Here is a 72,089-nt window from a genome sequence, read left to right on the forward strand (position 1 = left end):
ACACTGCAACAGGAGCACTGGAGTTCACTTCTGATAGAGAGACGATACTCAGGTGCCAGGCTTTGTCTGGCATCTGCCTTTGAATTCCCCGCCTTCCTCTGATTGGCGGAGGGGAGCCGGTGACGTCACCCGCCCACTACACCCACGTGAACGCTGAGTGTAATGGCGGCGCCCACACTCCGGGGAACCACCGGGAGCAGCGCCAGCCAGACGCCGGGACCCGGCGACCACCAGAGGCAGGGACCGCCAGGAGGACCAGCGGACACGCAGGGCTAAGTGCGGCAGCCACTGCCCCTGGCGTGTGACACTCAGTCAGCAAAGAACTTTGCAGATTCCTTGTCCTCACCGCACTCTTCCCGCATGGATGACGCCAGTGGCGTCACAAGGGGGGCACGGGGGGTGCGGCCCGTTCCCGGGTGTCACCCGCTGAGGGGTGACAGCAAAATGCCGGCTCCTGCACAGTGACAGGAGCCGAGTGCTACACTGTTATAGAGCCGAGTGCTGCACTGTTATATTATGTGCAGCTCTCGGCTCCTGTCGCTGTGTATGAGCCAGCACTGCAGGGACAGCACCCCTGGGAGTCAGCCCTCACCTCCCACATCCCCCAGTGACAAAAAAATGGGTGTCGGGTCGCTAAGCCTCGCCCCCTCTCGCAAAACCCTGCCCCTTATTTGTGCCTTCAATTGGCTAAAAACGGGTGCCGCCCGCAAAGCCACGCCCCTCTATTTAAGCCCCACCCATTTATGTGAAGCCCCACCCCATTTTTCTCGCTGCCGCACCTGGTGTTAGAGGTGAGTGATGCCTCTGGATGACGCAGATTGATATATAACATCTATTGGTATATATTTGTCTCTCCCCTAATTATAATTCAAGTTCTTTATGTTTATAGTTTTATTGTTAAGAATTTGGATTATAATATGTCCTTAGGATTTATGTCTAACAGCATATAATGAGTCATTCAGATACTGGTCTCCTGTTTTAAATGGTATCCGTCATGCGGCGGTAACGCATACCCAACCCGTTCAATAAACCTATTGCGCTGTTGCAGGCTGTATATTGAACCTGGATTTTTATGCTCCCCCCTCCCTGTATTGCTTACTCCTTTCACCTACTTATCTGTCTAATTGTCTATTATACACACGGCTTTCCCAGGCCTTTCTACTTTTGCTGTTTTGGACTCATATATGGGTTCTCTGGTTAAATATGGCAAATTGTGGGTACCTGGGTCAGTCTTTTGGGTTCGTAAAAAATACTTAAAATATATCTAATGTTAAATCACTGTTCAGATGTTTTTTGCACACACAGCATACAATTAATTTATCTATTACGATATTACCACCCTGGTCAACTTGGATTCCAATGTATCCGCTGGTAAGTGAGGTTGACCTCACTTAGGTCGACTTCACTTAGGGCGACCACTATTGGTTAACATGCATTAGGTCGACATGGTCTTTATGTCGACATGGTCAGTAGGTCGACATGGCAAAGGTTGACCCATGAAAAGGTCGACATGGGTTTTCAACTTTATTTTTCATTTTTTAAACTTTTTCTTACATTACTATCCACGTGAACTATGATTGGGAATAGTAACCTGCAAAGCGAGCCATGCGAGGGGACACGGTGCAGTAATTGGGGATCTTGGTCATTTTACGAAGAAAATTACACAATTTTTTTTTAACACTCATGTCGACCTATTTCCATTTTGAACTTTTCCGTGTCTAGTGTTGACCAATTCAGGTGTCAACCTAGTCACTGTCGACCATTAGTGGTCGACCTAATGACTGTTGACCTACTGTAGTCAGGGTCGACCCAATGAGCCACACCTGTATCCACTCGTTGGGATGGATAGCTGTCTGGTCTATGGCTGGCGTGGGTTAATATGGCAAATTCAGTGACTGATTCCACTAAGAGGCAAGTGACCTGGTACGTGGAGGGCCTAAACACTCTTATCAAGAGGAGCAGTGTACTTGCTTCCTTCAAACGACTGGAACCTGATATTGTCTTTCTGCAGGAGACCCCCTGGAAATACTCAGATCCAAATGTAGTTAGAGATACATGGATAGGCAATTTTAAGGCGGCCTCATTTACGGCTAAACGCTGGGGGTGTACTTTTTTCTTTTTTACAAACTTACAAACATTTAATGTACCACATCTGAAATTGTCTCTATGATCCTGAGGGCTATCTCTTTATTAAACTAACTATTCATGATTATTTATACACACTAGCCACTATTTATGTCCCTAATAGCCCCAATGCCTAATTTTCACCGATTTATATGCTAAATTGCAAGGTTGGGTGGAGGGGAAGATTATTATGGGAGTCAATTTTAACTGTGTACAATCTCATGGTCTTGATAGATTGACATGTAATAATTCTCAAGGTGGTATTGTTCCCTCTTCACTGTCCTTGTTGACCGATTCACTGCAATTATGTGACCCAAAGCGTTTCCAGCATCCTACTGGTCACGAATTTACTTTTTATTCCCACCCCCATAATTATTCATCGCATTTAGACTACTGGTTAATCACAAATACTCTTTTACAACGGGTAGTACAATCACACATAGAACCTATCACTCTCTCCGGCCATGCCCCTGTTTGCGTTAGCACTTCCAATATAGAGATCATATAATTGGAGGTTTCCCTCATGTCTAGAGAAGTCTTCTGACTTCCGCCTCCACTTGGAAAGAACATTTCTGAATTATGTAGTTGACAGTGTAACCCATATTGATTATGTAAATTTGTATTAGGCTGCTTCCAAACCAGTTGTACGTGGACAGGTGTTAGATAATGTGTCTCGGAGACGTCGGTCATTGGTCTCGCAGCAGACTGCGTTGAGTCAGAGTCTGGCAAGGCATATGATGACCTATTACTACATAACTCCTCTGACAATTGCTTGGCTTATAATAATGCCAAGCAACTGTACGATACGTTGTGCACTGAAAGAGCTCAGTTTTCTTATGAATTACAGCGTAATAGAGTTTTTAGAAGGGGTAACAAGTCGGGTAAATTACTTGCAAATTGAATTAAATCTTATTCGACACCTCCCCGAATTCTTCAACTTAAGACTGATTCTTTTATTGTGACCACAGATACCACTGTTATTACTGATTTTTTTATGAGTTACTATCAATCTTTATATACCTTGCCTCCTGACGACCCAGCCTTGGGAATGCAATTCCTTAAGAAGGTGGACTTACCTGTATTAACTGAAGAAGAGAGGGAGTCTTTAATAGAACCTGTAACGGTATTATAATGTCTTACCCTGACAAATCATTAAAAAAGTGCAAATCTCCTGGCCCAGATGGGTTTGTGGCTGAATATTTTACAGTGAATCCGGAAAGTATTCACAGCGCTTCACTTTTTCCACATTTTGTTATGTTACAGCCTTATTCCAAAATGGAAAAAAAATCATTTCCCCCCTCAAAATTCTACACACAATACCCCATAATGATAAAATGAAAAAAGTTTTGAGATTTTATTAAAAATAAAAAACGAAGAAATCACATGTACATAAGTATTCACAGCCTTTGCCATGAAGCTCAAAATTGAGCTCAGGTGCATTCTGTTTCCACTGATCATCCTTGAGATGTTCCTACAGCTTATTTGGTGTCCACCTGTGGTAAATTCAGTTGATTGGACATGATTTGGAAATGCACACACCTGTCTATATAAGGTCCCATACTTGACAGTGCATGTCTGAGCACAAACCAAGCATGAAGTCAAAGGAATTGTCTGTAGACCTCCGAGACAGGATTTGCTCGAGGCACAAATCTGGGGAAGGGTACAGAAAAATATCTGCTGCTTTGAAGGTCCCAATGAGCACAGTGGCCTCCATCATCCGTAAATGGAAGAAGTTTGGAACCACCAGGACTCTTCCTAGAGCTGGCCGGCCGCCTAAACTGAGCGATCGGAGGTGAAGGGCCCTAGTCAGGGAGGTGACCAAGAACCTGATGGTCACTCTGTCAGAGCTACAGCATTCCTCTGTGGTGAGAGGAAAACCTTCCAGAAGGACAACCATCTCTGCAGCAATGCAACAATCAGGCCTGTATAGTACAGTGGCCAGACGGAATCCACTCCTTAGTAAAAAGCACATGGCAGCCCGTCTGGAGTTTGCAAAAATGCACCTGATAGACTCTCAGACCATGAGAAACAAAATTCTCTGGTCTGATGAGAAAAAAATGGAACTCTTTGGCGAGAATGCCAGGAGTCATGTTTGGAGGAAACCAGGCACCGATCATCACCAGGCCAATACCATCCCTACAGTGAAGCGTGGTGGTGGCAGCATCATGCTGTGGGGATGGTTTCAGCGACAGGAACTGGGAGACTAGTCAGGATAAAGGGAAAGATGAATGCAGCAATGTACAGAGACATCCTGGATGAAAACCTGCTCCAGAGCGCTCTTACCTCAGACTGGGGTGACAGTTCATCTTTCAGCAGGACAACGACCCTAAGCACACAGCTAAGATATCAAAGGAGTCGCTTCAGGACAACTCTGTGTATGTCCTTGAGTGGCCCAGCCAGAGCCTAGACTTAAATCCGATTTGACATCTCTGGAGAGATCTGAAAATAGCTGTGCACCGACGCTTCCCATCCAACCTGAAGGAGCTGAGAGGTGTTGCAAAGAGGAATGGGCAAAACTGCCCAAAGATATATGATGCCACATGCTTGGCACCATATTCAAAAAGACTTGAGGCTGTAATTGCTGCCAAAGGTGCATCAACAAAGTATTGAGCAAAGACTGTGAATACTTATGTACATGTGATTTCTTAGTTTTTTATTTTTAATACATGTGCAAAAATCTCAAAAAAACTTTTTTCACATTATCATTATGGGGTATTGTGTGTAGAATTTTGAGGGAAAGAATGAATTTATTCCATTTTGGAATAAGGCTGTAACATAACAAAATGTGGAAAAAGTGAAGCGCTGTGAATACTTTCCGGATTCACTGTATGTCCTGTCCCGCATCTTGCCATATTTCTAGGACTCTCTGTGACACCAAGCTTGCAGCCACAATAAGCAGTGGTCATTCGTCAATGAAGTCTGGCAGGTTTCTGCTTAGTTGCCAGACAGGCACTGTTTTGGGGACCTTCGTATCTCTCGGGAAGTTTCACTTAACCACAGGACAGTAAAGTAAGTTTCATACTAGTGTGGAGCTTTAACAATATTGATAGATATGGCATAACTTTTTCTGTAGTATACCATGGGGGTGTATCCTATTAGCCACGAAAAACTTTTCCGACGTAATTTTTTTTCTTTCTCGTGAAAAGTCACAGACCTACAGTATGTATTATCATGGGCGTAATAGAGAATTTACATGGGTTAATAGGATTCTGCCCTATATATTATTACAGGTTGAGTCTCTCATTTCCAAAATTCTGAAATACAGATTATTCCGAAATATGGACTCTTTTTAGCGCAACTGAGATAGTGACACTTTGTTTTCTGATGGTTCAATGTACACAGACTTTGTTTCCTGCACAAAATTATTACAAATATTGGCCCAGATTTATCAAGCCTTGGAAGTGATAAATAGCATGGTGATAAAGTACCAACCAATCAGCTCCTAACTGTCATTTTTCAAACACAGCCTGAAACATGGCAGTTAGGAGCTGATTGGCGGGTACTTTATCACCTTGCTATTTATCACTCTCCAAGGCTTGAAAAATGGGGCCCATTGTGTAAACTGACATTAAGGCTGTATGTATATGAAACATGAATGCGCCTGTGTTAAGACTAGGGTCCTTGTGTGTTGGGTGATGTTGGGTTGGGTTGGTGCTCAGAGTGGGGGAACTGACGCTGACACTTTCCCCCCGAACTCTCTTGTACTTGCTGATTTTGCATGTTATTCTCATAAGGCATTCTGGGACGTCAAAACACCACGTGATTTCAGCGTTCTCAGATTACTCTTGAGCTCGGAAGAGCATGTCAAGTCTGCACATGCTCGGAACTAAGAAATGCTGGAGCTTGGCTTAAATATTTTGTTCTATACCTGTGCAGAAGTAGTCAAGTAATGTCTTACTTAGCACCTGACGTAACATCAAGTTTTACTGAAGTGATTGGTTATTAGCATGTGTAGACCTGATCGCACATTCTTACATCACATAAGTAAGAGACTTTAGGATAGCTAAAGAATTATTTATTTACTGTACAGTATATGAGATATTTGAGGGTCATTGGGTCCCTTCAAAGCAATAAATGCATTAAAACAAATGTCTTCATAATCTTATTTGTGACCTTCAGCCTGGTCCAGGCAGTGACAGCCGTTGCACTAGTTAGCGTTCTCCACCTTTTTTTTTGGCAACTGGTTTCGATTGCTGATATTAAATCCATCACAATTTATTCCGGGGAGAGTGCGGTATATTTCTGCGCAGAAAGTCCTGGATTTCTCTCCAGCTGTCTTCCTGCGCTCTGCAGTGAGGCAGGAGCTCCCCTCCCCACATCAAAGGAAGTGGCAAGAAAGGATATTGTGACACTGGACAAAAGGGGGAGCCTGGTGGCTCTATGAGATGCCCAGCCCCGGGGTAACACTGCATGTACACATCCTTCTTGCCATACTTTTGAGCCCTGGCTAACGCTTCCTTAGCAAAAAACAAACTGTCATAGATCTGGTCATTGTCTCCTACCAAGAAGAGGATAGGACCTCTGGCTTTCTCAAGAGGAAGTATGGAATCCTGGTGCTCTGGCGTTCTTGGGTCTCCAAAAGCTTTACTAATTTTGAGAGCCCCAATGTCTGTGACCAGACCTGCTTCTGCTTGGTAGGGAATCCCATTCAGGAGCAAATCACCATAGCCAAGACTGTTGACATTCACAGCATTGGTTCCATTGATACAGACCGTCGCACGAACTTGGGGCAAATAACAGGCCATAGCCAGAGCCATCTCGGCTCCTTTGCATATACCAATCACTCCCACTCCAGCTGCCGACACCTGAAAGACATAAAGCATGGTGAGATGGTTTCATGCTCCAACACATGTATGATCGAACATCAGAATGACACTGTGACAGGATATTAGAGTGCTAGTTCACCTATATCCAATGGTTTCTAATAGTGCTCCTGATTATGTGTCCACCACAGTCTAACATCTGGACCATACCCATGGAATAATACTGTGCAGTGGTGCTTCACTTCTGCTGATAAATGATATCACTATTCTTTAAAGCCTATGAAAGATGCACAACACCCCAGTGCTCATATCTACATATTAAAACACTCTGTGTCACGCACCCAGAACTCCTCCCAAGATGGGTGGTCGTGTGGTTGGTGCTTTTTGCAAATCCTAACAATTAAAACATATCGGTCTGACACCACCAAAAGGAATTATCGAAAGTAACTCCTCCCACAGCGGCCTTTTGGTTCCGCTCACCGTAAACATGCTTTAAAAATAAGTAGGAGGTGCCTCTCAAGGCTGTATAGTAGGTCTAAGAACACAGAATTTACAACTAAAAATTAGGATTTAACTTAATTGATAAACTTCTGCGCTTACAGTTACAAAAAGGATTACAAAGAGTATATGATTAAATAAAAGTACAAATAGATTTCAGACAATTTCAGAGAAAATAATAAAAAGGATAAAACAAACTCAGCGTCCTCATCACGTAAGTTGAGAACTCTTGTTGTGAAAGAATCACAACACTCTCCTCAGGTAATGCACACTGGATTCAGCTAAACAGGCAGACTTATTTCCAGTCCTGCTCCTTGGACCTCACCCTTGTGGATTTTTAACCCTTTCAAAACAAAAATTGATTGTTCTTAGGATTCTGACGATCCTTTGTGTGCCCATCCCCAGAGTTTTCCTGGTCAAACAAACAAGGGCCCCCTTTATTACTTGCTTCATTCTGTTTGAAGCCTAAGATCTGGGACTTGTCCATTTTGTGAAAATTTATAGTCATAGTAAAGAAAAAAAGATTTCCTGGCAAGGTGCCTTCTTGAGCAATTTGTATCACCTCCTTCAAAAGAATTTGAAACCTCTGTGTAGAGCCAGGAGACAGTACCAATTACACAGGCCCCTCTGCTGACTAGATTACACATACATTTCCTTTTACAATCCAAATGTCCCCTGACTCAGTTCATTTGCCTGGAGTTAATTACAGGCTTGTTATTTGCCAAACAGTATGAAAGAACATTATTTCATAGAGAATACACAACATACAATTTGATTAATTTTATTTTTGGATCAGATAACGTAATGGATCACGACAAAGAGCAATAGTACAAAAGTAAACACCATAACTGCGCATGCTTGCACCTGCTTTGTGATCCATTTGCACCAACGGTAAAAACATTTAATTACCCCTCTTACCCTTACTCTTGTTCCAGTGAAAAACATCCAATCAATGCAACCCCTGTGTCTTATACAGTAGGTCGGACACAGAAGCTTATTTTTTTACATTTATGTAGCCCTCAGTTCTCCATTCCAATCCCAATGCTTTCATGTGTCCTTTTCCATATTCATGACTGAAAGCCAGAGGCGTATCTAGGGTAGGGTGAGTGGGGCACGTGCCCTGGGCGCCTTGGCAGGCCCAGGAGAGGGGGGCGCCACCGGCGGCCAGGGCATCATGCCCCACTCGCCCCCGTCAACCCGAAATATGAGGGGAGGAGAGCGCATCGTCTCTCCCTCCCCTCACCGCCGCTGAAAGCCCTAGCAGCGCTGCCAGCAGCGCTGCTGTGTCTGGCCTCCGGCGTTAGCCAATCAGGGCTTGCGGACTGGCTCCTGATTGGCTGCCGTTCCGCGAGCTCTGATTGGCTAGCGAACCGGCGCCAGACAGCCGCCGGAGACCTGGAGCGGTGAGGGGAAGGTGAGGCGCTGCGCTGCGCTCTCCTCCCCTCACATATCAACAAGCATCCGGTGAGTGTCCGGGGGGGGGGCACAGTGGGGCATGTATCTGGCACCAAATGGGGCATGTAACTGGCACTGAGTGGGGCCTGGCACTGTGGGGCATGTAACTGGCACTGTGGGGCAGGTATCTGGCACTGTGGGGCAATGTAACTGGCACTGTGGGGCAATGTATCTGGCACTGTGGGGCATGTAACTGGCACTGTGGGGCATGTAACTGGCACTGTGGGGCATGTAACTGGCACTGTGGGGCAATGTAACTGGCACTGTGGGGCAATGTATCTGGCACTGTGGGGCAATGTAACTGGCACTGTGGGGCAATGTATCTGGCACTGTGGGGCAATGTATCCGGCACTGTAGGGCATGTAACCGGCACTGTGGGGCATGTATCTGGCACTGTGGGGCAATGTAACTGGCACTGTGGGGCAATGTAACTGGCACTGTGGGCAATGTAACTGGCACTGTGGGGCATGTATCTGGCACTGTGGGGCAATGTATCTGGCACTGTGGGGCATGTATCCGGCACTGTGGGGCATTGTATCTGGCACTGTGGGGCAATGTAACTGGCACTGTGGGCCATTTTCAGTGGCCACACCCCTTCTGGAGCGTGGCCACACCCCTTCTGGTGTGTGGCCATGCCCATATTCCGGTGCGCACATGCTTCTTTTTGTGTTTTTTTTTTGTTTTTTTTTGGGGGGGGCGCCATTTTCCATCTTGCCCTGGGCGCCGAAAACCCTAGCTACGCCTCTGCTGAAAGCTAATAGAAAATAATAATAATTTCTCTTACGTCCTAGAGGATGCTGGGGTCCACATTAGTACCATGGGGTATAGACGGGTCCACCAGGAGCCATTGCCACGTTAAGAGTTTGAGAGTGTGGGCTGGCTCCTCCCTCTATGCCCCTCCTATCAGACTCAGTTTAGAAAATGTGCCCGGAGAAGCCGGTCACAGCTAGGGGAGCTCTACAGAGCTTCTCTGGTAAAAGTTTATTTTTAGAGTTTATTATTTTACAGGGAGGCTGCTGGCAACAGCCTCCATGCTTCGTGGGACTAAGGGGGGGAGTGGTGTCTGCCCTGCGGGGTCTGAGCCACAATCTCTGCTGACAGGACACTGAGCTCCTGAGGGGATTGAATGTTCCGCGCCACAGGGGATCTCTCAACCCAGCAGCATGCTGGCACCCCCTTACAGAGCCAGAATATTGGTGGCGAGTTAGTTATCGGCCCCCCTAGCAAGCGGGGGGTCGGTGTGAAGATGGCGGCAACAGGGTATGGAGTGCAGTACTAACTGCGCTCCGGGGCTCAGCGGTACATAGTACGGCGCTGTGAGGGGCGCCCTGAGCCAGCGCCTACACCCTACACTGACCTCCAAGCCCGTCAGGGTCCAGGATCGCTGCCAGCACAATTCCTCAGGCCAGTATAATCTTCAAAAGAGAGGGAAGACAGCGCCATGAAGAGGGTGGAGCTTCTAATCAGAGCGGACCCAGCAGCGTTCAGCGCCAATTTCCTGCCTGCAGAAGCGCTGTCAGTGAGAGCTGTCCCTCCAATTCAACTCCAGCTATCTCTTACGGTACCAGGGGGTTGTAGATGGGGGGAAGGCTGTGTAACCTATTAAGGTGCACAGTCCGCGCTGGTTGGGGGGGGTCTCACTATACCTTAAAAGCGCTATGTGTGGGTTGGCTCCAATCTCTGTGTCTCTCTTGCCATTCTTGGGGGTGAAACTCTGTCTGTCCCCCCCTGTGTGTGTGTGGAGTGTCTGTGGTCTCCATTAAGCTATGTCCAGGGACTCTGTGTCATATGCTGCAGAGGATATGTCCTCTCATGATGATCCCATTCCATGTAATCAGGATTGCACTGTCTTAGCGCAGATACCAGCAAGGGAGCCTGAATGGATATCCTCTATTAAAACTATGATTTCTCAGATTTCTACTAAGGTTGCACAAAATTAATCTGCAGCTCAGGTTTTACAGAACTCTATGGCAGTTTGGTCCGGTTGTGTTACCTCAGGACCCCCTGCTGCATGTTCCCACAAAAGTGCTCTTGCCCAGATTATGCAAGATGACACGGATACCAATTCTGACACGGCAGACGGTGACGGGGATGTGCTGCGGGGGGCGGCATCTCTTGCAAAAGGGGTGCAGTTGATGATAGAGGCTATTAGAGATGTGTTGAAATATTGCTGATACAACACCTGAGCAGGTTGAGGAGGCTTACTTCACTGACAATAAGAGAGCCTCGCTAACCTTCCCTGCGTCAAAAGAATGAAATGCTATATTTGAGAAAGCATGGGAAAACCCGGAGAAAAAATTCCAGATCCCTGGAAGGGTTCTGGTTGCTTTCCCCTTCCCTGAGGAGGATAGGAAAAAATGGGAAAACCCACCCATAGTTGACGTGTCTGTATCCAGACTCTCTAAAAATGTGGTTTTACCTGTTCCAGGATCTACTGCCTTTAAAGAGCTGACTGATCGCAAAATTGACACTACGCTCAAATCCATATACACGGCTTCAGGGGCGATACTACGTCCTACTATTGCCTGTGCATGGATTTCCAAAGCTATAGTAAAGTGGTCAGGCACGTTACTTGAGGATTTGGATACAATGGATAAAAGTGACGTTGAATTGTTTTTATGTAACATTCAGGATTCTGCAGGATTTATGGTGGAATCCATGAAAGACCTGGGTTCCATGGCTGTGGGGATATCTTCCATGTCTGTCTCAGCTCGTAGGGGACTGTGGCTGTGTCAGTGGTCAGCCGACGCAGAATCCAGGAGACCCTACACAGGTCAGGCTCTCTTTGGGGAAGCGTTGGATGCGTGGATTTCCACAGCTACAGCGGGTAAGTCTCCTTTTCTTCCCTCAGCTGCACCTGCTATGAAGAAACCCTTTTCTTCAGCAGAATCTCAGTCCTTTCGGACCACCAAAGCAAGAAAGACCAAGCCGTCCAACACCTTCTTCAGAGGATGTTGGCCAAAATCAAAGAAACCTGCTGCGGTGGGTTCCCAGGAACAAAAACCTACTTCAGGTATGCCAAAGTCCTCAGCATGATGGTGGACCGTGCGGTCCGGAGGTGGGGCAAGACTCAGGCATTTCAGTCGCCTCTGGATGTCGTCCGGCCTGAATCCCTGGGTGCAAGATATTGAACCTCACCGATTCTTCAAATCAGGCTTGCCAGCTTCGCTGGCAGACAGGGCTATCCTACAGGAAGTCATCCAGAAGTTGGAGGAGGCACAGGTTATTATACCAGTTCCACCCCATATGCAAAACAAAGGTTACTATTCGAATCGGATGGTTCGGTCAGGCCCATTCTGAACTTAAAGTCGCTAAACCCCTTCCTGAGGGAGTTCAAGTTCAAAATGGAGTCTCTAAGGGCGGTGATAACAGGTCTGGAGGAAGGGGAGTTCCTAGTATCCCTGGATATCAAGGATGCGTACATCCACATTCCGATTTGGCCGCTGCATCAAGCTTATCTCCGATTCGCACTGTTGGACTGCCATTCGGCCTCTCCATAGCACCATGGGTATTCACCAAGGTGATGGCGGAAATGATGGTTCTCCTCCGCAGACAGGGGGTGAACATAATTCCATATCTGGATGATCTGCTGATAAAGGCATCGTCCAAGGAGAAGTTGTTACAGTCCATTCTTCTCACGACCCATCTACTCAGGGAACATGGTTGGATCCTGAATCTTCCAAAATCACAATTGGAACCAACCAGGAGGTTGTCCTTTCTGGGAATGATCCTCGACATGGAAGTGCAGAAAGCGTTTCTTCCAGAGGGAAAAGCGTTGGTGATACCAACAATGGTCCGGGATGTTCTGAAGCCAGCCCGGGTGTCGGTTCATCAGTGCATTCGCCTTCTGGGGATGATGGTGGCCTCTTACGAGGCTCTGTAGTATGGGAGGTTTCATGCTTGGTCCTTCCAATTGGATCTCCTGGACAAGTGTTTGGGATCTCATCTACACATGCACCAGATAATACGTCTGTTGCCAAAGGCCAGGATTTCACTCCTCTGGAGGCTAAAATCAGGGGCGTATCTACCCATTGGCCAGGATGGCACTTGCCAGGGGCGCCAGCCGAGCAGGGGGCGCTGCCTGACGGTGCCACCCTCGGACAATGGGTGGAATCCCTTCATCCGTAGTGTCTGGAAATACCTGCTGTGCCGAGCTGCCTGTGCATTGCCCGGGATGGATGGCGGAGGATCTCTCAGCAGGCAGGAGCTGGCGCCGATGTCCGGCACCGCAATGCACTACAGGGAAGAATCCGAAAATAAACTACAACTCCCAGCAACCCTTGCTGTCGGAGCTCCCGGCGGCAAGGGCTGCTGGGAGCTGTAGTTTATTTTCAATTTCTTTACATAGTTTGGTGCGGTGCCGGACACCGGCGCCAGCTGCTGCCTGCACAGCGATCCTCCGCCCTCCATCCCAGACAGCTCGGCACAGCAGGTATTGCCAGACACTACGGCTATCTGCTGGGATGTTGTGGGGTGGGGACTAGGGCTATGTGCTGTGTGGGGAGTGGGGGAGACTACTACTATGTGCTATGGGCAGACTACAGCTATGTGCTGGGAGTGGGATGGGGACTATGGCTATATACTTGGGGAGGTGAGGGGCTATGTGCAGGGAACTATTGTTATGTGATGGGAGGGGGTGGGGACTACTGCTATGTGCTGGGGGGACAACGGCTATTGCTTGGGGAGGTGGGGGCTATGGCTATGTGCTGGGAGGGGGATGGGGACTATGACTATATGACTGTGGAGGATAATCTGGCACTGTGGAGGCATATGTGTATCTGGCACCATGGGGGCATATCTAGAACCGTGGGGGCATGTGTATCTGGCAATGTGGGGGCATATCTGTCACTGTGGGGGCATATCTAACATCGTGGGGGCATATCTGGCACTGTGGGGGCATATGTGTATCTGGCACTGTGGGGGCATATGTGTATCTGGCACTGTGGGGGCATGTGTGTATCTGGCACTGTGAGGGCATGTGTGTATCTGGCACTGCGGGGGCATATGTGTATCTGGCACTGTGGGGGCATATGTGTATCTGGCACTATTGGGGGCATATGTGTATCTGGCACTGCACTATTGGGGTCATATGTGTATCACGCTCCCATTTTCATTGACTACGCCCCATGTGGCATGTGGCCACATCCATTTTTTGGCATGCGCGCATCGAAGGCGCGCGCACACATTACCACTAGGGACTTTTTTCTACTTGCACCACTGGGTAGTGCGCTGCACTGCACTTCTTTGCACTACTATTTGATTATACTACCTGGCCTTGAGTGGCATTGCCTCCTCAGCCAGGCCAGGCACTGCTGATGTCTCCTCAGTGTTATAAGAATTACCGTGTGGGCATAATGTGTAAAGGGAACTGCTACTGTGTGGACATGATGTGTATAAGGGTTACTACTGTGTAGCGTAATTTTAATTGGGGGAACTATTGTATGGTCATGCCCCTTTCTCACAAGATCGTGTCCCTTTTTTGCACATGCATCTTCCCTATTTCAAATATGGGGGGCGCCAGTCCCTTACTTTGCCAAGGGCGCCCGGACCCCTAGATACACCCCTGGCTAAAATTACCTCACCTTCTAGAGGGCCGCAGGTTCGGGATTCAGAACTGGATCCTTCTAACCACGGATGCAAGTCTCTGAGGCTGGGGCGCACACACTCAAGGGGAAACCTTCCAAAGAAGGTGGTCAAGTCTGGAAGCCGGCCTACCGATAAACATTCTGGAACTAAGAGCCGTCTACAATGGTCTTCTCCAAGCGGCCCATCTTCTGAGAAATCGGGCCATTCAAGTGCAGTCGGGCAATGTGACAACAGTGGCTTACATAAACCGACAGGGCGGAATGAAGAGCAGAACTGCATTGTTTGGGCAGAAAAACATGCGGTAGCGCTGTCAGCAATATTCATTCCGGGAGTAGACAACTGGGAAGCCTTCCTTAGCAGACACGATCTCGATCCAGGGGAGTGGGTCTCCATCCGGAGGTGTTCAAGGAGGTAACAGATCTTTGGGGTGTGCCTCAAATAGACATGATGGCCTCTCGTCTCAACAAGGAGCTTCAGCGATATTGTTCCAGGTCGAGGGACCCGCAAGCAGTGGCAGTGGATGCCCTAGTGACTCCATGGGTGTTCCAGTCGGTGTACGTGTTTCCACCACTCCCACTAATTCCAAGAGTGCTAAAGCTCATAAGGAGAACAAGGGTTCAAGCAATACTAATTGCTCCAGACTGGCCAAGAAGGTCTTGGTATGCGGATCTTCTGGATCTACTGCTAGATGAGCTGAGGCCTCTTCCTCTGCGGGAGGACCTGCTGGACCAGGGGCCGTTCTCCTATCAAGACTTACCACGGCTACGTTTGATGACATGTAGGTTGAACACCAGATACTAGCTCGAAAGGGCATTCTGAATAAGGTTATTCCTACACTGATACAGGCTAGGAAAGGAGTAATGTCTAAACATTACCATCGTATTTGGAAAAAATATGTATCTTGGTGTGAGTCCAAGAAGTTTCCTATGGTGGAGTTTCAACTGGGACATTTTCTCCTGCAAGTAGGTGTGGATATGGGCCTGAGGTTAGGATCCGTAAAGGTCCAGATTTCGGCCCTATCCATTTTCTTCCAGAAACAGTTGGTTCCCCTCCCTGAGGTTCAGACATTTTTGAAGGGAGTTCTGCACATCCAACCTCCCTTTGTGCCACCTACGGCGCCCTGGGATCTTAACGTGGTGTTGCAGTTCCTCCAGTCAGACTGGTTTGAGCCTCTACAGGAGGTTGAGGTCAGGTTTTTCACGTGGAAGGCTGTCACTTTGTTGGCCTTCTGCTAGACGTGTGTTGGAGTTGTGGGCTTTGTCATGTAAAAGTCCATACTTGATCTTCCATGAAGATAGAGCTGAGCTCCGGATACGTCAGCAGTTTCTTTTGAAGGTTGTTTCGGCATTTCATATCAACCAACCTATTGTGGTGCCGGTTGGGACTGACTCCTCAATTTCATCAAAGTCCTTAGATGTGGTAAGGGCTCTAAAAATCTATGTGAAGAGGACTGCTTTTCACAGAAAATCGGACTCTCTGTTTGTCCTGTATGATCCCAAGAAAATTGAGTGTCCTGCTTCTAAGCAGACGATCTCTCGCTGGATAAGGTTCACTATCCATCATGCGTATTCTACGGCAGGCTTGCCGTGTCTTACGTCTGTTAAGGCCCACTCTACTCGTAAGGTCGGTTCTTCCTGGGCGGCTGCCCGGGGTGTCTCGGCTTAACAACTCTGCCGAGCGGCTACTTGGTCAGGGTCGAACACGTTTGCAAAGTTCTACAGGTTCGATACCATGGCCTCTGAGGACCTGAAGTTTGGTCAATCAGTTCTGCAGGAGCCTCCGCGCTCTCCCTTCCATTCTGGGAGCTTTGGTACATCCCCATGGTACTAATTTGGACCCCAGCATCCTCTAGGATGTAAGAGAAAATAGGATTTTAATTACCTACCGGTAAATCCTTTTCTCATAGTCCGTAAAGGATGCTGGGCGCCCGCCCAGTGCTTCGTTTTCCTGCAGTGGTTATCTGGTTCAGTACAACTTTGTTTTGGTTATGTACTGCATTGTTATTTGGTAAGTAATGTTTCAGCGGTTGCTGAGTTTCTAGCTAGTTAGCTTGGTTTGCCTTGTGTGTGAGCTGGTGTGAATCTCGCCACTATCTCTGTAAAATCCTTCTCTCGAAGATGTCCGTCTCCTCGGGCACAGTTTCTAGACTGAGTCTGGTAGGAGGGGCAAAGAGGGAGGAGCCAGCCCACACTCTCAAACTCTTAAAGTGCCAATGGCTCCTAGTGGACCCGTCTCTACCCCTGGTACTAATGTGGACCCCAGAATCCTCTACGAACTATGAGAAAAGGATTTACCGGTAGGTAATTAAAATCGTATTATTAATAATAAATGACTCATTCAAATAGGATTAGTTTTTGTACTCTGCTTCTGTTAAGCAGGTTGCACCAGCAGATCTACATTTAAAACTTTAGAGCAAAGATCAAATTAGTTGGCTTCAATACCTATTTGCAACAAAAGTCATTTTCAACTGTTATGTTTCTATTGTGTGAAACCTATATAAAAGTTGCCCCTATGTTAGATGTGGCTGGACCCTATAGATCTCAACTACTATGGTTTTCCCTAAAAAATGTTCTGTGCTTTTACTACCCTGTGACTCTTATTATATTTAGACATTTTTATGTAATTTCTATAAGTAAGGTCTATAAGATGATGTATATTCTATTGTTATATGTCATGCTATTGGGCCTCTCTCACTGGGTCCATGTAGGCAGGGCACAAATACAGGAGGCAATGGAAGACAGCCGCCTTCAGCTGTCAGCCCTGAAGAAGGCACTCTGACTTCCTCCATTACTCCAAGCTCTGCTTTATGCTTCCCAGAATAGGAATAAGCATGTGCCACGGTCCTTCCTCTAAAAAGGCCCCCACCACAGAGTCCGGACCCAGCCTAGGAATGGATATCCAGCAAGCAAACCGCACCAATGTACATAAAAGGTTCAGGATACAGGCTGGAGTGCATGGCCCCTCCCTCCTTTGTTGGCTCTTCCCCCTCACACTAGCAGGACCTGCTGCTTCTGCTATGGGAGCATCAAATAGCAAGAATGGAAGACCCTGATCAGCAACAGTGTTTGTGTGCTGCTGGGGTGTTGGTATCTAATAGTATATGTCTGGGTGCTGCTGGTATTTCAGTGTTGGCTGAATGTGAGCAGGGAAGGGCACCAACAACTATTTTGCCTCCGGGCTCCTGGTATAAACTAACTTATGTCCCTGCATGTAGGCACCTGTTGTCCTAAGAGATGCCATTGAGTATTTATTTCTAGCAAGTAAATGCACAGTACGCAGATCAATGCCACATTAAACACCACAGGCTCCTAAAAGGAAATAGTACAAGAAATTTCTGTCTGTCTCGTGGGACAGTCAAATAAGAATCCAGGCCTAGATTTTTTCTATTGACAGATTGACAACATCACACATACAGTACATTAGGACATCATAGGGACTCCCATCTGACTACTACATAGAGTGTATAAAATGGAGTAACCAGTTCTCCCAGCCCACTTAAGCATAAACTGTCACAATGCATGCTAAAATCATGTACAATTATAAGATGACTGCACATAAAGTGAGATAGCAATCTTTGTTGGACTGCATTTTTCATCAGTCCTAACATATTGTATATATAGATGTTCCCAATCAGATACCAATTGGCATCGGCAGCCATTTTGTAACCAGGCCCAATTACCTATCAATACATAAGGTGACGGCGTAATGGGTTGGAGCTAATATGCCCAAAAGCCATTAACTAAATAGACGAATTGGCATGAACTGTAAATGCATGTTTAATAAAGTGTTTTAACTTGTATTTAATGCTCTAGGCGCAGTTGTAGAATTGCACATTTAAAATGCATGTGTGAAGCACGTCGGAGGAATATGTAAGTTGTTTTGGTTTTAAAATGCATTGACATTTGGGGACAAATTGCCTTGGGACATTCTCACCTAGGAATTGAGATGTTAATGACCTATAGACAAGCTGTTTGTTTAAGATGCAGTCATGGGGAATATGCTTGTGTCTCTGTGTAACAGTTATAGAGATTAGCAGATGAACAGACAGTATTGCTTGGGTTTCAGAATTCCATGTTCCTAAGAAGTTGCTAAGATTCTGATTAAGCCAAACTGGTTTTAGTATAGATATGTGAAAGGAGAGATGCAATTGAAATTCGAGTTGTATTAACATTTGTGAAAGGGACAGGAACATATATATTAATCAGATTTTGCTTGGGAAAGCACACTGGTTTGGTTTATATATGAACTAGAGCAGGAAATTGCTTTATCTAGTTATTTACCTGTTTTGAAAAGTAATCTGTATTTATATTTTGTGAGATAGCCTGATTGGTTAAATAGACCCAGGGTGGAACTACCCCCTGTAGTATTGTGTGTTGGAGTAAGATAAAAAGGAGGGCTACGAGACCTGTGTGTATACATCTTCTGTGGCATCTTGAAATGTGGAACTGCTGTAACATCAGAGGCAGATTGGCCATAGGGTCTACAGGGAAGATTCCCGGTGGGCCGACGCACCCGTGGGGCCTGTTTTGTTTGAGGACGTGTGGTCCTTTTTATAGACATAATGAATAAGATGCAAAATAATTTGCATATATGAAAATGATTTTGCCACTTAGCCTGTGATTGCAGATGATCTAGTGTATGCTCTGTCTGCCTGCTTGGCTGACATATAAGATTGAGTGAATAGTGATTGGGATACGGTTGGTGTAATAAGCAAGAAAATATATATTTCTAAAGAATGATATAGTTTCCTAAATTCTGAAGGTGTATCATATAATGTGCTCATAACATTTAATTTTATTTCTTTTTAACTTCCCCCTTGATGCTGGACATGCCCACTATCTGGAAAGTTTTGGGGGGAGGGTGCTGCTGCCATGGCCCATGGCCAGACCTTACACCTCTGGTGCTGCCCATGTGGGGCCACTAGTACAAATTTTTCCAGGGCCGCTTTTTGTTCCCAATCCGCCCCTGTGTAACATTGTATGCTGCATCCCCCTGGCAAAAGGGGAGGATCTTTTTTAAGACTTATTTTAAGCAAATAAACATCATTGCCTCAAGACGATTGTCTTCTCTGCTTGTCCTGGTTTGAGCCCAGATTATGGTGTTTGCCAAGATTGTCTCCGAAGGGAACAGCAGTGTCACTCACATGTTCAAATTGTCACGTATCACCTAAATTATCTGACTTATTGAATTTGAGTGTCAGATCAACAAAAGGGAGTGTGCATAACCTCCAACATTTGTTCTATTTCTCTTGTATTTTTGCTAGTGGTGGCGAATAGAGCGACCGGACCTCCCAATAGGTTCTATTTGTGGAATAATTAATGGGAAAGGACCAACCAGACATCAACATTTACTATATATTTTTTGCTTACTTATTGGCTATTTAAGCCAGATGTGCTATGATATGTCGGGATAAGCCTAGCATTTTAAATTTGTCTCAATATAATTCGTTTTTTAATATAAACATATCTATTTATTAAGTGTGCACCAGAAAAGACATAGTCTTCTTTTTCTATTTTTATATCTCTGTAAAAAATCTCTTTTTCATATAGTCTTTTTGACTAATTGTCTGGGAGCACCGCCAACCAAGTGCTATTCGTGATTATAAAGTGATAATAGCCCTAATGTTGGTTTCAGTCATAAGTGACAGCACAGATAGGGTCCAGTGCAGTTACAAAACAACCCTTTTTTTCTTCTTGTGCCCAGAGTCTCCAAGCTCTGCCTTCTGCCATCTACCATGCCAGGCCTGGTCCAGGTCAGCGACCAGTAGGTGTTCAACCGTTGCCAGTCAGGAGGTGTGTCAGCAGCGTATCGATGCATACACAACAGCAAGTGGTACAGATGCCGGTGGTAGGAGCCTGAGCAGAAACGTGATTCTGGTGGCAGCAAAATACCCACTCACTGCGCAGTGGGTGGAGTCAGTAACAGGATGTACTGAGGGTAAGAGGGAGTCCCCTATTGGCCAGATCCCGTGTGACCCAAAACCCAATCTGTGATCGATGGGCACAGCAAGGGCGTATCCAGTCACACTGTCTCTATTCCAAGAACCCCGAATGACCGGGACAAACTTGATTTAAGTAGGTGCATAAGTTTATTTAATAAAAATCAACAAAGTATCACATGAATATACAGAAAATGAAATACATAAAGGATTAATCATATGCTTTCAGCTGCCCCAGGCTGAAGAGAACTGAACTGAAATTAATCAACCAAGTTTCTCCATCTCTTTGTTATGAAGCCAAAGCTGGAACGTGAGAGCAGAAGAAAGCCTCTGATGAAGCAGAATAGGCCAGCCATGGGGGGTAATTCCAAGTTGATCGCAGCAGGATTTTTTTTAGCAATTGGGCAAAACCATGTGCACTGCAGGGGGGGCAGATATAACATGTGCAGAGAGAGTTAGATTTGGGTGGGCTATTTTGTTTCTGTGCAGGGTAAATACTGGCTGCTTTATTTTTACACTGCAAATTAGATTGCAGATTGAACACACCCCACCCAAATCTAACTCTCTCTGCACATGTTATATCTGCCTTCCCTGCAGTGCACATGGTTTTGCCCAATTGCTAACAAAAATCCTGCTGCGATCAACTTGGAATTACCCCCATGAAACAAACGTCTGACAAATATTTGTGATCTCACCGTGTACTCTTAACGCTGACAGTGTATGAAATGCTTCAGATGTTTACTGTACTCAGCAGAGGAAATGTCCTCGAGATGCTGTGTGGAGGACCAACATTATTTGTGTTTCAGCAGTAGTATGGATCTGCAAACTTGATGGACTGTTTATATGTCCTCCCTACACTGAGGTGGGCATGTGGGTCCCGCAGACTGTGGATGAGAGTCCCATTTAGCACCCACATATGATGAGAGGCTCAGCTATTCCCCCTTTCCACACATGTTCATCATACATGTGCATTTTATGGTGATGGTAGCGGAATCCCAGTGTCACGATCCGGGTATCTGGACGCCATTACTTACCCTTCAGATGCCTCCTAAGGCGGGCTCAGCGTTCCAGGACCAGATTCCGCTGTTCCTGAGTTTCCACATGCAGAGTGTCAGAGTGGTGTTTTCATCAGCCGCGGCCTCCGCTGTGCCCGCGTGGTTAAATGTGCATCTATCAGCCTGGCGTCTCCTGTCTCCGGTGGCCGGCGCCGCCATTACTGTTTCCCAGACCACATGGATTACAAACCAAACTTCCCTCCAAGTGTCTGCATGGGCGCAGCCATCTTGGATTCTGTCATCTGATCATTTCCACCAATCTGCTGTTTGTATTGTTGATTTGCATAATTGCCTAACCAACCCCTTCCTTGCTGCAGGTATAAGTAAGCTGTGCCTGAGCAAGGAAGGCGTCAGTGCTTTGGTTGTCAAACCTAGTTCCTGTTTGTCTCTCTTCTATGATTGTCTTCCAGGTTCCAGCTCCTGTCTCAAGACTTCCACCATAGAGACCCGCACCAGCATTCCACCTGCGGTGTAGCCTGACTCTCCAATCCATTGTGGATTCATCTGTTTCCAGCTACAACACTACCTGCTTCCAGCCTCAGCTTCCAGCAGAATACAGCTTCCCTTAAAGGGCCGGTGTCCTTTCTACACTTTACCACTCTCCACCGGAATTATTATTTCTCCGCTCTCAAGTTCTACATTTCAGTTCACATTTCATCGCTCCCAAAGTTCATTTATTATTTAACTGGTTCCAGCCAGTATCCACTCCGTGCTAACAACAGTCTGGTTCCAGCCAGTATCCACAGCAGCTGTTTTACCTTCAGCAACCCAGCTCTTCCTGGAACACCAGCTGGTACAATCCTGGGTTATCTCCATTGCTACAGCCGGGCCTGGTAAGGACTTTCCATCTAGAAGATCATAAGAACTATCTCACACTACCAGTGCCCTGTGGCTCCTGCCATGCTGTAGTACTCAGGAACTGTATTTATTCTTTGCTGACTTTTACGTTTTCCTTTATTGCTGCTGTGATGCGGAGTTGTCATAATAAACATCATTGACTTTTATCTAAGTTGTCGTGGTCACGCCTTCGGGCAGTTATTATTCATGTTACTTACATGTCCAGGGGTCTGATACAACCTCCCAGGTTCCGGTACATCTCAGCCCCTACAACTGAGGCTGCCTCCCGTCAGCTCAGGCCCTCAGTTGTGACAGTAAGCACTGACCTAATGAATCCAGCCGGAGACCAGGATCAAGCGGCCAGGCCGATGCAAGAACTGGCAGCCCGACTAGAACATCAGGAGGCTGCACAGGGCCACATCATCCGCTGTCTCCAGGATCTCTCTACTCGGCTGGATGGGATTCAGACCACTCTCCGTGGATCAGGCGCGTCTGGTGCGTCAACCACAGTGACTCCAGCTATAACCCCACCCACCTTACCCATTTCTGCTCCACGTCTTCATCTTCCAACGCCAGCAAAATTTGACGGATCTCCAAGATTCTGCAGGGGATTTCTCAACCAGTGTGAGATTCAGTTTGAGCTACAACCTGGCAATTTCCCCAGTGACCGTACAAAAATTGCCTACATTATTTCTCTTCTCAGTGGCTCAGCCCTCGATTGGGCATCACCGTTATGGGAGAGGTCCGACACCCTGCTATCTTCTTACACTGCATTCGTGTCAACATTCAGGCGCATCTTCGACGAGCCAGGCCGGGTAACTTCAGCTTCGTCTGAGATTCTCCGTTTACGCCAGGGATCACGTACTGTAGGACAATATCTTATACAGTTCCAGATCCTGGCATCCGAACTGGCATGGAACGACGAGGCCCTGTATGCTGCATTCTGGCATGGTTTATCCGAGCGTATTAAAGATGAGTTAGCTACCAGAGACTTACCCTCCAAGTTAGATGAGTTAATCTCACTTTGTACGAAAGTTGACTTACGTTTCAGAGAGAGAGCAACTGAGCGTGGAAGATCATCTGCTCCAAAATCTTCTGCTCCTCCTCCTCGCCAACTGTCACCAACTAAAGATGAACCCATGCAAATTGGCCGTTCCCGTTTAACTCCTGCTGAGCGCCGAAGACGTCTCTCCGAGTTTCTCTGTTTGTACTGTGCAGCTCCGTCTCACACCATTAATGCCTGTCCCAAACGTCCGGGAAACTCCAAATCCTAGCTCGCCAAGGAGAGGGCCGGCTAGGAGTAATGATCTCCTCTCCATCTCCTCAAGATTGTAACCTCCCAGTCTCGCTTCAAGTTGCTCAACGTTATCAGAACGTCATTGCCCTCCTGGATTCCGGAGCAGCTGGGAACTTTATTACCGAAGCCTATGTTAAACGGTGGTCCCTACCCACCGAGAGACTTCCTTCGTCCTTTTCCTTAACTGCTGTGGATGGCAGTAAAATTTTTGATACAGTTATTTCTCTAAGGACTCTACCAGTTCGTCTGAGAGTGGGAGTTCTTCATTCCGAACTTATTTCACTTTTAGTGATTCCAAGAGCCACACATCCTGTGGTCCTGGGCCTTCCATGGCTCCGTCTTCACAATCCTACAATTGATTGGACGACTACGCAAATCCTGGCATGGGGTTCCTCCTGTACTAAGACATGTTTGTTTAAAGTGTTGCCTGTCTGTTCCTCCTCCCCCAGGTCGTCTGATGTTCCACCTCCTCCATATCAAGATTTCACGGATGTGTTCAGTAAAGCTTCTGCTGATATCCTTCCCCCTCATAGAGAATGGGACTGCCCGATTGATCTCGTTCCAGGGAAGGTTCCACCTCGAGGCCGAACTTATCCGTTGTCTCTCCCCGAGACGCATTCTATGGAGGAATACATAAAAGAGAACCTAGCAAAGGGGTTCATTCGACCTTCTTCTTCTCCAGCCGGCGCAGGCTTCTTTTTTGTAAAGAAGAAAGATGGTGGTCTGCGGCCGTGCATCGACTACAGAGGTTTGAACGACATTACCATCAAGAACCGCTATCCTTTACCCCTGATTACTGAGCTCTTTGACAGAGTTAGCGGAGCTACCATCTTTACAAAGCTGGACCTGAGAGGTGCATACAATCTCATCCGGATCCGTGAGGGTGACGAGTGGAAGACCGCATTTAACACCCGTGACGGACATTATGAGTACCTCGTCATGCCCTTCGGATTGAGCAATGCTCCAGCTGTCTTCCAGCATTTCGTCAATGAGATCTTCAGAGACATTCTATACCGTCATGTCGTGGTCTATCTAGATGATATCCTCATTTTTGCCAACAATTTAGAGGAACATCGTTTCTGGGTAAAGGAGGTTCTGTCCCGTCTCCGTGTCAATCATCTCTACTGCAAATTAGAGAAATGTGTCTTTGAAGTCAAGTCCATTCCGTTTCTAGGGTACATTGTGTCCGGTTCCGGACTAGAGATGGATCCTGAGAAACTACAAGCAATCCAGAATTGGCCAGTACCCTTAACCCTCAAAGGGGTCCAGAGGTTCTTAGGGTTCGCCAATTATTACCGAAAGTTTATACGAGACTTTTCCACCATTGTGGCGCCTATTACTGCTTTCACCAAGAAGGGTGCTAACCCGTCCAAGTGGTCTGAAGAAGCCATGCAAGCTTTTCATCTTTTAAAACAGAGGTTCATCTCTGCACCTGTCCTGAAACAGCCTGACGTCGACTCTCCTTTCATCTTAGAGGTGGATGCCTCCTCCGTTGGAGTAGGAGCGGTGTTATCTCAGAGGGCTAAAGATGGTCATTTACATCCTTGCAGTTTCTTCTCACGGAAGTTCTCCCCAGCGGAGCGCAACTATGCCATTGGCGACCAGGAGTTGCTAGCCATCAAGCTCGCTCTAGAGGAGTGGAGATATCTGTTGGAGGGAGCTTCTCATTCAATCACCATCCTTACAGACCACAAGAACCTTCTATATCTAAAAGGCGCACAATGTCTCAACCCTCGTCAGGCCAGATGGGCACTTTTCTTTTCCAGGTTCGACTTTAAACTCCAGTTCTGTCCGGGCTCTCAGAATCGCAAGGCCGATGCCCTTTCCCGCTCATGGGAGCAAGAAAATGAGTCAGAGTCTTCAGACAAGCATCCTATTATAAATCCGTTGGCATTCTCCACGGTAGGGATGGACTCTACGCCCCCATCAGGGAAAAGTTTTGTGAAGCCGACACTAAGGAAGAAGCTCATGCATTGGGCCCATGCTTCCCGTTTTGCCGGACATACAGGTATCCAAAAAACCCTGGAGTTTATCTCTAGGTCCTATTGGTGGCCAACTCTGAAAAAGGACGTTTTGGAGTTTATTGCATCTTGCCCAAAGTGTGCTCAACATAAAGTATCCCGCCAGTCGCCTGCGGGGCAACTGGTTCCACTATCTGTTCCCCGTCGACCATGGACCCATTTGTCGATGGATTTTATTACAGATTTGCCCATGTGCAACAAGTTCAATACCATCTGGGTGGTAGTTGACCGGTTCACCAAGATGGCACACTTCATTCCTCTCACCGGTCTTCCGTCAGCTTCCAAGTTGGCTCAAGTATTCATACAAGAGATCTTCCGACTCCACGGTCTTCCAGAAGAAATTATCTCAGATCGAGGAGTTCAATTCACAGCCAAATTCTGGCGAAGTTTATGTCAAGTCCTCCAAGTCAAGTTAAAGTTTTCCACGGCTTACCATCCTCAGACCAATGGTCAAACTGAGAGGGTGAATCAGGACTTGGAGGCCTTCCTCCGCATCTATGTGTCCTCCTCTCAAGATGACTGGGTTCAATTACTTCCCTGGGCCGAGTTCTGTCATAACAACCAGTATCATTCTTCATCTTCTTCAACACCATTCTTCACCAACTTTGGATTCCACCCTAAAGTCCCTGAGTTCCAACCGCTTCCAGCAACTTCTGTTCCCGCAGTGGATATCACCTTGCATCAGTTTGCCAATATCTGGAAGAGCGTACGATCAGCTCTGCTCAAGGCATCGTTCAGGTACAAGAAGTTTGCGGATAAGAAGCGTCGAGCAGTTCCTGCTCTCAAGGTGGGTGATCGGGTATGGTTATCCACGAAGAATTTAAGGTTAAGAGTTCCCAGTATGAAGTTTGCACCTCGCTACATCGGTCCTTTTAAAATTGATCAAGTCATCAATCCTGTTGCTTACAGACTCCAGTTACCTCCCTTCTTAAAAATACCCAGGACATTCTATGTTTCCCTGTTGAAACTGCTAATCTTGAATCGGTTTCATTCCTCACTTCCACCAACTCCGAAAGTCCAAACTCAACGAGGCGTTGAGTATGAAGTGGCCAAGATCCTGGACTCACGTCACCGTTACGGTCAACTTCAGTATCTCATTGACTGGAAGGGCTATGGTCCTGAAGAACGCTCTTGGACCAATGCCTCTGACGTCCATGCTCCTGCCTTGGTCCGAAATTTCCACGCAAAGTTTCCTTTAAAGCCTAAGAAGTGTCCTGGGGCCACTCCTAAAGGGGGGGGTGCTGTCACGATCCGGGTATCTGGACGCCATTACTTACCCTTCAGATGCCTCCTAAGGCGGGCTCAGCGTTCCAGGACCAGATTCCGCTGTTCCTGAGTTTCCACATGCAGAGTGTCAGAGTGGTGTTTTCATCAGCCGCGGCCTCCGCTGTGCCCGCGTGGTTAAATGTGCATCTATCAGCCTGGCGTCTCCTGTCTCCGGTGGCCGGCGCCGCCATTACTGTTTCCCAGACCACATGGATTACAAACCAAACTTCCCTCCAAGTGTCTGCATGGGCGCAGCCATCTTGGATTCTGTCATCTGATCATTTCCACCAATCTGCTGTTTGTATTGTTGATTTGCATAATTGCCTAGCCAACCCCTTCCTTGCTGCAGGTATAAGTAAGCTGTGCCTGAGCAAGGAAGGCGTCAGTGCTTTGGTTGTCAAACCTAGTTCCTGTTTGTCTCTCTTCTATGATTGTCTTCCAGGTTCCAGCTCCTGTCTCAAGACTTCCACCATAGAGACCCGCACCAGCATTCCACCTGCGGTGTAGCCTGACTCTCCAATCCATTGTGGATTCATCTGTTTCCAGCTACAACACTACCTGCTTCCAGCCTCAGCTTCCAGCAGAATACAGCTTCCCTTAAAGGGCCGGTGTCCTTTCTACACTTTACCACTCTCCACCGGAATTATTATTTCTCCGCTCTCAAGTTCTACATTTCAGTTCACATTTCATCGCTCCCAAAGTTCATTTATTATTTAACTGGTTCCAGCCAGTATCCACTCCGTGCTAACAACAGTCTGGTTCCAGCCAGTATCCACAGCAGCTGTTTTACCTTCAGCAACCCAGCTCTTCCTGGAACACCAGCTGGTACAATCCTGGGTTATCTCCATTGCTACAGCCGGGCCTGGTAAGGACTTTCCATCTAGAAGATCATAAGAACTATCTCACACTACCAGTGCCCTGTGGCTCCTGCCATGCTGTAGTACTCAGGAACTGTATTTATTCTTTGCTGACTTTTACGTTTTCCTTTATTGCTGCTGTGATGCGGAGTTGTCATAATAAACATCATTGACTTTTATCTAAGTTGTCGTGGTCACGCCTTCGGGCAGTTATTATTCATGTTACTTACATGTCCAGGGGTCTGATACAACCTCCCAGGTTCCGGTACATCTCAGCCCCTACAACTGAGGCTGCCTCCCGTCAGCTCAGGCCCTCAGTTGTGACACCCAGCTCTTGGGATACTGGCGGTCAAAACACAGACAGTGGCATTCCGGCGTGCAGAATCCCAGAACCACGTAGGTAAGTAGCCTAACCCTCTCTTTCTACCCCCCCACCCCAACACTAACTCTCTCTCCCCCCTGCAGCCTGACCCTAACCCTCTACCCCCACAGCCTAACCCTCCCTCACTGCAGCCTAACCATAACCTCCCCACCCGTAGCTTAACCCCACAGCCTAAACCTAACACTCCCACCAGCAGCCTGACCCTAAACTGCCCCAACACACTTAAGCTCTGAATGCCGGCTGTCAGGATTCCGGCATTGTGATTCATATCGGGATCTCTGGGTCAGTGAACACTGGCATGCTGACCGGATCCCCATTTTTTTATATTCATGTGATACTTATTCAAAATGCTTGTGCACCTTCTTAAATCAAGTTTGTCCCAGCCATTCGGGTTTCTTGGAATATATTTGAATGTCTTTTGAGCCTGTTAACACCAACCCATTACACTGTCACCTTATGTATGATCCTTGTTCTGGAAGTCGGTGTTTCCTTCTATTAATGTAATTGGGGGCTGCACTAGTCCCAATTTTTGCACAATATATGGTGCCTTTTGCCTTTGGTTTACAGTCCCAATTACCTGTCACAGTCTCAACATGTGACAAGTATCTTATTACTAACACAGGATGCTGCCTTCCCTGTAAGTGGACAGCACTTAAATTCTCCACATATGTGTTTTAGAAGGAAGACTAGTGTTACTGTACATAATAAAGGAGTAAAATAAATATTCTGACATAAAGGAATAATCATGAAACTTACTTTTGGATGACTTTGCAGATACTGAGCCGCTTCTTCAAAATATGTTAGATCTGCATGGATTAGAGATTTTGGAAGATCCTCATAAGCAAAATAAGCTAACGCAAGAGCGGCAAAGCCACGGCTGGCAAGGAGACTGCTTCGGAATTCTGTAAGACCTCCAATGCCACCAAACATGTCAACCACTCCCAGGAATGGACCTTCGCCTATAACATAAGGACACAATTCCTCAACAATGTTTCTTCAGTTTAGTTATTTAACTTATCTAGTAATCTTATGTGCTAAATCCACTATCAATCAGAATGCAGCCAATCAATTCTCTAGGATTTAGTGACATCACTGAGGTGTGATATCTCTGTAGGCTGGACAGGTCTGTAGCCTTTTGCTGGTGTCTGCTGAGTGTTATGGGAGACTCCACAGCCCATTGTAATCATAAGGAAACCAGGAAAACTACTGTTTTCCAACACTTTGTTTGTTGCCTAGCTATAAGTTTGGTTAAATGTATTACCACACGAGTAACAGGATAGGTAAAACCCAAACTTGGCCAGGAAGGTGCAGGAACCAAACCTACATGACCAAGCAGTGATTTGTAGCTGGCATTATCATACATAACCGCTACTACAATGAAGTGGTTTATTTGCCTACCTGGTGGGAGGAAGAGCGCTCCTCTGACTCGGCCTTTTCTTATATGCAGTCTCTGTACCCCAGGACTCACATACCATCTTTCTATGATTTTACTAACACGGGGGGTTTCTTCATGCAGTGGGCTTATCACCTGGTAAGGATACAGCTCCAGGTGAATATACCAGGGGCTTCCCATCACATCACGTTTTATCAGCCTGAAGAATGGGATGGATGGCTTCAGAGACCAGAACAGACCCATAGGATAAACACCTTCAAAATCTCCACCAATCGCTGGTGAGCTTTCCAGGTTTACTTTCCCCTCCATATCACTCCTATAGAAAGCTCTGGAGGAAAATATCTGCCCTTTCTCATCCTCCAGCCATGCTCTCAGGGTGATGGTCTGCTGTGGTAGGAGGCCCCAGGCCTGGATCTTCACTGGCTCATCCACTAACGAGCTCTCCGGTGAGACTTCGAGGCCAATCATATCTCTTGGTCCAGAGAAGGCGGGATTAATCTTAAGTGAGAGACAGTAGATAAATAATGTTACCTGACTAAATACAGTCCAAGGCATAGTGAGTTTGTGAACTCTTTAATATTACAGGTTTTTCTGAAGTAATTGAAGCTAAAATAAGATTGCATTTTTAATTTAAACTTAATAATTAATAATAGTAACATGAATACAATAAATACTACATTTCCATGTCCTTATTGAACTCATTTATACCACATTAAATTGGTTTATCGGTATCTGGTCAGAATGTTGGCAATACATTTTAGGGTTAGGTTAGGTTGTTAAAATATTTTAAAAAATGGTATGTATTCATTGTGGTGTTACTATTTTAAATGTTGACATCTGTGATTATCAACATTTTTTCTTTCGACCTAATGGCCAAGGTCAACATTTAGACTGTCGATATACAAAACATGATATAGGTCGGTGCACAGGCGTGTCTGCATTAGTTAAGGCAGAAATGAGATTCCGGTGGTCATCTAGTGATTAATATAATGAAAATCTATTGAATAACAATTTTAATTCAGGACAGATCTCTGGTGGTGCCCCCTAGAGCAACAGAAATTATTTAAATCAAGCTAAAAGGAAAGAAGGCTCTTTCTTGCGGGCACTCTTATGCTAAAGTAAAACTTAACTTTTATTTGAAAGTCTCAATAAAAATACCCTTATTAATACAATTACACACAAAATAAAATCTTATTAAATACTGGAAAAATAATCCATTAAAGTGCAGATATACATTGCTCAACCATGTGCCCTAGTCCGACAGATTGGAACAACACATCATTATCATCCTAACCATTGCAGCTTCTCTCTTCTTCCATCTGTTAGACGTTTCAGGTGTGTTAGAACAAGAACATATCGTTTTAAGAAGAGTTTCTTCCCATCTGTTATCGTTCGTCATAATTTGACTGGTAATCTGTGAGTTTTTATGTGAATGTCCCAGATCTTAATTTTGTTGTTCTTTTTAACAATGACAATACAATCTATCTTCAGAACGTCTAGTGTGTAGGTGATGCGCGCTCCTGCGTGTCGTCAGCAACATCCTCCGTCGGATATGCATGCAGGTGACATCGCCAGAAGGGCCATGTTGTTGAATGCAGCATGGCCTTCGCACCCTTTCCCCACCACGTCGCTGCCGGCATCGGCAAGTGTTTATTCAAAAGGTTAACCCTGTATCTGCTGTCAGCTCAGGAATGAGCTGATGAGAGTACAGATAGAAAGATTAGACAGTTCTGTGTGTAATAATAATTCACGCTGTAATAGGGATTGTGTCTTTATATCATAAAATAATCATTTATGACACTGTAAATGTGGGATTTTGTGTAGATTATATGGTAAAGTTATTTATACATTGTAACCAGATAGTAAAAAAACATCCACATCTCAATGGGTTGTGTAATGTGGGACAGGTATTGCTACAAGACGTCTTACTTTGATTAGTGTAGAAAACTGAAGATAACAATTTTTCCTTTCTGTCTTAAATCACCAACAGTGCATGTGCTAGACAAGCAGTAAATGCACCATCAGAGATAGCCAGAATAGTCCTGGGGAGTTAATAGTCTCTATCTATCTTTGACTACATATGGGGGGGGGTGACCTCACTACCCGGTCTAAGAGTATAGTTTGAGGATGGATAAATAAAGGTTTTACCTTGTCCCAAAAAATAATAACAGCTGCAGTTTCAGCTCCCGCTGAACCAACGTGCACGTTTCACCCTTAGGGCTTGATCACGGTCAATGTGTCTTCCAAGTACTGATGAGTGTGTCTATAAACAAGTGCTCCCGTCCTATCACAGGTGAGAATGTGTGATAGGCAGGCTTTACTGCAAGACTGAACAATCTTGCAGGTGGGTGGGATAGCTAGTCCCAGCCCCCTCATGGTTTGCATATCTCCTATCAAAGCATTAATTGTTATATAACAGCATCTTGTTAATTTTACAAGTCCCTTAGACATGTTAAATGATACAGTAACAACAAGTATAGAGTGACCTGTCACATACTGCATTTGTGCGCTCTGGATTAATGTGTATAAAGATTAATCAGACTACAGAGCCTCATCCTGAAAACAAATTCCAGCATGTTGATTAGCAAGGAGGTAAATTAGGGAGGGTGCTTGTGTCAGCACATTGCACAGAGCAGCCCATAATATGAGAGGCTCCGTTTCTGCATTAAACTGAGGCTTGTCAGCCTGTAAATCAATTTCCTAGAAAAAAAAGGATCTTTGAATTGTATTTATTACTGTAGGTCAGTGCCAGATTAAGGTCCATATGGGCCTGGAGCTGAAATTTAGGAAGGGCCTATTGTGTGCCTCGGCAGGAGGTGTGAAGCGCTGCAGTGGTGTGACTAGTGATGTGGTGGTGTGATCAGTGTGGTGTGGGTGTGGTCTAAATAGGGTGTGTGGCCTATGCCATGTGAGTAACACAGTCACCACTTACTGACAGACACTACTTACTGACACACGCACACACAACACAAAGCTTACTGACACAATCACCACTTACTGACAGACACTACTTACTAACACACACAACACAAAACTTACCGACACAGACACCACTTACTGATAGATATTACTGACTGACACACACGCACAACACAGATAAACTTACTGACTCAGACATTACTTACTGACACACACACAACACAATACTTATACCGCTCTCACAGCACAATGCCGGGTCCCACCTGGGAATTGGAAATGGGTCCATTCCTGGGTGGGACCCGGCATTGGACCCTACACACCGCCAACTCGACCCGGCAATTTGCTGGGTCGGGTTGCCATCCGTGGGCGGAGATGGAGTCTGCATCAGGGGCGGGTGCGGAGGCGGCGCTGGGAGATGAGATCATCTCCGCGCCGCCACTCCCTATGCAGTTAAAGGGTCCCGGGTTGCTTTATTCCCGGGTTGAATTACTGGGTCAGGCAACCCGGAATTCGCCCATGACCCCTTTCACAACGCACATCGAAACTTGTCGACCCGGCAATATACCCGATCTATACCAGGTTATTTTTGCGGTGTGAAAGGGGTATTACTGACACAGACACCCACCACTTACTGACAGACACTACTTACTGACACACACAGTACAAAACCTACTGATAGACACTACTTACTGACACACACAGTACAAAACCTACTGACAGACACTACTTACTGACACACACACACACACACACACACACAACACAAAACTAACTGACATAGACACCACTTACTGACAGACACACACACACAATGCAAAACATACTGACAAAAATACTACTTACTGACACACAAACACAACACAAAACTTACTGACACAGACACCATGCAAAATGTACTGACTCAAACACTACTTACTGACAGACACTTCTTACTGACACCAGTGCTGCACACATAATTTTTTTCTCAGTGGTACTGTGCCTGCGCGCCGTGGGCGTGGTCACATGCCATTAAGGGATGTGACCATGTGACACTAGGTTGAGTGGTTATATATTATGTGAATCCATGGCACAGACACTGCCTGTCCCTGCGGACTACAGAGACAAGGACAGCAGGATGTGACACTGGTTATAGAATAAAATAAGAATTTACTTACCGATAATTCTATTTCTCGTAGTCCGTAGTGGATGCTGGGAACTCCGTAAGGACCATGGGGAATAGCGGCTCCGCAGGAGACTGGGCACAAAAGTAAAGCTTTAGGACTACCTGGTGTGCACTGGCTCCTCCCCCTATGACCCTCCTCCAAGCCTCAGTTAGGATACTGTGCCCGTACGAGCGTACACAATAAGGAAGGATTTTGAATCCCGGGTAAGACTCATACCAGCCACACCAATCACACCGTACAACCTGTGATCTGAACCCAGTTAACAGCATGATAACAGAGGAGCCTCTGAAAAGATGGCTCACAACAATAATAACCCGATTTTTGTAACAATAACTATGTACAAGTATTGCAGACAATCCGCACTTGGGATGGGCGCCCAGCATCCACTACGGACTACGAGAAATAGAATTATCGGTAAGTAAATTCTTATTTTCTCTGACGTCCTAGTGGATGCTGGGAACTCCGTAAGGACCATGGGGATTATACCAAAGCTCCCAAACGGGCGGGAGAGTGCGGATGACTCTGCAGCACCGATTGAGAGAACTCCAGGTCCTCCTCAGCCAGGGTATCAAATTTGTAGAATTTAGCAAACGTGTTTGCCCCTGACCAAGTAGCTGCTCGGCAAAGTTGTAAAGCCGAGACCCCTCGGGCAGCCGCACAAGATGAGCCCACCTTCCTTGTGGAATGGGCTTTTAGAGATTTTGGCTGTGGCAGGCCTGCCACAGAATGTGCAAGCTGAATTGTGCTACAAATCCAACGAGCAATAGTCTGCTTAGAAGCAGGAGCACCCAGCTTGTTGGGTGCATACAGGATAAACAGCGAGTCAGATTTTCTGACTCCAGCCATCCTGGAAACATATATTTTCAGGGCCCTGACTACGTCCAGCAACTTGGAGTCCTCCAAGTCCCTAGTAGCCGCAGGTACCACAATAGGCTGGTTCAAGTGAAACGCTGAAACCACCTTAGGGAGAAATTGAGGACGAGTCCTCAATTCTGCCCTGTCCGTATGAAAAATTAGGTAAGGGCTTTTATAGGATAAAGCCGCCAATTCTGAGACACGCCTGGCTGAAGCCAGGGCCAACAGCATTACCACTTTCCATGTGAGATATTTTAAGTCCACAGTGGTGAGTGGTTCAAACCAATGTGATTTTAGCAACCCCAAAACTACATTGAGATCCCAAGGTGCCACTGGAGGCACAAAAGGAGGCTGTATATGCAGTACCCCCTTGACAAACGTCTGAACTTCAGGAACTGAAGCCAGTTCTTTCTGGAAGAAAATCGACAGGGCCGAAATTTGAACCTTAATGGACCCTAATTTGAGGCCCATAGACAGTCCTGTTTGCAGGAAATGCAGGAAACGACCCAGTTGAAATTCCTCTGTAGGGGCCTTCCTGGCCTCGCACCACGCAACAAATTTACGCCAAATACGGTGATAATGCTGTACGGTTACATCCTTCCTGGCTTTGATCAGGGTAGGGATGACTTCATCCGGAATGCCTTTTTCCTTCAGGATCCGGCGTTCAACCGCCATGCCGTCAAACGCAGCCGCGGTAAGTCTTGGAACAGACAGGGTCCCTGCTGGAGCAGGTCCTTTCTTAGAGGTAGAGGCCACGGGTCCTCTGTGAGCATCTCTTGAAGTTCCGGGTACCAAATCCTTCTTGGCCAATCCGGAGCCACGAGTATAGTCCTTACTCCTCTCCTTCTTATGATTCTCAGTACCTTGGGTATGAGAGGCAGAGGAGGGAACACATACACTGACTGGTACACCCACGGTGTTACCAGAGCGTCCACAGCTATTGCCTGAGGGTCCCTTGACCTGGCGCAATACCTGTCTAGTTTTTTGTTGAGGCGGGACGCCATCATGTCCACCTTTGGTTTTTCCCAACGGTTCACAATCATGTGGAAGACTTCTGGGTGAAGTCCCCACTCTCCCGGGTGGAGGTCGTGTCTGCTGAGGAAGTCTGCTTCCCAGTTGTCCACTCCCGGAATGAACACTGCTGACAGTGCTATCACATGATTTTCCGCCCAGCGAAGAATCCTTGCAACTTCTGCCATTGCCCTCCTGCTTCTTGTGCCACCCTGTCTGTTTACGTGGGCGACTGCCGTGATGTTGTCTGACTGGATCAGCACCAGCTGACCTTGAAGCAGAGGTCTTGCTAGGCTTAGAGCATTGTAGATGGCCCTTAGCTCCAGGATATTTATGTGAAGTGATGTCTCCAGGCTTGACCACAAACCCTGGAAATTTCTTCCCTGTGTGACTGCTCCCCAGCCTCTCAGGCTGGCATCCGTGGTCACCAGGACCCAGTCCTGAATGCCGAATCTGCGGCCCTCTAGAAGATGAGCACTCTGCAACCACCACAGGAGAGACACCCTTGTCCTTGGTGACAAGATTATCCGCTGATGCATCTGAAGATGCGACCCGGACCATTTGTCTAGCAGATCCCACTGGAAGGTTCTTGCGTGAAATCTGCCGAATGGGATTGCTTCGTAAGAAGCCACCATCTTTCCCAGGACCATTGTGCATTGATGCACTGAGACTTGGCCTGGTTTTAGGAGATTTCTGACTAGTTCGGATAACTCCCTGGCTTTCTCCTCCGGGAGAAACACCTTTTTCTGGACTGTGTCCAGGATCATCCCTAGGAATAGAAGTCGTGTCGTCGGGATCAGCTGCGATTTTGGAATATTGAGAATCCAACCGTGCTGGCGCAGCACTATCTGAGATAGTGCTACCCCGACTTCCAACTGTTCCCTGGATCTTGCCCTTATCAGGAGATCGTCCAAGTAAGGGATAACTAAAACTCCCTTCCTTCGAAGGAGTATCATCATTTCGGCCATTACCTTGGTAAAGACCCGGGGTGCCGTGGACAATCCAAACGGCAGCGTCTGAAACTGATAGTGACAGTTCTGTACCACAAACCTGAGGTACCCTTGGTGAGAAGGGTAAATTGGGACATGTAGGTAAGCATCTTTGATGTCCAGAGACACCATATAGTCCCCTTCTTCCAGGTTTGCAATCACTGCTCTGAGTGACTCCATCTTGAATTTGAACCTTTGTATGTAAGTGTTCAAGGATTTTAGGTTTAAAATTGGTCTCACCGAGCCGTCCGGCTTCGGTACCACAAATAGTGTGGAATAGTACCCCTTTCCCTGTTGTAGGAGGGGTACCTTGATTATCACCTGCTGGGAATACAGCTTGTGAATGGCTTCCAATACTGCCTCCCTGTCTGAGGGAGACGTCGGTAAAGCAGACTTTAGAAAACGGCGAGGGGGAGACGTCTCGAATTCCAATTTGTACCCCTGAGATACCACCTGAAGGATCCAGGGGTCCACTTGCGAGTGGGCCCACTGCGCACTGAACTTCTTGAGACGGGCCCCCACCGTGCCTGAGTCCGCTTGTAAAGCCCCAGCGTCATGCTGAGGACTTTGCGGAGGCGGGAGAGGGCTTTTGTTCCTGGGAACTGGCTGTTTGCTGCAGCCTTTTTCCTCTCCCTCTGCCACGGGGCAGAAATGAGGCGCCTTTTGCCCGCTTGCCCTTATGGGGCCGAAAGGACTGCGCCTGATAATACGGCGTCTTCTTAGGTTGAGAAGCTACCTGGGGTAAAAATGTGGATTTTCCAGCAGTTGCCGTGGCTACCAGGTCTGATAGACCTACCCCAAATAACTCCTCCCCCTTATAAGGCAATACTTCCATGTGCCTTTTAGAATCCGCATCACCTGACCACTGCCGCATCCATAAACCTCTTCTTGCAGAAATGGACAGCGCGCTAACTCTTGATGCCAGTCGGCAAATATCCCTCTGTGCATCACGCATATATAGAAATGCATCCTTCAAATGCTCTATAGTCAGTAATATACTGTCCCTATCTAGGGTATCAATATTTTCAGTCAGGGAATCCGACCACGCCAGGCCCGCACTGCACATCCAGGCTGAGGCGATTGCTGGTCGCAGTATAACACCCGTGTGAGTGTATATACATTTTAGGATATTCTCCAGCTTTCTATCGGCAGGTTCCTTTAGGGCGGCCGTATCAGGAGAGGGTAGTGCTACCTGTTTAGACAAGCGTGTGAGCGCTTTATCCACCCTAGGGGGTGTTTCCCAACGTGCCCTATCCTCTGGCGGGAAAGGGTACGATGCCAATAACCTTTTAGGAATTATCAGTTTTTTATCGGGGGAAACCCACGCCTCATCACACACTTCATTTAATTCCTCGGATACAGGAAAAACTACAGGCAGTTTTTTCTCACCAAACATAATACCCTTTTTAGTGGTACTTGTATTATCAGAGATATGCAATACATTTTTCATTGCTTCAATCATGTAACGTGTGGCCCTAGTGGAAGTCACGTTTGTCTCCTCATCATCGACACTGGAGTCAGTATCCGTGTCTGTGTCTGCCATTTGAGGTAACGGGCGTTTTAAAGCCCCTGATGGCGTTTGAGACCCCTGGACAGGCACAAGCTGAGTAGTCGGCTGTCTCATGTCGTCAACTGTCTGTCGTAAAGAGCTGACACTGTCACGCAATTCCTTCCATAAGCTCATCCACTCAGGTGTCGACTCCCTAGGGGGTGACAACTCTATAATAGGCAATTGCTCCGCCTCCATCTCATTTTCCTCCTCAAACATGTCGACACAATCGTACCAACACACCGCACACACACAGGGAATGCTCTGATAGAGGACAGGACCCCACTAGCCCTTTGGGGAGACAGAGGGAGAGTATGCCAGCACACACCAGAGCGCTATATATAGACAGGAATACCACTATAAAATGTGCTTTTCCCTTTATAGCTGCTGTTAGTATTAAAACTGCGCCAAATTAGTGCCCCCCTCTCTTTTTTACCCTTTTCTGTAGTGCAGGACTGCAGGGGAGAGTCAGGGAGACGTCCTTCCAGCGGAGCTGTGATGGAAAATGGCGCCCGTGTGCTGAGGAGATAGGCTCCGCCCCCTTCTCGGCGGCCTTTTCTCCCGCTTTTTGGTGAGTTCTGGCAGGGGTTAGAATACATCCATATAGCCCTGGGGGTTATATGTGGTGTATTTATGCCAGCCAAGGTGTTTACATTGCTGCTCAGGGCGCCCCCCCCTAGCGCCCTGCACCCTCAGTGACCGAAGTGTGAAGTGTGCCTGAGTAACAATGGCGCACAGCTGCAGTGCTGTGCGCTACCTTGTTGAAGACTGATGTCTTCTGCCGCCGATTTTTCCGGACCTCTTCTTGCTTCTGGCTCTGTAAGGGGGCCGGCGGCGCGGCTCTGGGACCGAGCTCCGAGGCTGGGCCTGTGTTCGGTCCCTCTGGAGCTAATGGTGTCCAGTAGCCTAAGAAGCCCAAGCTGGCTGCAAGCAGGCAGGTTCGCTTCTTCTCCCCTTAGTCCCTCGATGCAGTGAGCCTGTTGCCAGCAGGTCTCACTGAAAATAAAAAACCTAAAACTAAACTTTCACTAAGAAGCTCAGGAGAGCCCCTAGTGTGCACCCTTCTCGGCCGGGCACAAAAATCTAACTGAGGCTTGGAGGAGGGTCATAGGGGGAGGAGCCAGTGCACACCAGGTAGTCCTAAAGCTTTACTTTTGTGCCCAGTCTCCTGCGGAGCCGCTATTCCCCATGGTCCTTACGGAGTTCCCAGCATCCACTAGGACGTCAGAGAAAAAATATTATATATAAGATGTGTACCCAGCACTCATCCTGTTATAATAAGAATTTACTTACCGATAATTCTATTTCTCGTAGTCCGTAGTGGATGCTGGGGACTCCGTCAGGACCATGGGGATTAGCGGCTCCGCAGGAGACAGGGCACAAAAGTAAAAGCTTTAGGATCAGGTGGTGTGCACTGGCTCCTCCCCCTATGACCCTCCTCCAAGCCTCAGTTAGGATACTGTGCCCGGACGAGCGTACACAATAAGGAAGGATTTTGAATCCCGGGTAAGACTCATACCAGCCACACCAATCACACTGTACAACCTGTGATCTGAACCCAGTTAACAGCATGATAACAGCGGAGCCTCTGAAAAGATGGCTCACAACAATAATAACCCGATTTTTGTAACAATAACTATGTACAAGTATTGCAGACAATCCGCACTTGGGATGGGCGCCCAGCATCCACTACGGACTACGAGAAATAGAATTATCGGTAAGTAAATTCTTATTTTCTCTGACGTCCTAAGTGGATGCTGGGGACTCCGTCAGGACCATGGGGATTATACCAAAGCTCCCAAACGGGCGGGAGAGTGCGGATGACTCTGCAGCACCGAGTGAGAGAACTCCAGGTCCTCCTCAGCCAGGGTGTGCCCCTGACCAAGTAGCAGCTCGGCAAAGTTGTAAAGCCGAGACCCCTCGGGCAGCCGCCCAAGATGAGCCCACCTTCCTTGTGGAATGGGCATTTACATATTTTGGCTGTGGCAGGCCTGCCACAGAATGTGCAAGCTGAATTGTACTACACATCCAACTAGCAATCGTCTGCTTAGAAGCAAGAGCACCCAGTTTGTTGGGTGCATACAGGATAACAGCAAGTCAGTTTTCCTGACTCCAGCCGTCCGGGAAACCTATATTTTCAGGGCCCTGACAACATCTAGCAACTTGGAGTCCTCCAAGTCCCTAGTAGCCGCAGGTACCACAATAAGCTGGTTCAGGTGAAACGCTGACACCACCTTAGGGAGAAACTGGGGACGAGTCCGCAGCTCTGCCCTGTCCGAATGGACAATCAGATATGGGCTTTTGTGAGACAAAGCCGCCAATTCTGACACTCGCCTGGCCGAGGCCAGGGCCAACATCATGGTCACTTTCCATGTGAAATATTTCAAATCCACAGATTTGAGCGGTTTAAACCAATGTGATTTGAGGAATCCCAGAACTACGTTGAGATCCCACAGTGCCACTGGAGGCACAAAAGGGGGTTGTATATGCAGTACTCCCTTGACAAACTTCTGGACTTCAGGAACTGAAGCCAATTCTTTCTGGAAGAAAATCGACAGGGCCGAAATTTGAACCTTAATGGACCCCAATTTGAGGCCCATAGACACTCCTGTTTGCAGGAAATGCAGGAATCGACCGAGTTGAAATTTCTTCGTGGGGCCTTCCTGGCCTCACACCACGTAACATATTTTTGCCACATGTGGTGATAATGTTGTGCGGTCACCTCCTTCCTGGCTTTGACCAGGGTAGGAATGACCTCTTCCGGAATGCCTTTTTCCCTTAGGATCCGGCGTTCAACCGCCATGCCGTCAAACGCAGCCGCGGTAAGTCTTGGAACAGACATGGTACTTGCTGAAGCAAGTCCCTTCTTAGCGGCAGAGGCCATGAGTCCTCTGTGAGCATCTCTTGAAGTTCCGGGTACCAAGTCCTTCTTGGCCAATCCGGAGCCACGAGTATAGTTCTTACTCCTCTACGTCTTATAATTCTCAGTACCTTAGGTATGAGAAGCAGAGGAGGGAACACATACACCGACTGGTACACCCACGGTGTTACCAGAACGTCCACAGCTATTGCCTGAGGGTCTCTTGACCTGGCGCAATACCTGTCCAGTTTTTTGTTCAGGCGGGACGCCATCATGTCCACCTTTGGTCTTTCCCAACGGTTCACAATCATGTGGAAGACTTCCCGATGAAGTCCCCACTCTCCCGGGTGGAGGTCGTGCTGAGGAAGTCTGCTTCCCAGTTGTCCACTCCCGGAATGAACACTGCTGACAGTGCTAACACATGATTTTCCGCCCAGCGAAGAATCCTTGCAGTTTCTGCCATTGCCCTCCTGCTTCTTGTGCCGCCCAGTCTGTTTACGTGGGCGACTGCCGTGATGTTGTCCCACTGGATCAATACCGGCTGACCTTGAAGCAGAGGTCTTGCTAAGCTTAGAGCATTGTAAATTGCTCTTAGCTCCAGTATATTTATGTGGAGAGAAGTCTCCAGACTTGATCACACTCCCTGGAAATTTTTTCCTTGTGTGACTGCTCCCCAGCCGTTCAGGCTGGCATCCGTGGTCACCAGGACCCAGTCCTGAATGCCGAATCTGTGGCCCTTTAGTAGATGAGCACTCTGCAGCCACCACAGAAGAGACACCCTTGTCCTTGGAGACAGGGTTATCCGCTGATGCATCTGAAGATGCGATCCGGACCATTTTTCCAGCAGATCCCACTGAAAAGTTCTTGCGTGAAATCTGCCGAATGGAATCGCTTCGTAAGAAGCCACCATTTTTCCCAGGACCCTTGTGCAATGATGCACTGACACTTTTCCTGGTTTTAGGACGTTCCTGGCTAGCTCGGATAACTCCCTGGCTTTCTCCTCCGGGAGAAACACCTTTTTCTGGACTGTGTCCAGAATCATCCCTAGGAACAGCAGACGTGTCGTCGGAGACAGCTGCGATTTTGGAATATTTAGAATCCACCCGTGCTGTCGTAGAACTACTTGAGATAGTGCTACTCCGACCTCCAACTGTTCTCTGGACCTTGCCCGTATCAGGAGATCGTCCAAGTAAGGGATAATTAAGACGCCTTTTCTTTGAAGAAGAATCATCATTTCGGCCATTACCTTGGTAAAGACCCGGGGTGCCGTGGACAATCCAAACGGCAGCGTCTGAAACTGATAGTGACAGTTTTGTACCACGAACCTGAGGTACCCTTGGTGAGAAGGGCAAATTGGGACATGGAGGTAAGCATCCTTGATGTCCAGGGACACCATATAGTCCCCTTCTTCCTGGTTCGCTATCACTGCTCTGAGTGACTCCATCTTGATTTGAACCTTTGTATGTAAGTGTTCAAATATTTCAGATTTAGAATAGGTCTCACCGAGCCGTCTGGCTTCAGTACCACAATATAGTGTGGAATAATACCCCTTTCCTTGTTGTAGGAGGGGTACTTTGATTATCACCTGCTGGGAATACAGCTTGTGAATTGTTTCCAATACTGCCTCCCTGTCGGAGGGAGACGTTGGTAAAGCAGACTTCAGGAACCTGCGAGGGGGAGACGTCTCGAACTTCCAATCTGTACCCCTGGGATACTACTTGTAGGATCCAGGGGTCCACTTGCGAGTGAGCCCACTGCGCGCTGAAACTCTTGAGACGACCCCCCACCGCAGCTGAGTCCGCTTGTACGGCCCCAGCGTCATGCTGAGGACTTGGCAAAAGCGGTGGAGGGCTTCTGTTCCTGGGAATGGGCTGCCTGCTGCAGTCTTCTTCCCTTTCCTCTATCCCTGGGCAGATATGACTGGCCTTTTGCCTGCTTGCCCTTATGGGGACGAAAGGACTGAGGCTGAAAAGACGGTGTCTTTTTCTGCTGAGATGTGACTTGGGGTAAAAAAGGTGGATTTTCCAGCTGTTGCCGTGGCCACCAGGTCCGATGGACCGACCCCAAATAACTCCTCCCCTTTATACGGCAATACTTCCATGTGCCGTTTGGAATCTGCATCACCTGACCACTGTCGTGTCCATAAACATCTTCTGGCAGATATGGACATCGCACTTACTCTTGATGCCAGAGTGCAAATATCCCTCTGTGCATCTCGCATATATAGAAATGCATCCTTTAAATGCTCTATAGTCAATAAAATACTGTCCCTGTCAAGGGTATCAATATTTTCAGTCAGGGAATCCGACCAAGCCACCCCAGCGCTGCACATCCAGGCTGAGGCGATCGCTGGTCGCAGTATAACACCAGTATGTGTGTATATACTTTTTAGGATATTTTCCAGCCTCCTATCAGCTGGCTCCTTGAGGGCGGCCGTATCTGGAGACGGTAACGCCACTTGTTTTGATAAGCGTGTGAGCGCCTTATCCACCCTAAGGGGTGTTTCCCAACGCGCCCTAACTTCTGGCGGGAAAGGGTATAACGCCAATAATTTTCTATCGGGGAAAACCCACGCATCATCACACACTTCATTTAATTTATCTGATTCAGGAAAAACTACAGGTAGTTTTTTCACACCCCACATAATACCCTCTTTTGTGGTACTTGTAGTATCAGAAATATGTAACACCTCCTTCATTGCCCTTAACATGTAACGTGTGGCCCAAATGGAAAATACGTTTGTTTCTTCACCGTCGACACTGGAGTCAGTGTCCGTGTCTGTGTCGACCGACTGAGGTAAATGGGCGTTTTAAAGCCCCTGACGGTGTTTGAGACGCCTGGACAGGTACTAATTGGTTTGCCGGCCGTCTCATGTCGTCAACCGACCTTGCAGCGTGTTGACATTATCACGTAATTCCCTAAATAAGCCATCCATTCCGGTGTCGACTCCCTAGAGAGTGACATCACCATTACAGGCAATTGCTCCGCCTCCTCACCAACATCGTCCTCATACATGTCGACACACACGTACCGACACACAGCACACACACAGGGAATGCTCTGATAGAGGACAGGACCCCACTAGCCCTTTGGGGAGACAGAGGGAGAGTTTGCCAGCACACACCAAAACGCTATAATTATACAGGGACAACCTTTTATAAGTGTTTTTCCCTTATAGCATCTTAATATATATAATCATATCGCCAAATAAGTGCCCCCCCTCTCTGTTTTAACCCTGTTTCTGTAGTGCAGTGCAGGGGAGAGCCTGGGAGCCGTCCCACCAGCATTTCTGTGAGGGAAAATGGCGCTGTGTGCTGAGGAGAATAGGCTCCGCCCCTTTTTCGGCGGGCTTCTTCTCCCGTTTGTCTGAGACCTGGCAGGGGTTAAATACATCCATATAGCCCCAGGGGCTATATGTGATGTATCTTTTAGCCAGTATAGGTATTTCATTGCTGCCCAGGGTGCCCCCCCCCAGCGCCCTGCACCCTCAGTGACCGCTGGTGTGAAGTGTGCTGACAACAATGGCGCACAGCTGCAGTGCTGTGCGCTACCTCATGAAGACTGAAAAGTCTTCTGCAGCCGGTTTCTGGACCTCTTCACTCTTCGGCATCTGCAAGGGGGTCGGCGGCGCGGCTCTGGGACCGGACTCCATGGCTGGGCCTGTGTTCGATCCCTCTGGAGCTAATGGTGTCCAGTAGCCTAAGAAGCCAATCCATCCTGCACGCAGGTGAGTTCACTTCTTCTCCCCTAAGTCCCTCGTAGCAGTGAGCCTGTTGCCAGCAGGACTCACTGAAAATAAAAAACCTAACAAAACTTTTACTCTAAGCAGCTCTTTAGGAGAGCCACCTAGATTGCACCCTTCTCGGCCGGGCACAAAAATCTAACTGAGGCTTGGAGGAGGGTCATAGGGGGAGGAGCCAGTGCACACCACCTGATCCTAAAGCTTTTACTTTTGTGCCCTGTCTCCTGCGGAGCCGCTAATCCCCATGGTCCTGACGGAGTCCCCAGCATCCACTTAGGACGTCAGAGAAAATGTGAATATTTGCTCCAGTTCCCTCCTTCGGTTTTTCAAGCTGTGGACAGAGTACAATGAGGCAGCACTCCCGAGTCTTGCTGGTGCAGTAACATTTATTAAGTAAGATTCTGGATCAATAAATCTTACTGCACCAGCAAAACTCGGGAGTGTCGCCTCATTGTACTTGTGAGGAGGGGTCCCGATCATTAGAGTTACTCACCGGGCTGTAGTAAGAGTTGCCGGCGGCCGGGTCCCCGGCGGCCAGCATACCGGCGCCGGGATCCCGACCGCCGGCTTCCCGACAGCAGGGCGAGCGCAAATGAGCCCCTTGAGGGCTCGCTGCGCTCGCCATGCTGCGGGCACGGTGGCGTGCGTAAGCGCCACGCTATCCTCCCTCCAGGGGGGTCGTGGACCCCCAAGAGGGAGAAAAGGTGTCGGTATGCCGGTTGTCGGGATTCCGGCGCCGGTATACTGTGCGCCGGGATCCCAACAACTGGTATACTGAATACCACCCACACACCGCTGACCCGGCACCCCACCGTCACTTTTTCTCTGCCAGTCTGCCAGGTGCGGGAGGGTGATGACATCACTTTCATGCTCGCAGCAGTCCTTTTCCTGGAAAAGGAAGAAGGTGCTGGCGGCGCCTCCGAGCAAGATCTAAGAGCTTGGTGGTGGTGTTTTACAGTGTGGCGGGGGTATGGCATACTGGCGGACACATTCTTAATGGTACGCCGTACCGGAGCGTACCGCCACACTTGCAGGACTGACTGACACACACACACAACGCAAAACATACTGACACACACGGCACAACACAAAACTTACACAGACACCACTTACTGACAGACACTACTTACTGACACACACACACAATCCAAAACTTACTGCCACAGACACAATACAAAACTTACTGACACTACTTACTGACACATACACAACGCAAAACCTACTGACACTACTTACTGACAGACACTACTTACTCAGTGACACACACACACACCCCTCAAAACTTACTGACATAGACACCACTTACATAGGAGACCTCAGGGTCTGGTGTGGGCTGTTACTCACATGGTTTTGCATGCCCTCTCAGCTCTGACATCCAGGGACCCAGCTCTCCTAGAAGACAGCAGCCTCCTGTCAAGACCCTTCCCCTCTTGCATGAGGCATGTTATTGTTGGGAAGCTGAAGCAGGAAAGGTAAGCTGCAGCAAAAGCATTTATGTTTTGATGGACAAGGGAGCGGGGCTTCGGACGGACACGAGGGCGGAGCCTCGGAGCTATCTCCGAGGCTCCGCCCCCATGCCCGTCCGAAGCCCCGCCCCCCTCCCATCAAAACATCAATGCTTTTGCTGCAGCTTACCTTTCCTGCTGCAGCTTCCCAACAATAACATGCCTCATGCAAGAGGGGAAGGGTCTTGACAGGAGGCTGCTGTCTCGGAGCTATTTCCGAGGCTCCGCCCCCGTGCCCGTCTGAAGCCCCGCCCCCTTGCAACACGAAGAGGTCAGGGCACAGGTTACCCAGTCCCAGTTTGGGGTGGGGATGAATGTGCAGCCGGAGGTGAGGGATCTGCTGTATGTGCTGACAGGAAATGTTTTTTTTTCCTGTCAGCACTGGCTACACCCGCACTGCAGGGAGGTCTGTGGGCCTATTTTCAATGGGGGGCTTGGAGCTGCAGCTCCATCCGCATACCCTCCAGCATGACCCGCCCCACTAGGTACAAAATGCTCTGTTTCTGGACTTCCCTCTTAATTTATTATTGCCATCACCTGTGAAGAAACAGCTTTCTTATCATTTAACTAGTTCAACACAGGTGATGGCAATCATAAATTAAGAGGGAAGTCCAGAAACAGAGCATTTTGTACCTAGTGGGGCGGGTCATGTTGGAGGGTCTGCATCCGCCCCATTGTTAATCCGGCCATGCTGTAGGTATCAGAGAGGAGCTGGTGTTTAACTACATCCTTTATTCAAAAGCGTGAGTTCTCTCCATAAGAGATAGTAGGATTCAGAACATGTAGAAAGAGAAAAGCAATCCCTTAATTGGAGCACTCACCCGGCCCAAATGAAAGTTACTACAAAAACTGTAGCAAAAAGTCAAGATTACAAAAATCCGAATCTAACAATAGTAAGGTAAAAACATATTGAATTATGAATGGCAGACGTTGATCCCGCTACTTACTGTATCTACATAGAGAGTGGGTATCAGCAGTCTGTGGGGAACATCTGAGATGTAATTGTCTCAGATACAAAGGAATCATGTGAAATCTTTGGTGTTGTCTAAATCACCCAAGTATGGCAGAAATATGTCCAAGCAGAACACAATTCAAACAATAACGCTAAGTAAATCACATATCTCCTGTAGAGTCTATGCATAATTAGAGAGTAAATCAAAGTTTCCCGATTTGCCTCAGCGCCTAATATTCCAGAAGAATGTCTGTGGGCACAGATTTGCTACATAGGGTGATTTACAATGTGTAAGGTGAGAAGTTGCGGACCCAAAGCTTTCATCTAGCTAGCCATTTACTGTACATGTCACTGCAACTGTATATTACATATATAATGGTGGTACATGGTGAGATAAATCCTATCCCCTAATGCACACAGCTGTTTGGAATGTGTGATTTTGACACAATAATATATTTTTAATAAAGTGGATATGTATGTGTGCCAATTCCTGTAACAATTAAATGGTATTGCCCTTTATTATTAATTAAAAAAAAAAAAATATTTATTTATATGGCGTCACAAGGGATCTGCAGCGCCCATTACAGAGTACATAAACAAATGAGCAAAACAAGAAAATAGCACTTACAGTTTGAGACAATATAGGACAAGTACAAGATATATACAGAAAACCAGGGGTTAGGTGCCATCAATGGGATTATTTAGTAAAAGATAGTGTAAGTAAGAGAAGGAAAGGCACATGAGGGAAGAAGGCCCTGCTCTTGCAAGCTTATAATCTAAAAGGTGAAGGGCTAACAGACCTGGGTGACACAGAAGGGGTAGAACGTGAGCGTGTACAAGAGGGCTTGGAGCAGAGACGTCTGGGTTTGGTGAAGAAGTGGGTCTTGAAAGACCATTTGAAGTTTTGTAGAGAGGTGGAGAGTCGGATGGGGAGAGGTAGAGAATTCCATGCAAAATCTTGTAGGTAGGAGTGGGAGAAAGTAATCAGTTGGCAGGAAAGGTTGGCATGCATTAGTAGAGGGAAGAGGATGGGTGGGAGTATAGAGAGAGATGAAGTCAGAGATGTAAAAGGGAGAGGAGTGGGTGGGTGCTTTGAAAGTGAGTGTGAGAAGCTAGAATTGGATTCTGAATGGGAAGGGGAGCCAGTGAATGGCTTGTAAGAGAGGGGAGGTGTATGTGGTACATTTGGTGAGGAAGGTGAGACGGGCAGCAGCATTGAGGATGAATTGGAGTGGAGAGAGGTATATGTCAGGGAGGCCAAAAAGGAGGAGTTTACAGTAGTCGAATCTGGAGATGACCAGTGAGTGGGTAAGGGTCTTAGTAGCATCCTGGGTAAGAAAGGTTTTTGAGAAGGAAATGGCAGGTTTGTGGGAGGTACTGAATGTGTGGTTTGAAGGAGAGGGAGGAGTCAAGGATTACTCCAAGACAGCGCACTTGGGGTCTAGAGGAGATAGTAGTACCATCAATAGATAAGGAAATTGTGGGAGGTGAGGTTATGTGGGAGGGTGGGAAGATGATCCGCCCAGTCTTAGACATGTTAAGTTTAAGAAAGCACTGGGACATCCAGGAAGAGACAGCAGAGAGACAGTTGGAGATCCAAGTGAGGAGAATGGGGGAGAGGTCAGGGAAGGAAAGGTAGATTTGAGTATCATCAGCGTAGAGATGATATTGTAAGTCAAAAGAGATAATGCGCTATCCTAAAGAGGATGTGTAGATAGAGAAAAGGAGAGGCCCAAGAAAAGAACCTTCGGGGACACCTACTGGTAGAGGAAGTGGTGGTGGGGGGGGGGGTGGAGCCATGAGAGAACATAGAGGAGGAATGGTTAGAAAGGTAGGAGGACAGCCAGGGGAGGGCAGTATCACGCAGACCAAGGGAGTAAAGAATTTGCAGGAGGAGAGGGTGGTCCACAGTGTCAAATGCAGCACAGAAGTCAAGGAGAATAAGCAGAGAGTATTGGTCCTTGGATTTAGCAGCAAGGAGGTCATTGCAGACTTTCGTGAGGGCAGTTTTAGTGGAGTGGAGAGGATGGAAACTAGACTGGAATGGGTCAAGCAATGAGTTGGAGGAAAGAAAGACAGTGAGGCGGTTGTAGACTATATGGTCAACAAATTTGGAGGCAAAAGGGAGGAGAGAGATGGGTCGGTAGTTGGAGAGAGTGGTTGGATCAAAGTTAAGTCTTTTAAGAATAGGGGAGACGAGCATGCTTGAAGGTGGAGGGGACAGTGCCTGATGAGATGGAGAGATTTTGAAGATCAGCAAGATGGGAACAGGCAGAAGGAGAGAGGTAGCGGAGGAAGTGGGAGGGGATAGGATCAAGTGGGGAGGTGGAGGGGGGTGAGAAACAGATGAGGGCCATGACTACCTCATCAGATACAAGGAAGAAAGATGTCAGAGTCGGTAGATGCTAGAAGCAAGGGTATAAAGTTTGCACCATCTCCCCAGATATACTTTGAAGAGTGGGAGTTTGGGTTACCTACACACCTGCTTGATCTGTGTGCCATGGACCACACTACACATCTGCATCCAACTCAGAATTGGACCCAATGGGGGCGGTTCAACTGTTTTGTTGTGCCTGATCTCCTGTCTGAAGTGGTTGGGTGGTATTCAAATGGGATTTTCATGCACGTCGGGCCCAAACAGCTTGCATCTATTCGTGCCTGAATGCAGTAGTGGTCACTTAGGGCCCGGCAAGTCTCAGTGGGCCCGGGCTGCCGACAGAGATTTTTACTTACATTTAAGCAATCATGTGAAATCTTTGGTATTGCCCAAGCACGGCAGAAATATGTCCAAGCAATTATTCCATGTAAGTGGAGACAAATCCCCAAATAAAGTTGATGCAGAGCACAATTCAAAGAAAAATGCTAAGGACAGTAAGTCACATATCTGCTCTAGAGTCTATGGGGGGGGGGGGTATTCAGTTAATACAGTTTTTTTCACCTAGGTGAAAAAACTGTACTTTTCGCTATTTTTAGTGCAAATAGGGACTTACCCTATTCAATTGCAGGGCCGTTTTTTTACTTAGGCAAAGAAATGCGGCAGGGGCAGAAAACATGTGGATCAGTGAATCCACATGTTTTCTAATGAAAACACAGGCCATTTTTGCTGATTTTGAGGCATTTTTCACCAGTGCCATTCCACGAAAATGCCTTAAAAACGGGTGAAAATGGCCCGCAATTGAATAGGCGGGAGCAGAATTCAATAGCTCTGAAATGATCAGAGCTAATGGGATATCCCCCTATGCCTAAATAGGGAGTAAACCAAAGTATCCCTATTTGCCTCAGAGGCTAGTATTCTAAAAGAAAGTTGGGAGGCTCAGTTCAGAGCAGAGCAGTTGTACGTGCGCATAGCATCTACTCCAGTGAGGCAGAGGGATTGGGGACATGGCCAGGAGCTCACAGAACGTTGGCCATACCCCCACTGTGACAGAGATGGGAGGCGTGGCTCACAATCGTGTCATTCCCGTGAAGCCACGCCCCCTTTACATTAGGCTACACCACCTGTTCGGCGCTGCACAGCTTAGCCGCTTATAGAATCGCTCTCCCAAGCCTCCAGATGTTGGGAGGTATGCACAGTCACTGTTGTAAATGCATTATGGGTTAATAATGAAAACCACTCCTGACCTTGCAATGTTCTGGATTCAGACGTAATATTCCTGCAGTGCAGTTTATGTAGCGATCGGCTTACAAATGAAATACACAGCAGGCAGCTCCCTACAGCTGAATCCAGAGCTGCCGGGGAGTGCTCAGCTGCTCACTGTCAGCATAACAGGGAGGAGGGAAGGCTCACACAGTGCAGAAGATAATGAAGCAAAGTGCGGAAGAGGCAGGGCTGCAAATACAGAGGGAGACAAATGAAATCAGAGGGGAGGGTTTATGTAATGTTTAGTAATACTAAAGTTCATTTGAGGCAAAGAGCAACTTGGGAAATACCGTGTTTACTGCAGTTAGATCTTTAGTCAGCAGATTGTACATTATTAAAGGGTCCTTTTATTAACCATATGCAGATCTGTACACCGCACTGTCTGTTTAGTAGTTTATTATGGGTAGACTTACCATACTATCCCTTTATATCGGGACACTCAAATTATACAGGTTCTCCAGCTGCATAAAACCAGGTGAAATGCAGGCTTGAAGTCAGCTAGCCACAGATCCTGTATATTTCATGAGTGTCCCAGTGTAAAGGGTTAGTATGGCAAGCCTATTTATGGGGATCTATTTTATTATGTGGGTGTAATAGCGTTTATTTTCTACTGCTGCGTATCTCAGTGATAGAAAATCTAGGGGCTCATTTATCTACACGTTTTAGCTGTTTAAAATGTGTTACGTATGATAAATGTTGCTCCAGACAATCAGCTCATACTTTGAAGAGTGGGAGTTTGGGTCACCTAGACACCTGCTTGATCTGTGTGCCATGGACCACACTACACATCTGCATCCAACTCAGAATTGGACCCAATGGGGGCGGTTCAATTGTTCTGTTGTGCCTGATCTCCTGTCTGAAGTGGTTGGGTGGTATTCAAATGGGATTTTCGTGCACGTCGGGACCCCAATGGGATTGGCTGGAGCACCTTTAATGGGCCTCCTAGTTCCACCCTGGATTATAAAAAAATTTCACTACTGCACCTGAGCCAATCAGCTATGACCATCCCAAGACACACAATGGTGATAGGATGGCGGCCGCTGTGCATAGGACAGTATGACTGCAGCCTGTTCCAATGTAACTGTGGCAATCTTAGACCAGTGAGAGACTCTCCAGAAGGGAGGCGATCATGAGACCACCTGCCGGGATCCTGGGAAGGCACAATGGCAATGCAGGAATCCCGACAGGTGGTGAAATGCCAACCCCAGAATACCGGCGCCACAGGCTTTTCACCCTCTATGGGTATTCACGACACCCATGGAGAGATAATATAAGCAAGGGTCTTCCCAGCTGCCGGCATACTGGTGGCCAGGATATCGCTGTCAGGATCATGACTACCAGGATCCTAGCTGCCGGTAAAACATACGTATTCCCTCCAGAAGACAGGTCCTCAATTCCCGGGGGGGTTCTCATCAGAGAATTTTAAAAGATGAGTGGTCTGTGCAGCACCAGCCACCTGTACAGAGCCCACTCCCTTACTTGTGCAGTGCCCCCCCCAACTACAATAGCACCATCACCCCACATACCCACCTGTGCAGAGTCCCGCCCTACCTGTGGAGGGCCCCTTATCTTTGCAGAATCCCCTCTACGTCTGCAGGGCCCCCTTAGCTGTGCAGAGCCCCTCTTACCTGTGCAGGGCGCCCTTACTTGTGCAGAGCCCCTTCCTACCTGTGCAGAGCCCTCCCAACCTGTGCAGGGATTCCTCACCTGTGCAGAGATCCCCTCCCACCGATGCAGGGCCCCCTTACCTGTGCATAGCCCCCCAACCTGTGCAGGGCACGCTTACCTGTGCAGAGCCCATTCCTTCCTGTGTAGAGCCTCCTTACAGAGCTGGATTAAGGCTTTGGGGGCCCGGGGGACTTAAGACAGGGGGGCCCTGTCAGCATTCTAATTGTTGGTATGCCTGAGTCAGTCGTGGGACCGCCGGCACCCCGACTGCTGGGATTGTCTATCCTGATCCTAATCCTAGTATATGTAGATATACTATATATATATATATATATATATGAATCGCAGGTCCGGCACTCCATGCTCCACAATCAACTGCGCCGGTGCCCTCACAATAAAGTTTTGTATAGAATGCAGAGGTGCGGCACTCAGACTTGAATAACTGACACTTAGAGCTGTGGTGAAGTCATCAACGTTTCAATATTTTGAATATTGTCATCAGGATAATATAAAAGAGAACAAAAATACCTTTTATAAGTGTGTACCACAAGTGAATGCTGGCGTCAGGGCAGGGACCGCTCACCCTCCACGCCGCCGCGCTTTTAGGTGACGTCATCCAATTAGGACTGTGCACCTGTGAGTAAAACTTAACCATTTACCATACTACAAGAGTGAAAGCTTGGAATACACAGCAACGAGAAGTTTAAGACATGCATAACTGGATACAAATTTTCCATAACAAAAGGATACATGTTACTGTGGCCACACATATAGGTGGTCATTCCGAGCTGAATGCAGCCAGCAACTTTTTGCTGCTGCTGCAATTAACTAGCCCACGCCTATGGGGGGGGGGGGGTGTATTTTAGCTTAGCAGGGCTGCGATCGCTTGTGCAGCCCTGCTAAGCTAAAAAAATTTCAAGCAGAACAAGACCAGCCCTGCAGTAAAAATAGTAGAAATGTGGGCGCTCGAGGAAACTATAAGTACAACGGCTGCTGGTTTTGTAAAAATAAAAGGACATTTATTGGTACAAATAAAATATAGAAAAGAGAAAATCAACATGTATTATTTAGTTGCCATGTGGCAGCTACAACAAATTAATAAAACAGATTACAATGATATTGCAATGGTTAAAAAAAGTTAATATACTAGCAATCTCTGTGTCCTGGGTCCCAGGACTTTAAGTAATATTTGTGCACTGTCCCAGTTTTTATTTTGTTAGTTCTTTTGCATGCATGCTTTAAACTGTTAGTAATAGGGAATTGAGTGCTGTTAGTGGCTCAGATGTACTTTGCGGGAAATAGAAGAAATAAGGCTGTAGATGAAATAGTGCCTGTTTATACTTCACCAATTGGTGTGGCTAAGTGCCAGTCCCGCAACTGTCTCCCTCCAAACAGCTGGCCGCACTGCGGCGGTCTTTCTTAGGTCGTGCCTGGTGTGTTTGGCACTGTGTCCTGTAGGCCTGTATTCTGCTGCTTCGGGAGCGGAGACAGTGAGCCGTCTGTGCAAAATCCTGGGCAGCAGGGGACGCCGCAATGCCGCGGTTCACGACTTCCGGTTACGGTGCTTCCGGCTTCCGGTTATGCGGTCCACCTGCGTTCCACTGTTGTGCAAGTCACCTGACGCGTTTCTCCGCCTACACAGTGGGCGGTTTCTTCAGAGGTATAGCTTAGAGGTGATTACGGTCTCTTTTTATACCCACTTATCCAACCTTATTGGTTACCAAAACAGGAGGATAATTTTTAACCCTTTCTAAGTGATTGCGTTTTTCTAAAAACAGAAACCAGCAGTATGTCAGCAATAGCTGAACCTTATTTGTATTAACCATTACATACAAATAATCAATAAGCAATGTTTTAGTATACGTTATGTGAGCATAATGAGCTCTTTAGACCACACTGAGATGCAAATGAAATATATATAAATTCATATAAATTCATACAAAACATTATAAATAATGATTAAATAGGAGTAATAAACCTATATGAAGATTATAAGTCCAATCAATTTAATAAATTATACTCAATGATAATAAAGAATTTTATTTATATATATATATGGGAAATAAAAATGGATTCAAAATAAAATATATGTTAAGCATAAAATAAAATAAAGAATAATGAATAAAATTAAATAGAAATACAATATATAAAATATATGATATAATCATTAGCTAATCCTGCAAATAATAAATTTCTCAGACAAGAGAGGGAGAGGGGGAAATAGAATAATATAGCACAGTATAAGGGAAATTAGAGAGCTACATCTGGTGTCTCTATCCTTATATTGTATACATCATATATATCTTCAGTATAAATAGATTATAAGGATATATAATTGTATCGTAGACCAAAAGTACAGATGATAAATTTCTTGGACATGAGTGGGAGAAGAGAATAGAATAGAGCACAGCAGGGAGAGGAGGAGAGAACCGCACCTGATGTCTCTATCCTTATATCATATGCATCATATACAACATAAACATCTTCAGTATAAACTGGATGTTTTAAACTGGTTAGATAATTATAACCGTAAACCCTTTGTAATATTGGTGCCGAAACATTTGAACAATGCTACCGGTACTAAAGAATTTTTGATAAGATGAGAGATTCATTTTACAGATTTAAATAATTAGTATAGTTATATCAACCCCTTATTTTACCCCTAACCTACCAAATTAATGGATGGGGGGAGGGGGCAATATTTATGTTTGGATGTGCTAGAGGAGGAGGCATGCAGGAGAAGAGCACACAAAGTTACCACCCAATTATAATAGATGGACTAGTTTTTGTGGAAAAGAAGCTAACCTATGCTAGATATATTAGATGTTATTCAATTCAATATTTTCGTTGAGGCCCAAGGGTTCTAACGTCCTTAGGCGGAAGATCCAGAAAGCTTCTCTCCGGCTTAGCCGTGTGAAGCGATCACCGCCTCTATCTGTGATTTTAACTTGTTCTAAAGCCGTGATGCGAATATTGGCTATATCCCCATATTCACATATTCTTGTATGCCTAGAGAGACTGTGCAGAGGACATTTTTTGATTATATTTCTTCTATGTTCCAGGAACCGCACTTTGAGCTTTCTTATAGTGCGTCCAATATATTGGATTCCACAGCCACATTCGACCAAATAAACTACATATGTAGAATTACAATTCAGAAATTGTGTTATAGTGAATTCTTCACCTGTAGTTCTAGACCTATAGGATTTTTTTCCATAGTCTATATTCTTACAAGTTAGACATCTGGATGCGGCACATTTAAAGAATCCATTGGGTTCGTTTCCTAGCCATTTATAGGGAGGAGATTTTATTAAATTGGTATTTTCACTCAACTCTTTGATGGATATATTTTTATTTTTAATTTTATTTTTGTTATTGGTATTTATCTTGCCGATCTTTTCGTTCCTATATTGAATCCTATTAGTTCTGAACATGCTAGGTGCTAATTTAGATTGGAGTGTATCTGATCTTTTATATACTACCTTAATACGATCTCCTATTTCTGATTCCAGTAATGGGTCGATTTTAAGTAGTTGAGTGTTTTTCGAGATGATTTTTCTTATCTGTGTAGCATGGGTATTATATTGTGTGACAAATATACAATTATCACTCAATTTATTCTCCTTGGAGCATGTCACTGATTTTTTGTCCTCTAATAGGGTTATTCTATTTTTACATTCTACCTCGTATAGAGCATTCTGTAAGATGTAATCAGGGTAACCCTGCTCCTGAAATGCCAAGTACAATTTGTGTGCTTGTTCCTTGTAAATGTGTTCTCTAGAGCAGTTCCTTTTCAACCTTAGGAACTGACTTTTAGGTATGTTATTGCGCCATGCTTGAAGATGGCTGCTACTATATTTAAGAAAGTTATTTGTGTCGACAGATTTGAAGTAAGTTTCAGTGTGTACACAATCATCTATAGACTGGAGCGCAATATCCAAAAAATTAATAGAGTGAGGGTGAGAAGTGTGGGTGAATTTCAATCCATATTCATTACCGTTTAAATGATTAAGAAAAGTGCTAATAGTGCTGTCATCCCCATCCCAAATAAAAAACAAATCGTCTATATAACGGCCATAGAGGACCAGGTGCGCCCCAAGGTCCGCCCCCCAAATGAGCTCCTGTTCAAGGGCGCCCATATAGAGATTGGCGTAACTTGGGGCGAACCTGGTCCCCATGGCCGTACCCCGTGACTGTAAATAATATTGTTGTGCAAACGTAAAATAATTGTGCTCTAAGATGAATTTTATGGATGCAACCAAAAAGGTTCTCAAATGTTCTGTGATAGTTGAGTCCCTATCAAGTACGTTAGAGATAGTCTCGATCCCTTTTTGATGTGGGATATTGGAGTATAAAGACTCCACATCACATGTGAGGAATTGGTATGTACTCTTCCATCTAATATTTTTTATCATATTTAAGAATTGTGTAGTGTCTCTTATATAGGATTTTAATTGTGTTACGTGCCCTTGTAGGTGTGCATCCACAAAATGTGACAAATTTGAAGTGATTGACCCAATCCCTGAGATAATTGGTCGCCCGGGGGGTGAAGTGAGGGTTTTGTGGATTTTGGGTAAATGATAATAGATTGGTGTGATGGGGTGAGTGGGAAGAAGAAAGTGATATGTGTCTTTGGATATTGCGCCCCTGTCCAGAGCTTCGTCTAACAACACTTCAAGTTCTTTTTGGAATTGTGCTGTGGGGTTACTTGATAACACCGCATAAAAGCATGTGTTTGTAAGCTGTCTAATAGCTTCTTTCTTATAATCTGTTGTGTCTTGTAACACCACACCACCTCCTTTATCTGCCATTTTGATGGTTAAAGTATTATCTGACATGAGAGTTTTTAAAGCCCTTCTTTCATCAGCTTTCAGATTATCCCTTAGTTGGTCTCGCTCAGCAGAAAGGCACATCTTTCTGAAGTCTTCCATTGTGGTGTTGTAAAACCCCACTATGGATGGGCCCCTATACTGAAGGGGATAAAATTCAGACTTCTTTTTGAAGTGTCTAATAACTTTCTCTTTACGAGATTCATCTAAAGAGAAAATCTTAACCGGAGTTAATGCCTCCCGAGAACTTTCTGATAGTAGATCTTCAAGGGTCTCAAGGGTTTCCCTGTCAGATTCATCCAGAATGATGGGCAACACTTTTTCCGCATCTTTTGTAGCTTTTAATTTCTTGGTTGCAAAATACCGTTTTCTGCTCAGATTTCTTGTGAATCTATTCAGATCCACAAATAGATCAAAAAGATTGGGTTTTTTTGCAGGAGCATATTTAAGGCCCTTGCTTAGTAAGGTTTTTTCTGAGTCAGTTAGTTCTCTGGAAGACAAATTAAAAATGCTTTTAGTATTTAATATTGCTTTGGGTTTTTTCCTTTTCTGTGCTCCTCCCCTACATCCTCTACATCTCTTTCTCTTCCTCTTTTGGTGTAATTCATATTGGGTCTGTTGGGTTGATTTAATTCGTGTGGACTTTGTTCTAAAAAACGTGTCTGCTCTTTTTCTCGAGTATTATCCTGACTTTGTAAGGAGTTTTTAGGTTTAGCTCCTCCTCTGGCTATAGAGGCAGGAGAATACTGGTCTCTGCTTAGACACTCGTATTTGTTCTCTAGAACTATTCCCCGTGGATCCCTACGTGGACTATTTCTATTGGAAAAGGTTCTGTTTCTTTGGGTTCTCCACTTCCCCGCTGCGCTCCTTGATCTCCCCCTCTCATTGCCATAATTTTGTCTACTATTGTCCCTTTTGGGATTCCTTGTGACTGATCTCGAATAGTCACGTCTCCTATTATAGGATCTTACTGTGTCTGTCTCGTAGTCCCCTCTATCTCTTTCTAGTTTTTTTGTTTTAGTTAGTATTACTGATTGTTCGTATTCCTCGATTTTTTTATTTACTTTCTGATCTCTTTCTGAGAACTCCATACTACTCTCATAGGGTTTTAATTGTTCTTGTATATGTTCTATTTCGGTCTGTATGGTTTTGACCTTTGAACTCCTATATTTAATAAGGTGTTCCATAAGTTTAAACGAACAATCATCAAATATGGAGTTCCAGCTAGACAGAAATTCTGCATCATCCTTAAATGATGCTGATTTGAACAAACGAAGTCCCCTTGGAATATATTTATTGTTTATATATCTTTGTAACGTGGATTGATCCCACCAGTGGCGTGTTTCTGCCATGCATAATGTTTCTAATTTGTTAAATAGTTTATGCATGTCATTACTTCCACTGGTTGGGGCATTGTTCTGTTCCTTCACTGGCTCATGGGAGTATTTTTGTCTCCTTTCTAATCTCTCTGTCAAGCATCTCAGTGTGGTCATTTTTGCAAAACAAGCAGCCTCACTACCAGACCTCAGTAGAGAAAAATAAAAGAAAAAAGAACGTCAGTGGGTGTGATTCCACAGACGAACAGTGGGCGCTGATTACTAGAACTACTTATAAAAAATATATATATTAGTATTTAGTTAAATAGGTATCAAACCCATATAAAACCTCCTAATGGCTGCCCACAATGGTGGACCTGGGTATCCACCTGACTAGATAAAACAGGAAAAATAGTAGAAATGTGGGCGCTCAAGGAAACTATAAGTACAACGGCTGCTGGTTTTGTAAAAATAAAAGGACATTTATTGGTACAAATAAAATATAGAAAAGAGAAAATCAACATGTATTATTTAGTTGCCATGTGGCAGCTACAACAAATTAATAAAACAGATTACAATGATATTGCAATGGTTAAAAAAAGTTAATATACTAGCAATCTCTGTGTCCTGGGTCCCAGGACTTTAAGTAATATTTGTGCACTGTCCCAGTTTTTATTTTGTTAGTTCTTTTGCATGCATGCTTTAAACTGTTAGTAATAGGGAATTGAGTGCTGTTAGTGGCTCAGATGTACTTTGCGGGAAATAGAAGAAATAAGGCTGTAGAAGAAATAGTGCCTGTTTATACTTCACCAATTGGTGTGGCTAAGTGCCAGTCCCGCAACTGTCTCCCTCCAAACAGCTGGCCGCACTGCGGCGGTCTTTCTTAGGTCGTGCCTGGTGTGTTTGGCACTGTGTCCTGTAGGCCTGTATTCTGCTGCTTCGGGAGCGGAGACAGTGAGCCGTCTGTGCAAAATCCTGGGCAGCAGGGGACGCCGCAATGCCGCGGTTCACGACTTCTGGTTACGGTGCTTCCGGCTTCCGGTTATGCGGTCCACCTGCGTTCCACTGTTGTGCAAGTCACCTGACGTGTTTCTCCGCCTACACAGTGGGCGGTTTCTTCAGAGGTATAGCTTAGAGGTGATTACGGTCTCTTTTTATACCCACTTATCCAACCTTATTGGTTACCAAAACAGGAGGATAATTTTTAACCCTTTCTAAGTGATTGCGTTTTTCTAAAAACAGAAACCAGCAGTATGTCAGCAATAGCTGAACCTTATTTGTATTAACCATTACATACAAATAATCAATAAGCAATGTTTTAGTATACAACGTTATGTGAGCATAATGAGCTCATTAGACCACACTGAGATGCAAATGAAATATATATAAATTCATATAAATTCATACAAAACATTATAAATAATGATTAAATAGGAGTAATAAACCTATATGAAGATTATAAGTCCAATCAATTTAATAAATTATACTCAATGATAATAAAGAATTTTATTTATATATATATATGGGAAATAAAAATGGATTCAAAATAAAATATATGTTAAGCATAAAATAAAATAAAGAATAATGAATAAAATTAAATAGAAATACAATATATAAAATATATGATATAATCATTAGCTAATCCTGCAAATAATAAATTTCTCAGACAAGAGAGGGAGAGGGGGAAATAGAATAATATAGCACAGTATAAGGGAAATTAGAGAGCTACATCTGGTGTCTCTATCCTTATATTGTATACATCATATATATCTTCAGTATAAATAGATTATAAGGATATATAATTGTATCGTAGACCAAAAGTACAGATGATAAATTTCTTGGACATGAGTGGGAGAAGAGAATAGAATAGAGCACAGCAGGGAGAGGAGGAGAGAACCGCACCTGATGTCTCTATCCTTATATCATATGCATCATATACAACATAAACATCTTCAGTATAAACTGGATGTTTTAAACTGGTTAGATAATTATAACCGTAAACCCTTTGTAATATTGGTGCCGAAACATTTGAACAATGCTACCGGTACTAAAGAATTTTTGATAAGATGAGAGATTCATTTTACAGATTTAAATAATTAGTATAGTTATATCAACCCCTTATTTTACCCCTAACCTACCAAATTAATGGATGGGGGGAGGGGGCAATATTTACGTTTGGATGTGCTAGAGGAGGAGGAATGCAGGAGAAGAGCACACAAAGTTACCACCCAATTATAATAGATGGACTAGTTTTTGTGGAAAAGAAGCTAACCTATGCTAGATATATTAGATGTTATTCAATTCAATATTTTCGTTGAGGCCCAAGGGTTCTAACGTCCTTAGGCGGAAGATCCAGAAAGCTTCTCTCCGGCTTAGCCGTGTGAAGCGATCACCGCCTCTATCTGTGATTTTAACTTGTTCTAAAGCCGTGATGCGAATATACCTTGTGCGATGGATCCAGCGATGATGGGCTAGGCTTTGACGTCACTCCTCCGCCCTCCATTCTGCTGGACACGCCTGCGTTATACTCACCACTCCCCGAAAATGGCTCCAAACGCTCATGATCCGCCCAGCCACGCCTCCTTCCTGTCAATCTTCTTAGCGGTCGGCTCTGCGACCTCTTCTTTTGTAAGTCGCGACGTAACCCAGCGACCCCTGTCGCTGGGCAACGACGCGTACGCGCACTGCGCCCGCCACGCATGCGCATTCCGCACCCATTCACACCGCTGCGTGCGAACAGGTCGGAATGACCCCCATAGTTCAAATAGATACAAATGCTTTTTAAAACTGCCCGTAATGATCATTTACACACTGTGAACAAAACACAATGGATATATTTAACTACCGCAAAGCCGCATATGCTATACTGTCATTTAACCCCTTAGGATAAACGACGTTCAATCGGTGGATCCATCTTGCTTCACATTTTAGTAACTGCAAGGATCGATGGACACCCCCCTGTCCATTTAATGGGACCGTATCAATCATCCTATACCGATGGCTAGAAAGGGAGTGCCGGGCTTCAGCAAAATGACGTGCTTGTACCAGAGGCAAGGGCTGCCTGAATGGCAGCTATATGATTGCCCATACCTTCTTTGAATTTATACCCCTTTTCCACCTACGTACCGTGTCCGATCCGGGATGTTTAACACGGCTACAACCCGTGTCGGCTCCCCCGTTTCCACTACACTTCGACACGGGTTATTCCCGTGTCTGATCTGTTTCCACCTAACCCGGGTAAGCTCTGTAAAAGCCTATTGCTGTCATTACAAATGGACTTTTTACTGTCTCATCAAGATGATGTCATCAAAAGGACCAAAACGGAGGGGTGGGGCCTGCTCACAGCATTGCAGCAATGGACACCGGTGCAGTAGCTGTGTCTAGCATGGAGTCGCAGACTGTTTGCAGTTTACTGCTGCTTTCTGCTACAGACAGCTTGATGCAGCTTTTCACCTTGTGCTACCTACTGCAGAGCTGGAGAAGGAGAGCTCAATTCTTTGCAGAGAGGGCTACCTATCGACGCAAATATTTGAAAAGGAGGAGAGCGCGTATATCATCCACTGTTGTTATTTCTTTCATAACAATGAACTGTACACCAAGCCAAAGAATGTGGATGAGAGATCGCAGACATGGGGAAGCATTCATGCAGACTATTCTAGCATATCAGGAGGAGCAGTGGATGTCAAACTTCAGGATGTCTCGCGCTACATTCGAGTATGTTTTGGAACTACTGTCCCCCGCAATAACCATGCAGACCACCAGGTTCCGTAAGCCCATTGAGCCAGCCAGGAGATTAGCAATTGCTCTCTGGTGGTATGCTACCCCTGGAGAGTATCGCACAGTTTCCAGTTTATTTGGAGTAGGGATTGGCACGGTCTGCAAGATTGTCTACCAGGTCACGCGGGCATTGCTGGATACCATGTACCATCGCTTTATTTCCTTGCCACAAGGACAGCGGCTAGATGAGACTATAAAAGGGTTTAAGAAGCGTGGCTACCCACAGTGTGCTGGTGCCATAGATGGGACCCACATCCCCATCATCGCCCCCCATGACAACCCAGCAGACTATTACAATCGTAAGGGTTGGCATTCCATTGTTCTGCAAGCTGTAGTGGACCACAAATACTGGTAAGCACTGTTTCACTAATGTGTTTGAAATAGGCTTGGCCTGTTTTATGATAATGCATAAACCTTTATTTTTAGTTTCACAGATGTCTTCATAGGGTGGCCCGGACGGTCACATGATGCAAGGGTTCTCGCCAACTCCGATCTTTACAGTATTGCTGAGGACAAGCTTGGTGGATGGCTTTTCCCTCGAGAGGTAAGATTATTTACTACTTAAACTAATGTTCGCCCATAAACCAATAGTCAAGTTTTACCCCTGTAATAATATTAATGTTTTATTAACAGAAATCGGTGATCGTACATGGTGTGGACATCCCGGTCCATCTCATTGGTGATGCAGCATACCCATTACAGTGCTGGCTAATGAAGGGCTACACCCAGCATGTTCACTTATCCCCCGAACAGACATCATATACCCATGCCCTAAGTTCGGCCCGTATGGCAGTGGAGAATGCGTTTGGGCGTTTAAAAGGACGCTGGCGCTGCCTCATGAAGAGGAATGATGTGGACTTGAAAATAATGCCAGATATAGTAGCGGCCTGCTGCATTCTCCATAACATATGTGAGATACAAAAGGAAAACTTTCTCCCCGAGTGGAATATACATGATCATGGGGCGGGGGTCGCTGTACATGATGCACCAGGCTTGGTGGGGGGGCATGACGCTGCCAGCGAGTGCATAAGGGCCACCATTGCAGCTAATCTTCAAACAATGTTGCAGTAGAGAAAACAGACAAGTTTTTGTGTGCAAACAATTTTTGTTTATTTCGTTTTTTCAGTTATAAAAATTTGGTTCAAAAGTTGTTATTATATTTTTCCTTTTAAACAGTTGGCACACATTTTCTGAGGTAACAATATAAAATATTTAAGTGCAAACATGTCACTGTAAAATTCCACATAACGCAAGGGGTCTTCAACATGTGTCCCTCCAGCTGTTGTGGAACAACATGTACCAGCATGTGTTGCTATGTGTTTCCACAACAGCTAGAGGGCCACATGGTGAAGACACCTGCCCTGAGGTAAAAGAGTAAAGTGCAAACAGGGCACTCTGTAAAAAAAAAACCCTAATGTTTGGTTTGGCAGATATCGGGTCACCCCCAATATTTGGATCGCACTGCCGCACATTTTCTGAGGTAACATTATAAAATATTTAAGTGCAAACATGTCACTGTAAAATTCCACATAACGCAAGGGGTCTTCAACATGTGTCCCTCCAGCTGTTGTGGAACAACATGTACCAGCATGTGTTGCTATGTGTTTCCACAACAGCTAGAGGGCCACATGGTGAAGACACCTGCCCTGAGGTAAAAGAGTAAAGTGCAAACAGGGCACTCTGTAAAAAAAAAAACCCTAATGTTTGGTTTGGCAGATATCGGGTCACCCCCAATATTTGGATCGCACTGCCGCACATTTTCTGAGGTAACAATATAAAAAGGTAGCCCAAATATCTGGATCCCACTGCCCATTTTCTGAGGTAACACTATAAAACTTTAAAGTGCCAACAGGGCACTCTGTAAAATCAAAATAATGTTTGCATTTGTAGGTATCAGGGTTGAGGATACAGTGCAAACATAACCTTAAAACACAAACATTGTTTTATAACCCGCTGCTCTAAGGCAGTTGTCTATATAACCGAAATTCTGAGGATTGCGGGATTTGTGTTGGGGGATTTGAGGGAGGCTCATAGTTGTATGGACCATATGGGTGCTGTGGGTAGGCTGTGTCTTGCTGTTGTGTTTGTGTGGTATTCCCTATGGTACGTGCAAACGTGCGTTCAAAAAATGTCATCTGCCTATCATGCATGGTCATTAACTGACTCATAAAAGTTTGATGCATTTCTTTTTCTGACGCAAGGAATCTCTCAAGCCGTGCATCTTCCTGGGCATTGAGCTCACTATCTGCCTCACGCAGGTGATCCACGATAATGGACTTCATTGCTTTGACCGTTTGTTCTGTTTTGTTCAGTTTCTTTTTCCGCTGTGGAACGTTGTAGACTGTGAAGGAGATGAAACAGAATGTAAGCAACAATATAAAAATAGCAGTGATAGCATATACGTGTTTGTGGCCTTCTCCCACCTGCACACTAGCTATACTCTGCAACATTACCATGATTCTATTAAAAAATAGCAGTGGTAGCATATACGTGTTTGTGGCCTTCTCCCACCTGCACAATAGCTATACTCTGCAACATTACCATGCCTTTACATATAGGGACTGCTGCAACTGTATTTGTAATGGTAATACTTACTATTTGAGCGCAAAGTCGTGATCTTGGGGGGTTGCGACGTCTCCGCCTGAGACTGTGGTACGTCCTCAATAGTGGCACTGATGGAATCATCATTGACGGTCGAGTCTTCAAAACTGCTGTCCGATATAAGCAGCGGGGATGATGGGCTGCATTGTGAGCTGGGAAGGCTGTGCTGTGTTTCCTCACAGTCCTCGTCGACTGACATCTGGCGACTGGCAGAGCTGGATGACGATAGTGCTATGGGATTTGTTATCGCAGTTTTGCCGAAGACACTATAGCATAGGTCATAATATGGCCATTCCATACGCCCAGCACCACTTTTCTTGCGGTTATGGTCGTGTACTTTGGTGAATTGTCTGCGTAGTGCCTTCAATTTGTTAACGACTTGTTGCTGGGTTTTTTGGATGCCCCTTTCTGCCAGCATAAGGGATATGTTCTTGTAGACGATAGCATCCTTAACTGTTCCAGTCACCTGCCTTCTTATTTCTTCCTCTCCCCGAATATTAAGCAGCTCTTTGATCTCTGTGTCTGACCAGATATGGCTAGCCATGTTGCTGTGCTGGAGCTTCTGCTGCTGTATATTGTCTGTTTGTTTGGAAGCTGCTGCAATAAAAATATCTGTATGTACCCAGCGCGACTTCAGAGTGTTTTGTTTGCTGCCTCAATGCCTGCATGTGCCCAGCGTGTCTCCAAGGGATGACATCATCTTCCAGTGCCCCAGAAGCACCAATCAGCGTCTCAGAGCGTTACTCGGGTCTGAAAACACGTGTAATGACCGTTTCCACTGCACCGCTATCCGTGTCATTACCGTGTTCTACCCAGGTAAATAGCCGGGTTGGATTCCCAGGTCACTCAACCCGTGTTGACCCGTTTCCACCTACTAAAAATCCGTGTCGATGCGCGCCCCCGTGCAAAAACACGGGTAAAAACAGCTAGTGGAAAAGGGGTATTAGTCTCCGTTTTACCAATATAGCAAAGCCCACAAGGGCTACACTACAAAGGTAGAATTACAGGTAAAATAATGCAATATTTTGTAAATTTAACCCGAATGGGGATGATTAAAGGAATCTCCTGTTAGTAAAAATTGACACGTGGTGCAAGTGCACTTAAAACATCCCACACGTGTGTTACTCAAAAATGTGTTTTTTTGGGGGATTTGTTCTTGTGGTATCTGTTTTTACTAAAATATCTTTAAGATTATGACCACGTGAGTAACATGGCAAACCTATGTTCCCTTAAATTCAATTTAGAATCACTTTGTATCATTGGCCATAATGATTTGGCAGTTTTGATGATAACAGGTGATGACACATTAAATTTATTCACCAAAGGTAACATCTCTTCACTTGGTACCCTATCAGATACCGAAATGTCCACTAATGTTTGTCTATCCAAAGCTAACACTTTCTGTTTGCAAGATTCTAACAGTTTTGGACTGTACCCTTGTTCCAAAAATTTCTGAACCATCGAATCAATTTGTTTAATGGCCAACATAGAATCACTATTGATGCAAAATGCTCTAAGCATTTGTGAGTAGGGGAGACCATTAACTATTGACCTTGGGTGACAACTCTGTGCCTTCAATAGCGTGTTTCTATCTGTAGGCTTAGAAAAAAGACCGGTGTGAATGGCCTGATCAAGAATGGAAACATGTACAGTACGTCAAGAAAATCCAATGCCTCCTTACTGAAAGTGTATGTGAACTTAATTGGGTTGTCTGTGGCATTATGTTCCTCCAACTTCATTTGAAGGATACTAATGTCACCCCTCCAAATCAGAAATAGATCAATCTATGTATCTTAAAAATAAGATGATATGTTCCTTAATGACACTCTCAGTAAAGAACACCAATTCTTCAATGAAAAACATTACTATGTTGGCATAGGCCGGTGCCATTGAACTGCCCATGGCACAGCCTTGTACCTGCAAATGAAAATCATTGTCCTATAGAAAATAATTATTATGTAAAATGAGTTCAAACAGTTGTGATATGATGTTAATTTTGTCGCTGGAAAATGTACTTTTAGATTCAAGAAAAACTCGTAGGGTTTGTAATCCTAAACTATTGGGAATCGATGTATATAGATTGATTGCGTCGATGCTAACCAGCCAACAGTCATCATCCAATATAGGGACAGTTTGTGACTTCCTCAAAAATGTTGTAGTGTCAAGAAGAAATGTCTCCTCATTTTGGATCAGTGGTTGTAGGATAGAGTCTAAAAAAGTGGCTATTGGCTGAAACAGGGAGCCTTGGGCCGATACAATGGGGCGTCCCGGAGGTGGATCTAAGCCCTTGTGCACTTTAGGGATTGTATAGAAGATTGGAATTCTGGGGGAATTGGGGTACAGCACATCCATAATCTTTTCTGTGATTAGTCCCATATCCAACGCTGCCAGTAGGAGTTGGTGCAGTTATTTTTTGCAAATTTTTGATGGATCTCCCGTCAATTTCTTGTAAACAGACGAATCTGATAGTTGGCGGCTTGCCTCTTTATGGTAGTCTTGATAGTCCTGAAGTACAATTGGCCTTCCTTTATCCGCTTGGCAGATAATCAAATCTTTGTTGTTTGATAAGGTTTTAAGTGCCTGTCTTTCAACTGGAGTTAAATTGGGGTGAGCATTGCCTAAAGTTTTAATAGAAGAATTGACCACCTGGTCCAATAGTCTCAACAAAGTTTTGATAGTGGGGTTGGTAGAAATTGGGTCATAGATTGAACGCGGACAGAATTTCTTTAATTGATTTGGTAACGGCTCTTCCATGGTGGCATTATTTGCACCAAAATGTTCTTTAAGCCTAAGGCTTCTAGCCAACTCACACTTCTCCGCTCCCCAATCAAAGCTATCAAAACGTGAGGTGGGAACAAAAGACAACCCCTTTGATAAAAGGCTAACTTCCCCATCCGAAAACTCATAAGATGAAAGGTTGAAAATCAGGTTTTTCTGGATAGAGGGGGGCGACCTACCCTTCCCCTGCCTTTTTGACTGTTTGCCCTTCTGCGTGTATTTCCTTTGTGGCTTTCTGTGATGGTATCTTTCATCACCCTGGATCGTGTACCTAAAGGGGCTGAGGCTGTATCAGATTTCTCCTGTTCACTGTTGGAACTGGCATACTCATTGGAGGATTCCGTGTCAAAGCTTGTAGTATTGCAGGCACGTTGATATTTGTTCCTCCTAAAGAAAGATTGTTTCCGTTATTGTGAGGGGTTCCCTGAGTGATAACCATTTATAAACGGTATGTATCTCATAATCACCCTCAACTTTCAGAAGCTTCTCTTTCTTGAATTGTAGGAAATCCCTTTTATACGTAGTTAATTGCTGTTTTAACCGCTCCATCCAATCAGTGCTTTCATCAAGGGACAACATAGGAAGGTGTAGTGCCTCAAACTGTGAGATCTTATCTTTAATAAGCTGAGATTCTTTTGTAGCCTGCTCTATTACTAAGATCATCAGATTGAAAGAGCAGCGATTCAAAATTCCAATCCACTTTTTGAAAAAAGAAGGGTCAAACCGCCCAATTGTGGGGCAATTACGAACGCGGAAACCGCGGGGTATTTTCTTGGTTTTGTAATAGTCAATGATAAGCTGTGTAGATGGAAATCTATCTCCTTCTTTTTTAACCGTAGTAGATCTCTGTAAATGATGTCAGGTGCTGTTGCCTCAGTTTCATCATTCATTCCTGTGTTATGTAAAATTGCCTCCACTTCAGATTCTGTAAATGTGTGTGTATCCCCTATGGGGAAATGAAATAATGCTGCCGCATCTTCTGCACCAGTCGCCATATTTGCCATGATATCCAACAATCTAGCGTTGCCTATAGCAACTGACACCAGTGCATGTGCAAAAATGCTTCCCGTAGCAAAGTTATGTCCTTAATACAAACACACTGTTAAAATCCTAATTGGATGACGTCACCTAACAGCGCGGCGGCGGGGATGGTGAGCGGTCCCGGCCCTGACGCCAGCATTCACTTGTGGTGCACACTTATAAAAGGTATGTTTGTTCTCTTTTATATTATCCTGATGACAATATTCAAAATATTGAAACGTTGATGACTTCACCACAGCTCTAAGTGTCATTTATTCAAGTCTGAGTGCCGCACCTCTGCATTATATATATATATATATATATATATACTATATATAATATATCTATTATACAGTGGCGGAACTAGCGAGCGGTGGGCCCAGGTGCGACAAAATGCTTTGGGCCCCCCATCCCATCCAAGTCCACCCCCTCACCCCTGGAGAGGATCTGGTGAGGGGGACCTGCTCAGGGCCAGAGAAATGGATACCTAGCAACAATGCCGTAACTAGACATTTTAGCACTGTGTGCAAGAAACGGCATCGGAGCCCCACCCCTGCATGCAAAACAGGGGCAGTGTGCGCCGTAGTCGCGCGCAAAAAAACATAGTGGCGTGGCTTTGTGGGGAAGGGGTGTGGCCACAAAATAATACCAATTCATAAAACGGTGCACAGTAGTCTCCATTATTCAAATTACGCCGCACAGTAGCACCACTACACCAGGTAGAGACTCTTTTACACCTTACGGCAGACAGATTCCTCTTTTTACACATTACGGCAGACAGCGTCCCCTTTTTACACATTACGGCAGACAGCGTCCCCCTTTTTACACATAACGGCAGACAGCGTGCCCTTTTTACACATAGCGGCAGACAGCGTGCACTTTTTACACATAACGGCAGACAGCGTGCCATTTTTACACATAACGGCAGACAGCGTGCCATTTTTACACATAACGGCAGACAGCGTGCCCTTGTTACACATAGCGGCAGACAGCGTACACTTTTTACACATAACGGCAGACAGCGTGCCCTTGTTAAACATAGCGGCAGACAGCGTACACTTTTTACACATAGCGGCAGACAGCGTGCCCTTGTTACACATAGCGGCAGACAGCGTGCCCTTGTTACACATAACGGCAGACAGCGTGCCCTTTTTACACATAACGGCAGACAGCATCCCCATTTTACACATTACGGCAGACAGCGTGCCATTTTTACACATAACGGCAGACAGCGTGCCCTTGTTACACATAGCGGCAGACAGCGTACACTTTTTACACATAGCGGCAGACAGCGTGCCCTTGTTACACATAGCGGCAGACAGTGTGCCCTTTTTACACATAACGGCAGACAGCAAGCCCTTTTTACACATAACGGCAGACAGCATCCCCATTTTACACATTACGGCAGACAGCGTGCCCTTGTTACACATTACGGCAGACAGCGTGCCCTTGTTACACATTACGGCAGACAGCATCCCCCTTTTTACACATTGCGGCAGGCAGATTCCCCCTTTTTACACATTGCGGCAAGCAGATTCCCCCTTTTTACACATTGTGGCAAACAGATTCCCCCTTTTTACACATTGTGGCAAGCAGATTCCCCCTTTTTACACATTGCGGCAAGCAGATTCCCCCTTTTTACACATTGCGGCAGATTCCCCCTTTTTACACATTGCGGCAAGCAGATTCACCCTTTTTCCACATTGTGGCAGACAGATTCCCCCTTTTTACACATTGTGGCAGACACTGCAGTCCCCCTTTTTGAAGAAAGAAAGATAAGAAAAGAAAAGAAAAGAAAAGAAAGAAAGAAAGAAAGAAAGAATTATACTTACCCTCTCCGCTGGCTCAGGCTCCTCGGTGCAGCTTCTGGTCACTCACGATTCCCGGGCAGTAGAGAAGGAGGAGGAGGGAGGTGGAGGAGGGAGCCGCAGCAGCGCTGTGTTATTGGTGGAGGCGCTGCTGCTGCTGCCCCTCTGCTTCACTATAGGCTGTTCTCGGAAGACAGCCTATAGTGAAGCAGAGGGCCAGCAGCAGCAGCGCCTCAACCAGTAACAAAGCGCTGCTGCGGCTCCCTCCTCCACCTCCCTCCTCCTGCTTCTCCCCCGTACCGCTGCTCCTCTCCTCTCCTGTCCGGGCGGCTGCGTGCTGCGGGCAGCGGTTGCCCGCAGCACACAGCGGCATGTAATGAGTCAGTTTGACTCATTACATGCTTTGGGCCCCTGGACAGAGGCGGGCCCCAGTGCAACGCACTGGTTGCACTGGCGGTAGTTCCGCCTCTGCTATTATATATACGACCACATATATATGTATTTATATATATATATATATATATATATATATATATATATACACACACACACACATCTATATGAATTATGATGCCACACACTGGTTTACCTATGTTGTGCTGACTGTGGCGAGGGCTTATTCCTCCAGCATGTGAGATTCCATAGCAGACGCTGATATCTCCTCCATCAGCAGTGGGAGGCGGAGCCGGCAGGGGTTACACCAGGCAGACTAAAGGAAGCCTGAGCCGAGTGTGCCGTCCATAGGGATGGCCATCGGTGTGTTTGCCATCGATGGTTGCCATCGATGGCAAAACTATGAGTGGCCATTGATGGTCACTAACTATGCTATGGGAGACCATCGATGGTTTCACTCATCGATGGCCATCCCTGTTATTACTGTGAATGACCTGCGGCCCAATCACAGACCAGGGGCAGGGCTAAACATCTCTAAAAAAAAATGTATAAAAAACTATTAGTTTAGGCTAAGCCATCGATGGAAAGAAACCATCTGGTTCTCTCCCATCGATGACAAAACTATTCGACATCGGCCTTAAATCATCGATGATTCGGAATCATCAATGGTCGATGGCCATCCCTAGCCATCCATCAATCCAGCTTCTTGACATGACCACCAGCAGCAGCTGAGTGTGGCAGGCTGTGACCGCGCCTCCTTGCCTATGTCCCTGCGAGGCTGCGGAGCCCAGCGGTCAGCCTGGCTGCAAGCATGTGATGGAAGGATGTGCTGCTGCGTTGAATGCCTTCCCGGCCAGCACAGACTCAGCCGGCCACTGCTGGTGAGTGGGGTCGGTACTCGCTAGCAGTGGCGCGCGGGGGGGGGGGGTTCCGAGTCCCTGGAAACCCCTCATGAGGTGCCACTTCTTTTTTTTCCCTTTGAGACGGAGACAGCTCTCCGCGGTAGAGCTGCAGGCAGGGGTTGACAGCGGCATGAGTGAGATGGGTGAGGGGAGCTGGATGCAGAGACTCTGCAGCGGCGGCAAGCGGCTCAGGAATGGGCGGCTTAGTACCAGGGCCGTAACTACGTGTGTGCCAAGTGGGCTTGGCACACAGCGTAGTTGCCCTGAGGGCGCACGGCCAGCGGCATGTAATGAGTCAAATTGACTCATTACATGCCGCCTCTGAAGTCTGCGCCGTGCG

General features: G+C 46.1%; 1 protein-coding gene across 4 annotated transcripts; it reads right to left on the reverse strand.

The window, feature by feature from the left end:
- Positions 1-6,117: 6,117 nt before the first annotated feature.
- On the reverse strand, positions 6,118-50,816 carry LOC135055819 (acyl-coenzyme A amino acid N-acyltransferase 2-like). Of its 4 annotated transcripts, none has more exons than XM_063960322.1 (4): positions 50,639-50,816; positions 29,478-29,970; positions 28,836-29,038; positions 6,118-6,929 (listed from the first exon to the last, which is right to left on the reverse strand). In XM_063960322.1, exons 2-4 carry the CDS (start codon positions 29,938-29,940, stop codon positions 6,333-6,335), a joined length of 1,263 nt encoding a protein of 420 aa, XP_063816392.1. In that variant the 5' UTR covers positions 29,941-29,970; positions 50,639-50,816; the 3' UTR covers positions 6,118-6,332. The 4 variants fall into 4 exon arrangements, with proteins under 4 accessions (XP_063816392.1, XP_063816373.1, XP_063816382.1 ...); XM_063960303.1 differs by lacking the exon at positions 50,639-50,816 and adding an exon at positions 49,500-49,734; XM_063960312.1 differs by lacking the exon at positions 50,639-50,816 and adding an exon at positions 45,905-46,047.
- Between the last annotated feature and the right edge of the window lie 21,273 nt (positions 50,817-72,089).

Source organism: Pseudophryne corroboree, chromosome 1, assembly GCF_028390025.1.
Source record: "Pseudophryne corroboree isolate aPseCor3 chromosome 1, aPseCor3.hap2, whole genome shotgun sequence".
Lineage (NCBI taxonomy): Eukaryota > Metazoa > Chordata > Amphibia > Anura > Myobatrachidae > Pseudophryne > Pseudophryne corroboree.

Bases quoted from the DNA above. Each gene is read 5' to 3' on its own strand.
- LOC135055819 (XM_063960303.1), bottom strand. From the start codon at position 49,541: ATGCAGATGTGTAGTGTGGTCCATGGCACACAGATCAAGCAG. The intron at 29,971-49,499 runs GTGTGTAGGTAA...CTCTCACTTAAG, and splicing joins ATGGCACACAGATCAAGCAG to ATTAATCCCGCCTTCTCTGG. The intron at 29,039-29,477 runs GTAGGCAAATAA...CTTATGTTATAG, and splicing joins AGCGCTCTTCCTCCCACCAG to GCGAAGGTCCATTCCTGGGA.